Source organism: Gopherus evgoodei, chromosome 5 (genome assembly GCF_007399415.2).
Source record: "Gopherus evgoodei ecotype Sinaloan lineage chromosome 5, rGopEvg1_v1.p, whole genome shotgun sequence".
In the NCBI taxonomy this organism is placed as follows: Eukaryota; Metazoa; Chordata; order Testudines; family Testudinidae; genus Gopherus; species Gopherus evgoodei.
Genome location: NC_044326.1, coordinates 61560199 through 61613907, shown reverse-complemented (window position 1 = coordinate 61613907; position 53709 = coordinate 61560199). Strand labels below are relative to the sequence as shown.

Here is a 53709-nt window from a genome sequence, read left to right as displayed (position 1 = left end):
ATCTGGAACATAGGTGGTGGGTAGCATATGCAAAGTGAAGGGAAGAAAACAACTAAAATGAGGTTTCATGTATTTTCTTCCCTAAAGCCTGTTGACAACTTAGAAAAATTGGGGACACAGTTGAAACAGCCTATCCAGGCAGCTGTAAATTGCCTGACCAGCACTTACTCACCAAGTCACTTCTCTGTTGGCACTAACAAGGAGTTAGAGAGCCACATGGAAGAATTGCTCTAGAACAATTTCCCTAAAAATTAGAGAGAAGTTAATCTGTGCCTAACTGGAGGCCTGAATACCTGTCAACAGTATTTATTACGGCTCTGGTGTTGCTGACTCAATTTAAATGACAATATTTGGTGTTTTTTTCCTAAAGCCCCAGCTCCTAGAGCCACAGGATTACATTAAAATGGTATTTTATTTAAAGAAAGGTACTAGCCTTCATGGAGAAGAACTTGAAAGCATGAACACTAGTAGCTCAAGAACCAGAAGACAATACCTGCCCCCCTCCCCAAATAAAATCCAATGATTCAAAGTCAGACTTGTGATTTTAGGGGGCTCTGACTCATGATTTTTGAATGGTTGGGGTTGGCAATCCTATGACGATTGACAGGAAAACTCTACCCTGCTTCCACTCTTGCAGCAACATCCAGTGTTAGCAGCTGGAGGTTTTTTGGCATCCATTTATCTTAATACCTCATTTCAAAGGATATCACCCATCTTAGTCCCAAAGTGCTTCATGTTCCACACAAGTTTGTGTCCCCCTCACTTTTATTGTTGAAAATGTACATAGAAAATAAAGAATTATGATACTCAGTTTATAGATAGTAATTTATAGCAAACATTTGAATCCAGAGCCTTTAAAGTCTCTTGCATGAATAGTTTGTCATCCCCCACCCTCATTTTGAGTCTTTGTATCTCCTTGTGTCCTACATTTGGGCATTGCCTGCCAGGGCCGGCTCTACAGTTTTCGCCACCCCAAGCAGTGCGCCAAATTGCGGCAGTGGCGGCGGGGTCCTTTAGGGTGACAGGCGCATTTCCATGGTGGTGGCAATTCGACGGCAGCTTCTATGTTTAGCTGAAGCTGCAGTGGACAGCTAAACATAGAAGCTGCTGCCAAATTGCCGCCACCATGGAAACGCGCCTGCCTCCCTAAGGGCTCATGGACTGCCCCCGCCGGCCGGCGGCAATTCGGCGCGCTGCTTGGGGTGGCGAAAACACAGGGACTGCCGCCCCTTGCAGATTGCCGCCCCAAGCACCAGCTTGGAATGCTTGTGCCTGCCCTGGAGGTTGGGTAAAATAGCTTTAGAGTTGCATTACAAATCCATTCAGTAATTCCTGAAGGAGGGGAACAGAGTTACCGGTAATTTGAAGATTCACACTTTGATTGTCCCATTCTTTCCTTAGGAAGTATAGCATTGGTGGCTGCAGCAGGAGGTGGCCTTGCATGGCTAAGCACTGCAGCTGCAAGCAACACCTTCACTCCAAGCATTCAGTGGGTGTGGACTGATCATTTTGCTTTGTTTAAACTAATGCAGTGTCCACACACAGCAGTCCCTCCAAGCATCACTGTACTTGTGCATAGTGGCTAGAGATCATTGGGAATTTGTCAAAAACTTTGTGGGAATGTACCAGTTCTGACAGAATTTTCATCAGGAAATATTTCTCAAGGTCAGGATGGGCTGTCAGATCAAAATGAGATGAAGAAAAAAAAGAGAGACCAACCACTAACTTAGTTAGAGAGGTCACCCAGGATGCAGGAGACCCAGAATCAAATCCCTACTTTGCTTGATTTGGAGGAGGGATTTGAGTCCAGGTATCACATCCCAGGGTGTACACCCTATCCACCAAGCTATTGGATGGGTGCCTTTCAGTCCCTCATGTTGAAGCTGTTCCACTCTGTATAAATCAAATATACATTTGGAGAGAATGATTACAGCCCTTTAGCACTCATTTTGACAAAAGAAACCACCAAAGCCTGGAAAGATCTGTTTTGTACTGGTACAGAATGGAAAAAAAATATTGAAAACTTGGAAAAATGTTCATAGGATGGGAAAACCATTTCTCACCAGTTCCAATTGTGGCACCTCTCCCATGATTTCAGGCTTTGTTGCCTCATGCTATCCCCTTTCTTTTACATTCAAACAATGCTAGTATTAAGCACCAATCAAGATGAAGCCCCAGTGTGCCAGGTGCTGTACAAACACATGAAGATACAGTCCTGTCCCAAACAGCTTATAATCTAACTCAGACAAGTCCCAACTGGATAAAACAATTGGAAGGAAAGAGAGAGAAGATGAAGAAAACAGTAATAAGAAAATAAGCAAAAATGATGCCAGCAGCCTTTTAAAGGAGACCATCAAGGTTACAAGCCTTGAAATTAATGTACCCTGACAGCTATCCCATTTAGCCCCAAAAATATGTATAGCCAGAGAAGAAAATCGGCAATAATTTTACCTTTTTCTGTATCTTTGGAGAATTTTCAGCTTTCTGTTAGACACACACATCCCTCATCCTGGCTAGGCAGCAATTCTGTCTGAGGTATTTCTAAGGCATTTATCACTTATCTGTGTGCTGAGGACCTAAGACAGACCCAGGTCCAAAGCTAGTACTGAAATGTAAGTAACCTAAGGCCTTTTCTATACTACACAATTTTGTCAGCAAAAGGCAGCTGACAAGACAGTGGAGACAGTGCCGCCAAATAACTGGACCTGCTGCCCCTCTCCTGAGTGGCCGCCCCAAGCACCTGCTTGCTAAGCTGGTGCCTGGAGCTGGCTTTGAGCAAGCAACCCAGAATGGAACCCAGATTCCAGGAAATTGAGACTGTCATCTTTTCAGCAATAAGCAAAGGAAAATGTGTATGGCGGAAAAACATTGCCAACTGAAAGGAAGAATGCTTTCTCTAATAGCTTGCTAGTTTCAAAGTGGTTGCTTTTGGGCTGCAACTGTCTGTGCCAAATTTAAAGGGCAAGCCCAAGAAAGGCATGCTAAGAAAAAGTTTCAATAGGAGGGCAACCTGCTGGAAGTTGTCAAGAATCATATCTCCTAGTGTAATGGTGTGTTCTACTCACCACTGGATGCAGGGCTGGCTCCAGGCACCAGCTTAGCAAGCAGGTGCTAGGAGCTGCCACTCTGGAGAGGTGCAGCACGTCCAGCTATTTGGTGGCAATTCGGCAGAGGGTCCCTCACTCCCGGTCGGAGCAAAGGACCTCCCACTGAATTGCCGCAGATCACAATCGTGGCTTTTTGGGGGGAGGGAGAAGGGGGGACTGCTTGGGGCAGCAAAACCCCTGGAGCCAGCCCTGACTGGATGGCATCACCTCCTGCTGGTTCTGGGTTAGCTATGCCAGGCCAACACCCCTTCCTGCAGGTGCATTCCAGAGAGGTGAAAGTAAGCTGGTACAATGTACCAGCAAGAGCTGGTACGCCGTGCTGGACTGGACCGACTTCTCCGGTGGTGATTTAAAGGGCCCAGGGCTCAAGCCGCTGCAGGATGCTCAGGCCCTTTAAATCACCACCGGAGTTCCAGCTGCCAGGCTCAGGCAGGGATTTAAAGATTCCAGAGCTCTGGCCCCTGTGGGGAGCCCTGGGCCCTTTAAAGCACTGCCTGAACCCTGCTGCCAGAGCTCCAACAGCACTTTAAAGGGCCTGGGGCTCCTTACAGCAGCCCTTTAAATTCCCACCCAAGCCCAGCTACTGGAGCCCCAGGAGCCAGACTCCAGTCAGGATTTAAAGGGCCCAGGGATCCCCACAGTCACCAGAGCCCCTGGCCCCTTAAATCACCACCAGAGCCCTGCCACCGCAACCCTAACCCTGCCACTCAGGGTAGTGACAGCATGGCTCCCTTGGTGATTTAGAGGGCCCGGAGCTCCATGGCTGTTGGAGCCTCAGGCCCTTTAATTCATCCTTGAGCCCCAGGGCTCCCAGCCACCTATGCAGCTGATAGCTCCGAGGTGATTTAGAGGTCCTGGGGCTCCCAGCCACAGCCAGAGCCTTTAAATCTTGAAAGACCCCACCTCTTCCCATTGAGGCCACACCTCTTCCCAGACTGCAGCATACCAGTAAGACCTTTAAGTTACTTTCACCCTTGGCTCGCCATCTCTCTCGGTCTCTAAATATATAGCTGTGTCTGCCCTGCAGCCTCTCTCATGCGCCAGGAGCTACTGCTTCCTCTTCATAACTTGATCCTCCAGCCAAGTCACTCAGCAGTTTCACTTTCAGGGTGGTCTTTCAAAATCTCTCTCCACAAGCAGCATCGGGCAGCCCTTGTACCTGCTGCCCTAACTATGTCTTTCTAGAAATGACTCCAACAGCCTTTGTATCCACTACCCTTAGTAATACCACTGGCTAGTAGGGGGGAACTCTGGCCCAGCCCAGTCCAGTGCCCAGTAGGGAAGAGTTAAGGTCTCCACTTACACCAGCCCTACTACTGTTACCCCTGGACACCTTCTTAGAGTGATACTTCTCCCTTACCTCAGGCTGCCCTCCGCTCTCTTGTCAGCTTCCTGGCTTTATAGAAGCCTGGGTTGTTCCCTCACAGGTGAGCTTCCTTCTAATTAGCTCCCTCCACACAGCCTAAATCTCCACTGTTTTCAGTTTAATTGGCTCATTGGGCTCATTTGGCCTAATTCAGCTTCTGCAGGGCCACTGTGGGGAGTACATCCCAACACACTTGGATAATGAGCTTTGCCACTGTCATAATGCTGGTATAATGCCATTGATTACAGTGGAATTACACTGGCATAAAGCTGTTAAAATGGAGCAAAGTCAGATTCAGACACCTGCTCCTGATGTCATTCAGAGACTGCTCCCATTGACTCCAGTAAGAGTTGTGTGAGTGAGGAGTACGATATTAGGCCCAGAGTCTATTGATTTGCGGATTGTCTTTTATTCTCAGCTGTGGTTGATTACAATCTCCTCTGCTTTTCTATATGTTAAATGCATAGTTATTAAAAATATTCACATGGATTTTCTTTGTAATTTCACTAATATTTCAAAAAATTAAGTCCCTAATCCTGCAACTGGTCCAATGCTGAGCCAGTTGCAAGACCAAGGCCTCAGACGCTCAGCTAACTTGGTTATTGTTTGTTTGGGATTTTTTGGTTGTCTTTTGGACTCTAATTACACTGCTCTACAGCCAAAATGCTTCTGAAATAAATGTAGTCCAACTTTACTAATTCTGGGTCACTGAGAACGAAAATGATGCTTAAAATTGTTAGTTGTCTCTAGTTTTCAAGATATGCTATTGGGTCAGTTTATACCACCCTTGACTTCGGAATGGCGGAGGATAAGTGAGTTATAAAGGGAAGGGATCTCAATTTAAACCAGAAATGACTAAAATACATCTTTGACTGGATCTATGAATAAATCTATGACTGGGTTTAGACAGTACTTGCTTTTGAGGCAAAACATTGAATGACGCAATCTGAAGCTGGTATTGCATCATACATGATATGAATTGCATCATACATGATATGAATTGCATCATGTTATTCCTAGAAGTCATGGATGTTGCAATCATAATGAAGCTTACATCACTCTGCTGAACAAATTGCCCTATATCAGCTCTAGAAATCATACAGTGTCCTGCTCTCTTATTTGTCAGTGTTTGATTTTGCAAAGGGACACATTTCTGTTTAGCCAAAGTGAGCAGAGATGCCTCATACTTGTGTGAACAGTGCAGATAACTTCTGCTATGTTTGTGGTGAAGTGACTTTTGCATCACAAAAGCACAGTCTAACCACTACGGTTAAGAAAGCCTATCACCTTTCTTTTAGCTGCAAAATTGGAGATCAGGACAAGAGGTGGGCCCCACACATATGCTGCAACACTTGTGCAACAAATCTTCGCCAGTGGTTGAACAGGAAAAGGAAATCTATGCCTTTTGCAGTGCCAATGATTTGGAGAGAGCCAACAGATCATACCAGCAATTGTTACTTCTGCATGGTGCCTCCAGCTGGGAAAGGTGTGTCAAAGAAGAAAAAGTGGACTGTGCATTATCCAAACATTCCATCAGCTATATGCCCAGTACCCCACAGAGAAGGACTGCTGGTTCCTGATGCACCAGAATCATTCTCACTTGAGTCAGACGAGGAAGAGGAAGAGGATGAAACTTCTGGTTCTGAACTATCAGTGTCACAGGACCCACCTTTTCTCCCATCCTCCTTCTCTGAACCACACCTCATAAGACAAGGTGAACTGAATGACCTTGTCAGGGATTTGGAACTACACAAGAGTAAGGCAGAGCTGTTGGGCTCCAGACTACAGCAGTGGAATCTCCTGGCAGGCTATCAGGGCAAATGGAGCCCATCAATGCTTGCAGACTATTGCTGGACAGTGACAAGAGATGCCCCATTTAATGAATACAAGAGACAAGCCAAGAAGCCTCAAGTAGACACTGAATAGGACTAAACTATGTACATAATAGTTTTTTGCCTTTTGTTTCATAATAAATTTTATTTATATAACCCTTTTGCTGATTTTTAAAGTGTTACATAAACAGGACAGGTGAAATATTATCATGTAAAGCAACCATAAACAATGAAAGGACCTAGGTTTACAATTTATGATTAAAACTCTACTATCTACACAATATACATAGACATAAAATGAAAAACCTTAAATATCTTAGAAACAGTAGCCAATCAGTTGTTTTAATTGTCATATTTGAATTCAGCACATCAAAATACATAATAAATATCACATTTTATCTCTGAAGCAGACGACTTCTCAAAAATTGTAGACCAGTGTTATAAATAACCCTCATCAAGTGCTCATTTGTTCTAATCATATTGGCCATCCATATTGCATGCGAAGTTAAGAATGCCATCTAGTGGTAGTTTGTCTGAATAGTGGCTTGCCTGTCAAAGAAAGGTCTGCTTTCTTAATTAAAAAAAGTCTAACTGTTACCACTAACACTGCACAGAGAATTCACTTTCCAAAAACAGATAATATGTGACATTTTCTATAAGAAATTATTGTGTGAAGAATAGAGCAATATTAATACTGGAACCAATAACAATGCTGTGTCTTCTACATGGTTTCATATTGTGTAGTCTTGGTCAAAATATATTCATGAAAAAGTAATTTAATGAAAATAGAATTTGTTAAAAATAAAAATTTTAACAAAACTTATTTTTGTTGGGAAACTGCGCACCAAAAACTACAAGATATTTGGGTAAATAATCAGGTTTGGGTACAAGTTTTTGTTTTAAAAAAAGGTTTTGTTCCCCAAAAATATATTTTTGGAAAATGAATCTTTTTGGTTTTTGTTTTTCATTACAAACACCAAAGTATTTCCAAGGGAAATTTCAATAAAAACAAAATTAAAAAATTACAGTTTCCAATGGAAAAATAATTGGCATTTTTTGACCGGCTCTAGGTCTTGTCATTTGTTAAACACAAAAGGATTTTGAAAAATTCTAGACGTTAGCTTTTTTTTTTAAATATAACACAATTTTTTCATTGTCAGTACAATGGCTGCAAACTATAAGCCATATCAGAGCAATGGCTGGTAGAAGTCTCTAATGTCCAATAATTATTTCAGACGAGCCATTGTGACAGAGTGCAGGGACTGAGTACTTATTGAATTCCAGAGGTGGGCGGACACAAGTTTGCCCTTGTCTGAAGCCCTCCCCCCAACCTAAGGGGAGAAGTGACTAAACCCGAGGCCCAAATGATTTTGGCGTACCATAAGAAAACAGTGACAGGAGTGAAGTTTTGGGGCCATAAATAAGGAACTGGAAGGGGACACGGAACAAAGAACCCTGGACAGTGCCCGCTGCTCCTCAAAAGTGTCTAAGGAACCCAGAGAAACTCTGCCTGGCTGCAGAAATAGGCCCCAAAGACACACAGCACCTCCCCGTCGAGCATCCTCTTCCTGGTTTTATAGATGGCCCCTTTGGCCAGTTATGGTGACCAGGTGTCCGTTTTTTTACTAGAACACCTGGTTGAAAAAGGATCCTGGCGGCTCCAATCAGCACCGCTGACTGGGCCATTGACTTGCGCATTATCATGCAGTTTATGCAGAACCAGAAGCTGAAAAACCAGGCGAGGCAGCAACGGCAGTGTGGTGATGAGAGCAATGAGGACATGGACACAAACTTCTCTCAAAGCGCGGGCTCCAGCAATGTGGACATCATGGTGTTAATGGGGCAGGTTCACGCCTTGGAACGCTGATTCTGGGCCTGGGAAACAAGCACACACTGGTGGGACCACATAGTGTTGCAGGTCTAGGATGATTCCCAGTGGCTTCGAAACTTTCACAGGCATAAGGGCACTTTTATGGAACTTTGCGACTTGCTTTCCCCTGCCCTGAACCACAAGAATACCAAGATGAGAGCAGCCCTCACAGTTCACAAGCGAGTGGCGATAGCCCTCTGCAAGCTTGCAATGCCAGATAGCTACCGGTCAGTCGGGAATCAATTTGGAGTGGGCAAATTTACTGTGAGGGTTGCTGTCATGCAAGTAGCCAGTGCAATCACTGAGCTGCTGCTATCAAAGATAGTGACTCTGGGAAATGTACAGGTCATAGTAGATGGCTTTGCTGCAATGGGATTCCCTAACTGTGATGGGGCGATAGACAGAACCCATATCCTTATCTTGGGACCGGACCACCAAGGCAGCCAGTACATAAACCGCAAGCGGTACTTTTCAATGGTGCTGCAAGCACTGGTGAATCACAAGGGATGTTTCACCAACATCAACGTGGGATGGCCAGGAAAGGTTCATAACGCTCGCGTCTTCAGGAACTCTGGTCTGTTTAAACGGCTGCAGGAAGGGATTTACTTCCCAGACCAGAAAATAACTGTTGGGCATGTTGAAATGCCTATAGTTATCCTTGGGGACCTAGCCTACCCCTTAATGCCCTGGCTCATGAAACCGTACACAGGCACCCTGGACAGTCATAAGGAGCTGTTCAACTATAGGCTGAGCAAGTGCAGAATGGTGGTGGAGTGTGCATTTGGATGTTTGAAGGGGCACTGGCGCAGTTTACTGACTCGCTCAGACCACAGCAAAATCAATATCCTCATTCTTATTGCTGCTTGCTGTGTGCTCCACAATCTCTGTGAGAGTAAGAGGGGGACGTTTATGTCAGGGTGGGAGGTTGAGGTAAATCGCCTGGCCGCTGATTACGCACAGCCAGACACCAGGGCAATTAGAAGATCACATCAGGAAGTGCTGTGCATCAGAGAAGTTTTGAAAACCAGTTTCATGACTGGCCATGGTACCATGTGACAGTTCTATTTGTTTCTCCTTGATGAAAACCCACCCCCTTGGTTAACTCTAATTCTCTGTAAGCCAACTGCCCTCCCCCCTTCGATCACAGCTTGGAAATAAAGTCACAATCATTTAAAAACCATGCATTCTTTATTAATTGATTATAAAAATAGGGAGATAACTCAAGGTAGCCCAGGTGGGGTTTGGGAGGAGGGGAGGAAGGAAGGAAAAGGCCACTTCAAAAAGTGTTGAATGACAGCCTTCTGTCCACTGGAGTGGAGTGTTTGGGTGCCTGGAACCACCTTCCCCCCTCACGTTCTTGGGCGTCTGGGTGAGGAGGCGGCTATGAAACTTAGGGAGGAGGGAGGGCAGTTAAATAGAGGCTGCAACTGCTGTCTCTCCAGCTGACGTTCCTGAACCTCCACCAGAGACCAGATCATGTTTGTTTGTTCCCGCAGTAGCTCCAGCGTTGCATCTTGCCTCCTCTGATCTTCCTGCCACCACCTCTCCTCACATTCACTAGCCGCTTTCCTGTCCTGTGCTATTGTGTTCCTCCACACTTTCTGCTGAGCTCTTTCAGTGTGGGACACCTGCATGAGCTCAGAGAACATTTCATTGTGTGTGCGTTTTTTCCACCGCCTTATCTGAGATAGTCTTTGGGACGGAGGAGGGAGGCTTGAAACATTTGCAGCTGCGGGAGGAAAAAAAGGGAGAGAAGTATTTAAAAAGATATATTTTACAGAACAATGGGTATACTCTTTAATGCTGAACAACACTATTCACATTACATAGCACATGTGATTATAGTACAAGGTGTTTTTTTGCATCTTATATTAAATGTTAGAGATCAAACATGCTGGGCAACAGAATTCAGCTTGTAGGTGGCCTTGGTAAGCCATAGTCTTTCGGCTTCTGCAACCTTCATAACAGCAGTGCTTCCCATACCAAGCAAAGCCCGTTGAGTTGCATTTAAGGCTGTGGTTTTCGTGTTAACGTGCAGCAGCAGAAACCAAACTAACCCCACCCATCCTTTTCTCTGGGATGATCTCTTTACTCCTCCCTGCACTGTGTGGCTGGTATCAGGGAAGATCCCTGCTAGCCAAACGCGAACAGCTCTGCGTGAAGCCCCCCCCCCTTTTCTCTGCGATGATCGTTTTAATCATCCCCCAACCTCATGGTTGGTATCAGGAAAGTTTCCTGCTACCCAAACATGAACAGCTCAGTGCCAATGCCCCCAACCCCACCCCCTCCCACTTGGCTAACTGTGGGGAGGGTTTCTTTTCAGCCACAGGCTAACAGCCCAGTAGGAATGGCCACCTATGAATGTCCGCTTAATTAAATTCCTGTATTTCGACCAGGTTACCATGAATGATATCACTCTCCTGAGGATAACACAGCGAGATAAAGAACGGATGTTACTTGAATTCCAGAAAACACTGGGCCCATACTCTGACAGGCTTTGTCATGCAATGATACCAGACTACTTGCTACTAGCATGGCATGGTAAAGTGGCCTACCATCGAGGACGGAATAAGGCTGCTCTCCCCAGAAACCTTCTGCAAAGGCTTTTGGAGTACCTCCAGAGAGCTTCATGGAGGTGTCCCTGGAAGGTTTCCGCTCCATCCCCAGACATGTTAACAGACTTTTCCAGTAGCTGTAATGGCCACGAATGCATCCCAAGTCCTCAGGGCAAATTAATAATTTAAAAAAGCTTGCTTTTAAACCATGTTTTATATTTACAAAGGTACACTCACCAGAGGTCCCTTCTACGGCTTCATGTTCTGGGATACCGCCTTGGGAGGGTTGGGAGGGTATTTCAGTCAGGGTGAGAAATAGATCCTGGCTGTCGAGGAGATGTGTTGTGTGCTCTCCTCAACCTCGTCCTCCTCCTCCTCATCTTCCCCATCCGCAAAATCTTCAGGCATGGCTACTGAGAGTACCCCATCATCAGAGTCCACGGACAGGGGTGGGGTACTGGTGGCGGCCCCCTCCTAGAACTGCCTGCAGCTCAGCGTAGAAGCGGCATGTCTGCAGCTCTGTTCCGGAGCATCCATTTGATCCTTTGGCTTTCTGGTACACTTGTCTCAGCTCCTTAAGTTTCACGTGGCACTGTGTTGAGTCCCTGTTGTGGCCTCGGTCCATCATGGCCTTGGAGATTTTTTCTAATATTTTGGCATTTCTTTTTGGAACGGAGTTCTGATAGCACAGATTCGCCCCCCCTTACAGCGATCAGATCCAGTACCTCCTGTATGGTCCATGCTGGAGCTCTTTTTCGATTCTGGGACCTCATGGTCACCTGTGCTGATGAGCTCTGAGTGGTCACCTGCTCTAATCAGCTCTCCACGCTGGGCAAACAGGAAATGAAATTCAAAAGTTTGCAGGGCTTTTCTTATCTACCTGGCCAGTGCAACCGAGTTCAGATTGCTGTCGAGAGCGGTCACAGTGGTGCACTGTGGGATAGCTCCCAGAGGCCAATACCATCTAATTGTGTCCATACTAAACCTAATTTGAACCATCAATGTCGATTTCAGCACTACTCCCCTCGGGAGGATTACAGACATAGATTTTAAGAGCCCTTTATGTTGACAAAAATGGCTTAATGGTGTGAACGGGTGCAGGGTTAATTCAATTTAACACTGCTAAATTCAACCTAAACTTGTAGTGTAGACCAGGCCTAAGCATAGGAACCTTTCAGATGAAATTAAGGAGTGATTGGTGAATGTTAAGAAACAACCCTGACCCTAAAAATGTTTGTCAACTACTGTTTTTCTGACTTGTCATGATTTAGATCTTTTGTGAAAGATCTCTACCAGGAGGAAATAAGAATTATTTGCAATTCTTTATACCCAATTATTTCTCAGCATACTCTGTGAGATAGCTAAGTATTAGCATGGTTTTACAGATGGCTAAAGTGAAGAACAACATTTTCAAACTTGGTTGCCCACAGCTCGACACCTAAATCCTTTCCTAAACAAGTGGTCCAATTCCCATCCCCCGCAATCAAAAAAGAGCTTCCAGTTTATTTGGTTATTTATAAGTTACTCTACAAGCAGCAAAAAAGAGTTATCCCTTTTAATGCTTAGATTGTAAGACCTTTGAAGCAGGGATGGTCTTTTTGTTCTGTTTGTACAGGACCTAGCACAATGGGGGCCCAGTCCATATTTGGGGCTCCTACCACTATGGTAACATAAATAATTAATAGCAGAACAGATAGAATACATGACCCAACATCTGACCACGACAGATCCTGCATGTGAATTTATTTGGATACGTCTACACTGTAAAAACACACACTGTGGCAGTACGTCTCAGAACCTGAGTCAACTGACTCCAGCTCACACTATGGGGCCAAAGATAACAATGTAGACATTTCTTCTCAGGCTACAGACCAGACTCTGAAACCCAGCTAGGGGAGTGGGTGTCAGAGCCCAGGTTGCAACCTGAACGAGAATGTCTACATTCTGATTGTAGCCCCATAGCATGAATCACCTGAGCAGAGTCATTTGGCCTGGGTTCTGAGACTTATTGCCTTTTCTTGGGGCAGGGCAGCGTAGACGCACTCTTTGAGGTCAGAGATACATATGTGCAAAGCACATGCTGCAGCAACATTTTGAAGCCACGAGATGGCAGTATATCACATAGGGTTGAATATTCTATTTATCTTCCAAGTGTACAAGGGTACATACTGAGGAATACTCTAATGTTAATGTAAAGCACTCTTCTTTAATAAGCTATTATATGTACATAATCTTTTGCTGTTTGTAATATGAATGCCAGTGTGTGAGTATTTTATCATTTGATTTATTGCTGAGGAAGAAGAGATTTTATAACAAGCTGTTTATTTTCTTTTGTTCTGTTTGTCAGTTTTCTGCCACTAGATTGAGAATCCACAATTTCTTCTGACTTTAGAGTCATTCAATTAATAATTTCAGTGAAAATGCCTCACTCAGCAACTCCTTTGCAGGCAGCTAGTGACAAGTATTCCATATGCAAAATGGGAGCTGTTTTGATTAAGCAGAGTTCACAGGGCTTGTTTTTGTGAAGATAAGAATCAGGTTTTCAGGGCTTGTACTTATGGAGGCTGAAATCATGTCATTTCCTGAAATACACGCTTCAAGTTCTTACTAGTGAACTTATATTATTTAATGTTGGAGGGGACTGGGGGATGAGCCAAGGAAAGTGATAAACCTTACACAGTAACCATCTCTCCTATATGCCCATTGTATCAGACAATGTAGAAGCGTGACTCACTACTGGCATGCCCATGCTCATGGGATGGCTGGATGCTCAGCTAGCATCCCCTACTGACAGCCACTTCAGCCCTGTGTTATCTGCCTCTTCTCGTTAGCTATTCATCCAGGTCATTTAGAGTCACCCTTGTACCAGAGGAGACAAAATCCAAACAAACAATAATCCCTCTGGCTTTAAACCAGGTCCCAGTGCAGTAATCCTTCAACCACTGGCTGCAGAAACTTCACACCACCTTTTTTGCCAGTAGGGGACCAAGGCTCCCCATCTTCTTGGGGACCCAGCTCAGGCACTTAGCATTTAGCATGCAAGGTCTGTCTGCTCAGATCCCCTTCTTCCTCCTTGTGGGACTTCCTACCTCAGCCATTTGTTCACCTTCCCAACAGCCCCCTTTCCAGGCTCACCGTGTACCAACACTCCTGTCAAACTTCCTAAGGTCTCAGCCTTCACTCTTTCTTCAGGGCTACAATTTAAAGGATTCCCTCTGGAGTTCTCCAATAAGTCCCCAACCAAAAGTGTAAACTTAAATAACCTGCTCTCCCCAGTTTTGAACTTTAATCCTTCCCAAGTACTCTGCTCCTTAGTTGGACACAGGGCCACCTAGAGGATTCAGGGGGCCTTGGGCAAAGCAATTTTGGGGGTCCCTTCCATAAAAAAATGTTGCAATACTGTAGAATACTATATTCTCTTGAGCGACCCTGTGGGGCCTGGGGCAAATTGCCCCACTTGCCCTCCCCCTGGGCAGCCTTGGCTGAACATCAGCATCCCTGGACTGCCTCCCCAGAATCTTGCCCTTATTTTGAGACCCACCACAAGAGCTAACTCCCCTCCTCTGGCTTTTTCTCAACTCACTTGATTGCTATCAGACCATCTGCAGAGATCAGAGGCACCCAAGCTTCCCCTTTCCTGGGTCTGTCCCTTTATGCTCATCACTTGACTCTGCTCCTCCCACAGTGGGCTTCATGTTCAGAAAGGGCTGGCCCACCCTCCAGGTGCATTAACTGCTCTGTCTCCAGTTTACTCTATGTGGGGTATGTACATACAAGGATGGATATCAAAAGCTGAAGACCTCTATGTCACCTAGTCTATCCAACTCTAAATGCATGATTGTTCCTTGCAGTACATTTTCCAGTAGTTTTTTTTTTTTTTTTAAATAGGAGATATACCTATTTCCTAGAATTGGAAGGGACCTTGAAAGGTCATCAAGTCCAGCTCCTTGTCTTCACTAGCAGGACCAAGTACTGATTTTTTTTGCTCCAGATCCCTAAGTGGCACCCTCAAGGACTGAGCTCACAACTCTGGGTTTTAGCAGGCCAATGCTCAAACCACTGAGCTATCCCTCTCCCCCTTCTCCAATCTAGTTTTAAATGTCCCACATGATGAAGCTTCTTCTATCCCTTTCCTTGGGAGATCGTTTCAGTGAGATCTATTAGGCTCGGGAACAAAGTTTTCCCTTTCTTAATTTCATCACAACTTCTGTCAGAGTTTTGACCACACTAAATAACTCTTCTCCTTCCTTGGTATTTTGGTATTGCTAACTCCAAGCTTTCAAAAATGAGCCAGGCCCCCCCAGAATCATGAGATTGTTTTAAAAATCGAGAGACTTTAAAAAAATTGGGATCCTTTTTACTTCTGTTTTTTGAGCCTTTCTGGTATACATTTCTAAGCTTTTCTCTACAATCACAAGGACTGAAAAAATGCTTAAAAAAAGAATGCTATGATTCTCACTAAATAAAATGACCGTAGGAGCCAGGGCTTTAAGAAAACACCAATAACGAAAGACTCTCCATAATATTACAAAAGCTGGCAACACTGTATCTACAACTGTTATATGTCTCTAGACAATTAGCATTTTCCCCATTTGTCTTTGCTTAGTCAAGCTACATATATTTAGCTTTTTAACTTTCTCTTTCTGTTACCCATTGGGGAAAATTTTGAGCCATGGGTGCAATGGATGTGCTTTCAAAACCCAGCATTGGCATGCACAAGAGCACATTTTGGCTAACTGAGCGCTTAACTATCTGTGAGCATGGAACTATTCAATTTTCATATGCAAATACCATGTTGCATGCACAGAGATGTTTTCATATGCATTTTTGTCAGATTAGGCACTGGACCCCAGGTGAAAAATTAGGCCCTTTATATCTTGTAACTAGGGACCCAGTCTAGAACTCTTTGAGTGTAACAGAAGGGCTTGAGTGGGCTCATTTTTATTTAATACTAAAATCAATATGATTCTATTGTAGTTGTACTAAGACAAACTTCCCTATTTTGAGCCTCTGCTATTTTGGTCAGGAGAAGGAATTGAAAGATGTTTATAGATTGAGAGCTTTGCACAGTCTTAAACTTGCATTTGGCACCAGATATTTTCAGTTTTGAACAAGAACAATTAGCAAATGTCTAAGGCATCATTGTTGGAATTCAGCTGGCACAAGACCTAACAGGGACAAAATAGGCCAGCTTCATTTAGTCTCTGATTACCCATTGGATACTTCAGATGGAATCCACAAAGAGACTTAGGCATTGCAATGCTGAGCATCACAGCACATCACCTAACTGTTAGGCACCTAGAAAATCACAGAAACAACTATGGGATCCACAAAGCCCACTTAGGCACCTAGACTCCTAGCCCATAAATGGGGAGCGATAGGCATCTAAGAACATAATCCAAAAAAGCCAGCAGAATAGGTGGGGAGCTGCCTAAATTAGCCCATCGGAGATGCAGACTAGACAGTGCCCTAGGTTGGGCTGTGGTCAGGGCCGGCTTTAGGAAGTGCGGGGCCCAATTCGAACATTTTCGGTGGGGCCCTGGCAGGGATGACTTAAAAAAAAAAAGTGGAAAAAAAAGCCTTTCGTTTCTTTCATGTATTATTTACTTTCCATAACTATATGAATAATAAAATTATATATTATATAAATTGCATCATATATGCTGTTGATTGGCTATTAATGACCGCCATTTCACATGTGTGGGTCCCCGCCATTTCCTGGGGGTGTGCACATGTGTTGGTCCCAGCTGCTCCTTGCCCCCCTCATTGAAGCAGGTGTGCAGGGTTACTGCCCTGGACTCTGCAGGGCAGCAGTGGACATGGGGCTGGCTGGAGGCAGGGCAGGGGCTGACTGGAGGTAGGGTCTGGCTGCAGGCAGGGCAAGGGGTATGGGGCTGGTTGGAGACAGGGGGTGTGGGGTGGGCTGGCTTCAGGCAGGGCCGCAGGGGGGTGCAGCAGGGGTTTGCAGGTCTGGAGACAGCGGAGTGTGGAATTGGCTGGCTTCAGGCAGTGGGGTGCAGCAGGGGTTGACTGGAGACAGCAGAGGGTGCGGTCTGGGCAGGGTGTGCAGGGCTGATGCAGGCAGCAGTGTGTCGGGGGCTGGCTAGCTTTGGGCAGGGCTGCAGGGCTGGGGTTGGCTGGAGACAGGACAGGGGGTTTGGCAGGGGCTGGCTGTGGGCACGGGGTGCAGGGCTGGCTGCAGGCAGGGGGGGCCGGACTGGTGTGGGCAGGTCAGGGGGTGCAGCAGAGGCAGCTGGAACCCCAGCCCTTTAAGTAGCCTCCAAACCCCCTTCTACCCTGCCCCGGACCTTTTAAATAGCCGCGGGAGCGCTGGGGAATGCATGGGGGAGGCGGGGCTCCGGCGGCTATTTAAAGGACCCGGGTGGCAAAGGCAGCTGGAGCCCCTGGCCCTTTAAATAGCCCCCGGAACCCCTCACTGCCCCAGGGCTCTGGGGGCTATTTAAAGGGCCCAGAGCTCCAGCCAGGGTTGCCACGCTCTGGCTGGAGCTCCAGACGGGGTCGTGGGGCTTGCCGCGCTCCAGCCGGAGCCGCCAGGCTTGCTGCATTCTGGCTGGAGCGTGGCAAGCCCCGCAGCCTCACTCTCCTGGCCGGAGAGCGGCAAAGCCCCGCTGCCGTGCTCTCCCGGCTGGAGCCCCGGCCGGAGAGCGGTAAAGCCCCGCTGCCGTGCTCTCCCGGCTGGAGCCCCGGCCGGAGAGCGGCAAAGCCCCGCTGCCGTGCTCTCCCGGCTGGAGCCCCGGCCGGAGTGCAGCGAGCCCCGCCGCCCCGGCTGGAGCTCTAGCTGGGAGAGCGGGGCCGTGCCTCGCTCCCACCGGGGCTTCGCTCAAAGGAGTGGGACCATGGAAGACCCCGGAGCGGGACCGGGGTAAGTAAAAAAAAAATAAAAAAAAAATAAAATAAAAAGGTGCCTTAGGCGCGGGGCCCGATTCCCCGGAATTGGTTGAATCGGCCTGAAGCCAGCCCTGTCTGTGGTTGGGAATGTAGCTCTGCATAGCCATCCACGAGCAAAAGCCAGACACCGGAAGTCAGATTAAATCTTTTGTTGTGGGACCCAGTTAGGTACTCCACACAGAAGGAGGAGACAGTGCTGCCACCCACATACTTTTAGCCCAGTGATTAGAGCAATCTGGGGGAGGACCCTGATTCAATTCCTTCCACTCTGCCAGAAGGGGAGAAAGGATCTGAACAGGAGAGTGCTCTAACCACTGAGCCAGGGAGCATTCTAATGCATGGCTCCCTCAGTCTCTGATGTTGATGTTGTTGCATGGTGGATAACTAATAAAAGAGTTATTGGAGCAGGGAGACTGGATCCCAGGTCTCCCACGTGTGCCCTAACTAGGGTGACCAGGTGTCCGGTTTTCAACTGGAACACTCGCCTAAAAAGGAATCCTGGCAGCCCCAGTCAGCACTGCAGTGCTGCACAGCGGGGTTGGCAGGCTCCCTGCTAGTCTCTGTGACACGTGGCTCCCAGGAAGCAGCTGGCATGTCCCCACTCTGGCTCCTACACATAGGGGTAGCCAGGGGGCTCTGCATGCTGCCCCTGCAACTCCCATTGACCATGGTTCCCAGCCAATGGGAGCTGCGGGGGTGGTGCCTGCAGATGGGACAGCATACAGAGTTGTCTGGCTACGCCTCCACGTAGGAGCCAGAGTGGGGACATGTCACTGCTTCTGGGAGCAGCTTGAGGCAAGCACTGCCCAGAGCCTGACCTCCAACCCCCTGCTCTCATCCCTTTCCTGCCCTCCAAACCCCTTGATCTCAGCTCAGAGCAGGGCTCAGCCCTCCTGCACCCCAAACCCTTCATCCCCACCCCAGAGCCCACATCCCCAGTCAGATGCCTCACTCCCCTGCCCAGCCCTTATCCCCGTCGTGCCCTCCAAACCCCTTAGTCCCAGCCCAGAGCACTCTCCTACACCCTAAACTTCTCATCCCTAGCCCCACCCCAGAATTTGTATCCTCAGCCAGAGACCTCACACCCCCAACCTGCTGAACCCCTCATTTCTGGCCCTACCCTAGAACCTGCACCTCCAGCTCAGAGTACATACATCCACCCACACCCTAACTCCCTGCCTCAGCCCAGATCCCCTCATACTCTGAACACCTCAACTCCACCCCCAGCCTCTTCCTGTGCCCCAAACACCTCATCCCTGGTACCACCCCAGAGCCTGCACCTCCAGCCAGAGCCCTCACCTCCTCTTACATCCTAACCCACTGCTTCAGCCTGTAGCCCCCTCCTGCATTCTGAACTCTTCATTTCTGGCCCCAGCCAGAGCCCTCCCTCCCACAGGGCAGCCCCCTGAGCCAGCCTGGTGAAAATGAACAAGTGAGTGAGGGTGGGGAGAGTAAGCAACAGGGGTGGGGAATGGAGTGAGCAGGAGGCAGGGCTTTGGAGAAGGAGCAGGGTGTGAGACAGAGCAAATGTGTTCAGTTTTGTGTGAGTAGAAAATTGGCAGCCCTAGCCCTAACCACTGGATTACAGAGTCATTCTCACTCACGCTCTCTCACCCTTTGAGGATAAATATAACTGTCATTGGACCAGCAGTAGAGAAAGCAAGAGCATGTAAGAATGAATCTGTAGTCCAGTGATTGAGGCATATTCAAGTATATTTATCAGCTTGTTCTGATTTGTTGGTTTCTTCCATAGCTGGAAGTAGAGATGGCAACTGTTTGCAGCTGAAGCACAGAATCCCAGAAACTGCCTTACAATGAAAGGAAAATGAGGGAGTATCCCTCCCTATGGATGAGACTTGGCAGTTCTGTGGTAAAATAAACAGAAAAGAACTGTCTGAGGCAAAAATCTGTTGTTCCATAGGCTGCTCTGTGTTATTGTTTGCTTATGTGGTAATGGTAGAAAGAAATCAAAGGGCATAAGGAAAGGGTGCAGTTCATGCTCTGGAGGAGTTGCTTCTGCTCTCTAATTAGTTGGCAGCACAGCCAAGATGCTGTGCAGTGTGTGGTGGAGGGGAGGGAAAGTGCTTGTGTTTGTTCACTGTCTTTCTGCTATCCTTGCCCCTGTTATGTTCTTGTAGGCTCCAAGTAAGTCAGATTCCTTCAGGCCTTCACCACACATTGAATGGTGCAGAAAGAAAGTTTGTAAATGGCTAAAGTGTGGGGATGTAATTATTGCTTTTCTATTTCACTGAACTGAGGGATCAAGCTGGAAATTTAATGTGAGAACAACTTTTATTTTTAACATGGTTCAGCTTTAGAAGCTGGATACATTGTTCTGCTGCCCCTTAAGGCATTGTCTGCAAACTAGTATTCCAGCACCAATGCAGCTGCACCAGTGCTAGCAATCACGTAAGCACTAATGTGATCTGGGTGCTGGCATTTTTACTGTTTTATCATGAAAACTCGTTGTGACCAGGGTAGTAAAAACACCCATGCCTTGTCTGCATAGCACTCAGCACTAGTTGAACTGCACATTGCCAGAATAAGGGTATACATTTTTCTGGTGCAGAGCAGACACACTCAATGGAAAGATGTGAAAATTAAGCAGAACTGAGCAAAAGGAGAGGGAGAATAGGGCAAAAAGAAGGGATTAAGAAACCAGGCAATTTTGAAATACCTTGGAAAGATAATGGGGATTGGAAACTACTGCAGGTTGAAAACAGTAATAATGCTTAATGTCTTGGAGTAGTTGTTGGAAATGAATCCAGGGAAACATCAAGGCTTACGGAGGCTGCTGTCTCTTTAAATGGAATGACCTTGTAAGATGCACTGAAACAGGAAGAGTTTGTTAAAAGCAAACAGTGAAGGATCGGAGAAGTGGGACGAGGGAGAGCATTCTATATAGCTACAAAGAGGACAGTGTAGCTTCTCCTTTTGGTACTTTCTTCAGCTTTTACTGTATGACACAGATTTTACTTAGAAGGTTTATCGTGGTGAAGTCCCCTTTCCTAAAGAACAAACCAGCAGAAAAAAAGAGGGGAAACCAAAAAAGGGGGAACTTTCTATCCTAAAGCAGCTGGAGTCTGGTGAGTGGAAAAAAAATCCTATTTTTAACAACATTAAGGAAAAACTAGAGTGGGTTCTCAATGAACAGAAGTTGTCAATAAAAGGTTGACAAGTGTGCAGCAATTACAAACTTAAAAACCCGGATGAGGATATGCATAAGCGATGCAGTTTTTAACCTTAAAACACTATATTTGTTAGCACCAGGTGTTATGCTGATTTTTCTCTCTGACTCCACAGAGTTAATGGCTAATAATTCAATTTTTCATACAAATAATGCAAATTTTCAAATCTCCAAAGAGGCTGTGAGATAATATAATACATTGAGAAACTACTCTCAACCTAGTCTTTTAAAAAAATCATATTTGTTACAGCAGAAAACACTCAGAGCATATGCACTTTCCTCCTGTATCATGTTTCAAGGGATCTTTAAGACAGTGGGGCCAGTCCTATAAGATGTGAATTGCTGCTTGGGAAGCACTAAGCATCCTTAGTTCTGAATGTCACTGGAAGTTGAGAATGTTCAGTACCTTCCAGATGGTGCTCATGACCATGCAGGATTGGGCCCTAGAGCAGATTGAGTGGATGTTAGGTGATTTTGGTGAGGTTTGCTTTGTTAAAATCCTGACCCTCTTGAAGTCCAGGGGAGTTTGCCATTGCTTTCAGTGGAGCCAGGATTTCACCCTATATTTTTAAAAGGAGAGGAAGTTAGGGTTTGCAAGATCAGACCCTTATTTATAAGAGTAAGCCTTACATAATAGGGATACATGAATGAGCAAAGGTTATGTACAGCAATAAGGATGTGCTCCATAGGGCTTACAGCAAGCTTAGAGTTGTATTGTAGTCTTATTAGGAAGAGGATCATCATTTTCTTGTGGCATTGTGAAATGTACAAGCAGAATCCTGTAGTCAGGGAGCTGTGCTAGTGACATCAAAGGATGGTTTTGCACAAGTAAGGGTTTGATTCCAACTGGATTGCTGTGTTCTGCAGTGTGTGTGTGTATACAGAATGTATTCTTGTCACATGGGACCGTATATTCTTACATAATAGATCTGATGGAAAAATTAAAAAAACGAAATATAATGTAACATGGGGCAGGGGAAAGCAGAAATGGCACATTTAACGGAAGTTGTGTTGCGTTTAGCAGAATGGTGCTTCTGTTAGGCTGGCAGCAAACACAGGCTCAGATTCTGCAGTAGGATCTTTGTGGTCAGATCCTTGCAATTACATGAAGTCCCACTCAATTTAATGGAGCTGTGCTTGGGTTCAAGGGTCCCCCACCACATCTGTTTAAAGGAGTAGGACTGTAGGTGTGTGGTCTACTTAGGGTAGATTTTAAATTAGTCCATAATCCAACAATATATAATATTTAGCTATATCACATGGTGGGAATATGGAAAATGGAAGAATTTAAAAACTCAATGCAAAAGTCTGTTAGTGGTTCATACAATGTATCGATACGTTAATTGAACCAATGGTCATAATGGATCAAGTTCTTCTCCTTTTATAGCAGTGTAAATACAGAAGTATTCCACTGAATTAGGCCTGTAATAAGATCTTTGAGAGCTTATTCTTGTTTAACTTCAAGAAAATCAGAGCTTTCATGGAGCAACAAGAGAGAGAAAGATTTAAAATATTATTGTAAAACAATTTGGCAGCAGAACATAGGTATAGAAGCTGTACCTGTAACTTAATTTGCTTTTTGAAAGAACAGGAGTACTTGTGGCACCTTAGAGACTAACAAATTGTTGGTTTCTAAAGTGCCACAAGTACACCTGTTCTTTTTTCTGTTACAGACTAACATGGCTGCTACTCTGAAACCTTTTTGAAAGACTTATTTCTACTGTAAAAAAACAAACAAAAACCCCCCTACAACTTTGTCTAACATGTTTAAACAAATTTATTTTTAATATAGTATCTTTTCAAATGAGCTAAGTGAATATTCTATAGAAACTGACCATCTACTGGTAGTCTTTCAAAAAGACTTTTAAAAAAAGAATGTTCTGTTGTATTGAGAACAAGAATAAAAAAGATATGACTTCAGAATACCTATCCTAATAAAGCATTGGAAACACTCTAAACTGGAAAGTGTTTAAATGGGCAAAACTCTGTCCTGAGGTCTATCTGTGACTTTTTTTAGCCCCTGAGTCTACAGTGCATTATGTATTTTAATCAATTCCTAATCAGTATGGCACACAAGCACATGGTAACTAAGTGCATGTGCAATCAAACCAATGGGACTACTCGTGTTTAAAGTGAGGCAGGTGCTTAAGCACCTTACTGAATCTGGACCTAAAATCATTGTGGATACATGGGTGTACCTAATTGCATGATTTGGTCTGATATAATTGCAAGATCACAAATGTTCTTATCTCTATTGCTAGTAACATCACTGGTTAGTCAGATGAATTTTATTTAAAGGTAAAAGTTACCACTTCATTTTATTTGCCCTTTCTGGTGCTCTTAACTTGGAATTGGACTATTTAGTTTCACTTTCATTTGTCTTTTTCCAATCCTGATGCGGTTAGGACAATGCTGAAATGTTTGGGTTCCAAAAGAGGATGTTTAAAGAAACATTCTTAGTTTAAAAGACTAGCTGTAAATAAATCTCTTACTAATACATTAGAATATTAGAAATGGAAAAATGTTAAAAATCCAATATACCCATCACTAACTTGCTTTTTATATTTCTCTCAACTTGGACAGAGAGAATTAAGTCAGTTTCACTACTGGATTCTTAAGATTGAGGTTTCAAAGACTACAAGGAAGTGTTTATTTTTTGTTTGTAAAAACAGCTGTTTTAAGAGTGATATTTAAAATGTTAGAACATTTCAATTGGTGTTAGGTTTTATTAAAAATCCCCCTGTGACAAGGTGACCTCATCTGAAGTATCCTCGAGCATCAGGCTGCAGCAGAACAGGCACCCCTGCTTCAGCATTCCTCCTTCAGAGTCCCTAGTAACACCACACAAGTTTCTCTGATTCACTAATCCCCTCCAGGGGCAGGCAGGGGACAATTTACTAAAATCTAAATGAAATAATCCATAGCAAAAGCCCCAACCAGTCCATTTCTCACACCCAGTGATATAGTTAGTAAAATCCTATAGGCTCTAGTAGTCCATCCCCATAACACATACCACACAGAGGCTCTTCTTCAGTCATCTCCTGTCCTTTTACCACAACAGTCACTCCAGGCCTTCTAGTTAAACTCTACTATTCTTTGGAGGAATCCCCACAGCCTCTCTGCTGGGAGTTCATCCTCACTAAGGTAGCATCCCTCACTTCCCCTAACCTTCTCATTGGTCATCTGGGCCCAGCTGCCCAGGCATGGAGACACCAGTAAGACCCTCTGCTGTTCCCTGGCCTTTCACCTTCTGGCTTAGAAGTCACAAGCAAGTCCCTCTGGCCTTCAACTCTCTCCAGTCCTGGGTCTTTGGCTTGGGAATTCACCCCTCTTGTTACTAACCTACCTTCAGGAGCTACCTAAAGCAACTCTCATCTGTCCTGACAGATCTTTCAAGGACCTCCTATTTATAGGACCTAGGTGCCCTCTCTTAAGCTTCACTTAGGAGGCAGCTGGAGAATCACTGGCACACTGGCTTCTTCCTTCTTTAGGGCTGGTACCACTCTGTGACACCTCGATTTTACAAAATTTTAATTTTGGGCCAAGTTTAAATAGGAGTTTAAAAAAAAATCACACCCTGTTTTCACTGAAATAAAAAAGTTAACACCTTTCCAGTCAGACTTTAAACAACAAAAACAAAGTTTAAACAAAACCTAATTTTTTGGGATGTGATTGAATTTAATTTTTTCAACAAGGTACTGCTACTGTATGGGAGGGGTGGATTAAATGTTTTAGGTAATTTAAAATTATCAAATTGTGTTGTAGTGTACATAGCATAGGTGAGAGTACTTGATTATAAGTCTGTCTTAATTTACAGTAAATGTTTATGTACATACTTCACCAAAATGATTATAACTGGTACTGTATGTGTTCCTTTTTCTTTTGTAGATAGAACAATGAGAGATCCCCTTCCCAGCTGGGCCTGCTTGTTTTACAGCCTGTTCACCTTCTCCTTGCTTTGTGTAACAGCTGAGAACCAATGTAAGATCAGAAATCAAGTGGCTGACTGCAGTCATCTAAAGCTGAAACAAATTCCTTCAGATCTCCCAATTAATATAACAGCACTGGACATTTCTCATAACCAGCTAAATAAGCTACCACCTGCAAATTTAACTAAGTACAGCCAGCTTATTTACTTGGATGCAGGATCCAACAGCCTCTCTAAACTTCAGCCAGAACTGTGCCAAACTTTGCCCCAATTGAAAGTTTTGAAGCTGCAACATAATCAGTTGCATGAGCTCACTGACAATGTTTTTGCTTCCTGTTCCAGCCTGACTGAGCTCAATTTAGGGTACAACATAATAGAGGTCAAAAGCAATCCTTTCAAAAACCTGAAGGTAAGATATATAGAAATATTTCTTCTCTTCCGTTTTAAAAAATGAAAAGCAATTACTGAATTAGAATCCAGTGCATCTCCAGAGCAGGTCATGGTCCTCATCTGGGAAGGTCCAATACACTTAAAATCCAATTTTTCATTTTTATAATTTTGTCAGCTAATACTGATGTTTATTTTTAAGCGTTTTATTATTTTTATCAGTTTGAATGTTCACAGCTATGGGAAATTATGGGTGAGGCCAGACAATTATTTAATGGCAGTAGATGTTGAGATTCAAAAAGTTTAAACTTTATAACTGTTAAAACACAAGTTGTTAACATCATATGTCAAAATATACAAAGTAAATTACCTTAAATCAAACTCGAGCAGCATTTTTCTTTCTTTGTGTATCTGTACATTTTTATTATAATTGATGGAAATATTTCCATCAATTGGTTTGTGTGTGTACAGTGAAATTGATGTTTATTGACATTTACCTATAAATAGCTATGCCTTCTAAGCCTAAATATACTCTTCTTCATTCTCTGGAGAAGAAGCAACCTACAGTTACTATTAACTTCTTTAGCCCTTTTATTTTCCCAAAGAATGTTCCAGACAAGGCCCACTGGATTAGAGCAGAATGGGGTCTCTGCCACCTCTGTGGGGTCCTTCCCTCTATCCCCTTCTTCCTCTTCTGAGGCCTCTCTGTATACAGGGTCCATGGTCTGTGATAGGAGAAGAGTGGCAAGTGGGCAGGTCTGGAGAGGTGGGTGACGTGGACGCAGAGTTTGAGGTTCCATATCATTCCCCCTCAGCCCCGTGGAAATAAGAGAAGATAATATAACCTGAGGAAAATGAAAAATCAGATAGGAAAAACAGCAAAATGTAGAATGACTTAAAATCTCCTAAATTTACTGCAAGTTTTTCTCCTTTTTGGCCAACTCTAGACGGTAGTATGTTTTGTGTGTCAACTTTTCATATTCCAAGCACACACATTTGTGACTTTCTTTACCAAGCTGAGAGGTTACATTCTTTCCTTTTTCAGGCCTCTATGAGCTTTTGAGGCCTATATGAATTTGTAGCTGCTAGCCAACATGGTCATCTGCTTAGAATTTGTCAGCATTCTTCAGTCTTGGGTGGTTGTCAAAGTAGCCATAGTTTATTTATCAGTAAACTGATCTTCAGCAGCTCAAGTGAGTGTTGTGGTTACCCTGACCAGCTAAGCTCTCTTCTAGCAGTTGGAGAATCACCAGAACACAAAATTGCTGTGGCTGTGCTCCTGGCATTCCCCCTGTGCTACTTGGTGATTACCCCAGAGTGTGGGGATATATGATTATTTAGATAAGCAGTCTAGCCCAGGGGTTGGCAACCTTTCAGAAGTGGTGTGCCGAGTCTTCGCTTATTCACTTTAACTTAAGGTTTCGCATGCCGGTAATACATTTTAACGTTTTTTAGAAGCTCTTTCTACAGGTCTATATTATATAACTAAACTATTGTTGTTTGTAAAGTAAACAAGGTTTTCAAAATGTTTAAGAAGCTTAATTTAAAATTGAATTAAAATGCTGATCTTATGCCGCCGGTCCACTCAGCCTGCTGCCAGTCTGGGGTTCGTTCACCTAGTTCGGCAGCGGGCTGAGCAGGGCCTGAGGGACCTCAGCTGGCATGGGGCCGGCAGCCAGGACCCCAGTCTGGCAGCGGGCTGAGCGGGGCCAACAGCTGGGACCCCAGACCAGGGATGCAGGTGGGAATGTGTGTGTGTGTGGGGGGGGGTGCAAGAGCTCCCTTTGGGTGTTCAGGGTGGGGGTGGGAATGTGTGTGGGGGGGTGCAGGGGTCAGGGTAGAGGGCTGGAGGTGTGCGAGGGGGTGCATGGCTCAGGGCAGAGGGCTGGGTGTGTGTGGAAGGTGTCAGGGCAGAGGGCTGGGGTGCTCAGGGCAGTGGGCTGGAGGGGATATGCCCCGATTCCACCTCTTTCCCCAGAGTCCTTCCCCACCTCTTTGCCTCCTCTGCAGAGCAGCGAGCACGCTGTGGCTCTGCTTCCCCTCCCCTTCCTGCTTGCAAGGGCGATCAGCTGATCGGCGGCAGGGAGTGGGAGGGGCAGGGGCAGGAAAGCATCACACTGGAGGAAGAAGCAGGGGAGAGGGGAGCTTGGCTGCTGGCAAGGCCAAGCTTCTGCCTCCTGCCCCTGCAGGAGAGAGTAGTGGGTGGAGGGGCTGAGTAGGGCCAAGACCCTGGCAGGCAGCAAGTAGTAGCGTGCCATTAAAAATTGGCTCGCGTGCCGTCTTTGACATGTGTGCTGCAGGTTGCCAACCCCTGGTCTAGCCTTAGCTAATACTGTGAGGCTAGTAAAATAGAATTATAATTCTCATTTTTTGTTTGAGGAAATAGAGCTCAAAGATATTAACAAGCTTGCCCAAAGTTACAAGTTATTAGAATTCAAGTCTAACTGTGAAGACCAATGTTTAATGTACTAACGTACAGTGCTTCCCAGTTTACTTTATCTCTCTGTTTGACCACTTATAAAAATAGGACTGTGGTAATACTTCATTTGTAGTCTCAAAGGACATAGCAAAAGGGGGTAATAATTATTAGCTACATTTTACATGTGGGCTAAGTGACACAATAAGGAGAGTTTTGCGAGGGAGTCCTCCAGGTGAAGGATGAGTGATTATGGTTGGGGTAGGTTTGTTTTCTGTAGCGTGTGTGTTTGTGCTTCTGGTGTACTTGCTGCTTGACTGAACTATATCATGTGTCTGTCTGTTTGGGGGACTGTGTGCTGACCGTGTGTGTGTGATGAGCCTAGCGGTCTGCTAGGCAAAGCTGAGAGCTTCTTAACGAGGCTTTGATTCCTAAGCACTTTAGCACCCATCAACCCTTAACTATGGGGCGGGGCTACTCAGGAAGACCAGGACTTTAAAAAGCCTGCTCCCAAGCATCCAGAGGAGCTAGTGACCAGGAGCAGCTAACGGAGTTTCACGAGGGAGTTTTTAGAGGAGGAAGTGTGAACTGGGGGGCTAGATACACTTAACATTTTTTAAACTTAAAGCCAAGAACCCCCTGATAATAACAAAACAACAACAAAGGAACTAGCTGCAGGAGTAAAAAGATAATAGCGGCACAAGTCCAGCAACAGACTGGGGGCTGTCCAGTTTATTGTATCCAATGCAGCATGTATGATTACCTGCCCTGTGGGCACGTGGTGTAAGTGTGCATTTGGTGCAAGGAGACCATATATAAGCTTTGGAGACCAGAGTGACTGGACTGGAGGAGATAAGGGAGACAGAGAGGTATAGAGACAAGACTTTCTGGGACACAGTAGAACGATCCCCCCCACCCCACCCCCGTCTGACAGCCTCTGTGCTGTGGAGAAGGATGAAAGTCTCAGGGAAGGAGAATATCCAACAGGAGCAGAGGGTAATGATCCCATAGTTGGGACCCTCGTTTCAGATGATTTTGTGGTAGTCTCGCACACTGAAGATACCTCTCCATGGCAGGGAACTCCAGTTAATAGGAAGAGACAAGTAATAGTTTTGGGGGGATTCAATCATTAGAAACGTAGATAACTGGGTTTGAGATGACCGGGAGAACTGCATGGTGACTTGCCTGCCTGGTGTGAAGGTTGCGGATCTCTCGAGGCATGTAGATAGACTTATGTGTAGTACTGGGGAGGAGCTGGTGGTCATGGTACATGTAGTACCAACAACATAGAGAAGGAAAGGAGAGAGGCTCTGGAGGCCAAATTTAGGCTGCTATGTAAGAGATAGAAGTCCAGAACCTTGATGGTAGCATTCCCTGAAATGCTTCCAGTTCCGTGCACGGGGCCACTTAGACAGGCAGAACTGCAGGGTTTCAAGTCGTGGATGAGACAATGGTGTTGGTAAGAAGGAGGGGTTTAGATTTATTAGGAACTGAGGAAACTTTTGGGAAAGGGGGATCCTATACAGGAAGGATGGGCTCCACCTAAACCAAAATGGAACCAGATTGCTGGCATGTAAAATTACAAAGATTGTAGGGCAGATTTTAAAATAAGGGCTAGGGGAAAAGCTGACAGGTGCAGAGGAGCACATGGTTCGGACTGCGATATACTTAAGGGAGGATCTACTAATGGAGATTCTCTATATCCTGGTAAGGAGGAGAGGATGAGAGATGATAAAATACAGGTAGGATTTGATGAGAAACAGTCAAATGAAAAAAAGTCCCATTCAATTACATCATGTAATGGCAGACAGTTAAATGACAAGTTTTTAAAGTGCTTGTATACAAATGTTAGAAGTCTAAATAATAAGGTGGGTGAACTAGAGTGTCTCATATTAAATGAGGATCTTGATATAATAGGCATCACAGAAACTTGGTGGAATTAAGATGATCAATGGGACACAGTAATACCTGGCCACAAAATATATCGGAAGGACAGAACAGGTTGTGCTGGTGGGGGAAGGGCACTATATGTGAAAGGAAGTGTGAATCAAATGAAGTAAAAATCTTAAATGAATCAAACTGTACCATAGAATCTCTATGGATAGGTAGTCCATGCTCTAGTAATAAGAATATAGCAGTAGGAATATATTACCGACCACCTGACCGGGATGGTGATAGTGACTGTGAAATAATCAGGGAGATTAGAGAGGCTATTAAAATTTTAAAAACTCAGTAATAATAATGAAGGATTTCAGTTATCCCCATATTGACTGGCTACATGTCACCTCAGGACACAATGCGGAGATAAAGTTTCTTGAAACGTTAAATGACTGATTCTTGGAGCAGCTAGTCCTGGAACCCACAAGACGAGAGGCAATTCTTGATTTAGTCCTAAGTGGAGCACGGGATCCGGTCCAAGAGGTGAATACAGCTGGACCACTTGGTAATCGTGACCATAATATAATTAAATTTAACATCCTTATGGTGGGCAAAACAACACAGAAGCCCAAAACGGTAGCATTTAATTTCAGAAAGGGGGACAACACAAAAATGAGGATATTGGTTAAACAGAAATTAAAAGGTACAGTGCCAAAAGTGAAACCCCTGCAAGCTGCATGGAAACTTTTAAAGATACCATAATAGAGGCTCAACTTAAATGTATACCTCAAATTAAAAAAACATAGTAAGTGTAAGTAACCAAAAAAGTGCCACCGTGGCTAAACAACAAAGTAAAAGAAGCGGTGAGGCAAAAAGGCATCTTTAAAAGGGGGAAGCTAAATCCTAATGAGGAAAATAGAAAGGAGCATAAACTGACAAATGAAATGTAAAAATATAATTAGGAATGCCAAAAAAGAATTTGAAGAACAGGTAGCTAAAGATTCAAAAAAAAATTTTGCTATTACTTTAAGTACATCAGAAGCAGGAAGCCTACTAAACAACTAGTGGGGCCACTGAACGATCAAGATGCTAAAGGAGCACTCAAGGATGTTAAGGCCATTGTGCAAAAAAACTAAATTAATTCTTTACATCTGTCTTCATGGCTGAGGATGTGAGAGAGATTCTCAAACCTGAACCATTCTTTTTAGGTGACAAATCTGAGGAACTGTCCCAGATTGAGGTGTCATTAGAGGAGGTTTTGGAACAAATTGATAAAGTAAACAGTAATAAGTCACCAGGACCAGATGGTATTCACCCAAGAGTTCTGAAGGAACTCAAATGTGAAAGTGCAGAACTACTAACTGTAGTCTGTAACTTATCATTTAAATCCACTTCTGTAACAAATGACTGGAGGATAGCTGATGTGATGCTAATTTTTAAAAGGGCTCCAGAGGTGATCCCAACAATCACAGGCCTGTGAGCCTGACTTCAATACTGGGCAAACTAGTTGAAACTATAGTAAAGAGCAAAACTGTCAGACACATAGATGAACAAAATTTGTTGGGGAAGAGTCAACATGTAAACGGAAATCATGCCTCACCAATCTACTAGAATTCTTGAGGGGGTCCAGTGGATATAGTGTACTTAAATTTTCAGAAAGCCTTTGACAAAGTCCCTCACCAAAGGCTCTTAAGCAAAGTAAGCTGTCAAGAAAGAGATCTTGGAGTCATTGTGGATTGTTCTCTGAAAACATCCACTCAATGTGCAGCAGCAGTCAAACAAGTGAACAGAATGTTGGGAATCATTAAGAAACAGATTGATAATATGATATTTTATTTCTTATTGCCTCTATATAAATCCGTGGTATGCCCACATCTTGAATACTGCATGCAGATGTGGTTGCCCCATCTCAAAAAAGATATATTGGAATTGGAAAAGGTTCAGAAAAGGGCAACAAAAATGATTAGGGGTATGGAACAGCTGCCATATGAGAAGAGATTAATAAGACTGGGACTTTTCAGCTTGGAAAACAGATGACTAAGAGGGGATATGATAGAAGTCTATAAAATCATGACTGGTATGGAGTAAGTAAATAAGTGTTATTTACTCCTTCTCGTAACACAGGAGCTAGGGATCACCAAATGAAATTAATAGCAGGTTTAGAACAAACCAAGAGAAGTACTTCTTCATACAATGCACAATCAGCTTGTGGAACTTCTTGCCAGAGGACGTTGTGAAGGCCAAGACTATACTAGGGTTAAAAAAAGAATTAGATAAGTTCATGGAGGATAGGTCCATCAATCGTTAGTAGCCAGGATGGTGTCCCTAGCCTCTGTTTGCCAGAAGCTGGGAATGGGCGACAGGGGATGGATCACTTGATTATTACCTGTTCTGTTCATTCCCTTTGGGACACCTGGCATTGGCCACTGTCAGAAGGCAGAATACTGGGCTGGATGGATCTTTGGTCTGACCCAGTATGGCTGTTCTTATAGAATCCTAGAATATCAGGGTTGGAAGGGACCTCAGGAGGTCATCTAATCCAACCCCTTGCTCAAAGCAGGACCTAATCCCCAACTAAAATCAAATTGTTTTTATAAACTATGGCCTACTGTGTAGAAGACAAAAGACTTTATTCTCCATTTCATTTGATTAGCGCAGGGAAGCAGGGCTGGTCTTACTGTGAGGCAAATTGAGGTGGCCGCCTCAGGTGCCAGACTTGGGGGAAGTGCCACTAGGACCCAGCGTGGAGAAAATTATGTCTGCTGCTAGTGCATATGCATTCTCTGTGCTGTGCTGGAGGAAGGAGGGCATAATAGGCAGGCAGAAGAAAAGGTGAGAGGGGAATAACAGAAAGCAGCAGGAGCTGCAGGGAGAAAGAGGAGGAGGAGCCCCTTATGTACCTCTCTAGCAACCCCAGGAGCCTGGGCTGATTAACACCAGCTTCTCAGGGAGCTTCCTGTTTCCTGCTGCTTCCCTGAACCCACTTGAGGAGAACAAGCAGTCAACTGAAGTAATAAGAGCCAGTTTGGCCCTTAAGACGCTGATATCTTCCCTCACTCAGGCCCTGCTATCAGCCTGCTTATTTGTCCCCTTCAATTGAGTGTTGAGAGCCACTATAGCTGGCACAGAACAGCAGTCATGAGTGAAAGAAGAAAACACCTCTCTGGGGCAGCATTCAGAAAAAGAAAGCAAGCAAAGGAAGCTTTTCTATCTAAGCAGGAATGAGCTCTCCTGAGATATAGAGACACAAATGTTCACAGTGAGCCTCCCGGCCCCAGTGAGGATGTGAATGGTGAGGAGATGCCTGATCTTCCAGTCAGTGTGCAGGTGACCTGGCAGCTACTGCAGCGTCCATATCTCCATCTCAAATGGATGTAACCATGCACATTCCTGAAGAAAAGTGTAGATCAGAGAAGAGTGTGGTGGAGGTGCAAGAAACAGCTGCTGCTGAGTTTAGTTCCTTAAGTCTAGATGATCCAGGACTGTGGACCCACTTGAGCAGTAGCCTGAGGGACTTCCTTGTACTACATGGGCCACAGCAAGTGGAAAACTTCATGTTCCCCAAAGACAATGAAAACAGAAGTTTCCATCCAACACATTACTGGCGTGAAATCCTCAATGGTGACAAAGTGGAGAGGCCATGGCTTATGTACTCAAAAACCCAGAATGCTGCATATTGTTTTTTTGTTGCAAACTGTTTGAAATAAATGTTGTAAGCAAGAGACTCCAAGGTGTTGACCTTGATATATCTGGAGCAATGGAACAACAACGAAGCAAAGTCTTACCTATAGTCTTACCGGTCAGATGAGGGATTTCAAAACATTCTAAAGCGTGCACAGAAGTTGGTAGAGGAACTTCACACTGAAGCTATTTTCCCACCCTTTCAAGAATATAAGAGTCACTGAAGAAGACATTTTGATTACGAGGCTCGGGATAATCCCATAAGAGACCCCAAACAACAATTCAAAGTTGAATTCTTTAACCAGGTGCTAGATTGTGCAATACAGTCAGTTGAAGCACATTTCATTCAGCTCAAGGAACACAGCAGTACATCTTGCATGTTGTACGATATTCCAAAACTCCTTCAGGTATAGTGAGAAGACCTACACCAGCAATGCAGGGCACTAGAGATAGTGTTGACATATGATGACATGCGCAATATTGATGCGAGTGATTTAGGTGATTAACTGAAAGCTCTTTCAAGATACATTTCAGCAGGATCAACTCCAAAGGCTGTTCTGGAATATATGTGCACAAATAAGATGACCACCCTCTTTTCAAATGCTTTTGTTGCTCTGCGCATACCTCTAACACTTCCTGTAACAGTTGCCAGTGGAAAACGCAGCTTCTCCAAGCTGAAGTTAATAAAAACACATCTACGCTCCACAATGACACAGGAGAGGCTGGTTGGCCTTGCAATCATCTCAATAGAGCATGAGCTGGCCCAGACTGTGGACCTTCAGCAGGAAGCAGTTCAGATCTTTGCAACCAAGAAGACACAGAAAGCACCACTTTGATTATTCAAACAGAAAAAAATGCCAGTGTTTACTATGCAGACAAGAAAAGTTACGTTTGCTGTTCAGGCGTTTGGAAATTGTGTTACTTAACATTTTTGAATGAGGCATTTTAAGTTGTTAGATCTCCTTTATTGGGGTAGGTAGCAGAGAAGTACCGTGAGAGGAGTAGAACAGGAAGAAGGCAGAACTGAGACCTTTCAAAGTTTTGGCCCAAGTGAGGGGGAATGGAGATGTCATTTGAGCTCCCCACCCCAGGTGCCAAAATGTTGTGGGCTGGCCCTGCAGGAGAGATTGAGGAAGGCCAAAATTGTTCTAAGCCTCCTTTATGCTAGTTCCTGCTGTTCTGGCTTGGCTGAATAACGTCACCTTACTATAGCATGGGGGTTCTATGATAAGACTGAACATGGGGCTATTCCACTAGCTCAGCATCAATCTGGGAGCTGCATAAAAGGGCCTTAGAACAACAGAGAACCGGGCAATGGGTAGGTTCTAAACACTTTTCTCACGTTGGTTGGCTGCCTTAGGCAAGTCTGAGCAACCCCCTAAAACTCTGTGTTCCAGTTAACTGCTCTGTAAAATGTAGATACTTACCTCATTGAAATGTTGAAATGCAACTAAATAATGTTTACAAAGTAAAAGGATTAAGGCCACTCAGAGGGAGTGGAGAGAATAGAATTCAAGTCCTGGGCTAACTGTTTGCTGTCCTTTAGGCCTTTAGCAGGAGGAGTAGTTTTAAATAAGAAGCTTGCTTTTTTACCATGTCATGGTAGGTCAAGATCACCCAGTGGTTGAGGCTGGAGGTAGCTCGCTATATGTGATGTCAGGGGGCTTTCTCCTGCAGGAAACTGGAGGTTGGCAGCCTGTAGCCATATTGGTCATCTGGCTTAAAGATTCTCATAATGGGTGACATCTGATGTAGACAGACTATTGCCTTCCCATTATGTGTTTCTCCCTGTTACAATTTTTGTTTTATTGCTCTTCTAATTGTGATAATGTGACTGTACGCCGGTCGTGTCGGGGCCCGTCCCTCTCAGGCGCGGCGGGGAGCCAGGGCACCTCCTTACACACTGCAGTCCGGGTAGGCTTAGCCCCTCGGCAGGTGTTGAGCGGGGTACAGGGTCTGTAAACAAGGTAGAGCCCCGACCCTCTAGCCGGGGTCGGGGCTCTCAAAGTAAATAAGCCCCAGCCCTTGGACAGGGCGTGGCAGTAACAGTTCAAGCTCAGGCCTCTAGCAGGGGCTGAGCAAACACAGTGTCAGCCCGGGCCCTTGGCAGGGCGGGGCAGTAGCAGTTCAAGCTCAGGCCTCTAGCAGGGGCTGAGCAAACACAGTATCAGCCCAGGCCCTTGGCAGGGCGGGGCACCAAACACAAGTCTAGTTAGCTCTGGCCCTCTGCATCAGGGCAGAGCAGTGGCAATAGGCGGGAAGAGGGGGAGTCTGCCACCCAGTTACGGGTGGCAGGGGGAACGCAGGCCCTCCCACTCCACTGCGTTCCAGCCCGGGGCCCTAGCAGCGGTCAAGACCCGCTGTGGTCAGTGAGGATCCTGGCCGCAACACACTGACATGGGTTTGGGCTCTTCAGGAGCCAAACCAGGGTCGGCTACCCCCAGGCCACTTCCAACCTCTCCCTCTCTGGGTACCTGGTCCTTGCCAGCGTCGTCTGGGGGGGTCCCAGACCATGGGCTCCTCCAGGTACCGGTCGTGGGGAAGCTCAGGCCACTCCTCGGGGTATCGGATACACGGCAGGTCAGGCCGACCTTCCTCCGGGTACCGGATCTGAGGCAAGTCCAGCCAGCGCTCCTCTGGGTAGTGGGCGCGGGGCAGGTTGGGCCCGGCAGGAGCCCAGGCACCAGCGTCTGTCCTCTCCGGCAGCCTGCACCCAACTGAGCTCTGGGGCCGGGCTTTTATACTTCCTGTCCCGCCCCTTGACTTCCGGGGGGTGGGGACAGGCAGTGCTGGCTCCGCCCACTGAGGCACCTGCTCTGGCTCGTCCCTCTCAGGCACGGCGGGGAGCCAGGGCGCCTCCTTACACACACCCGCCTCAAGGCTGGCTCCCGGGCAACGGGGCCAGGCTCGTCCATGCCCCCCAGGCGAGAAAGGAAGTCTGCGTTGGCGTGGTTCTTTCCCGCCCTGTGAAGGCATAAGGCTGTATGGCTAAGTACCACCATTGAAGCCGCATGTTGTGGTCCTTCATACGGCATAGCCATTGGAGGGCGGAGTGGTCAGTGACCAAAGTGAACGGGGCCCCAAGGAGGTAGTAACGCAGGGCATCGCAGGCCCACTTCGCCGCGAGGGCCTCCTTTTCGACGACTGCGTAGTTTTGTTCTCTGGGGAACAGCTTCCGGCTGCTGTAGAGAACCGGATGCTCCTCCCCATCCACCTCCTGTGAGAAGACAGCCCCGAGCCCGATTTCCGACGCATCTGTCTGTAGGACGAAGGGTCGCTGGAAGTCCGGGCTAAACAAGACTGGCTTGCTGCAGAGGCTCACCTTAAGTGACTGGAAAGCCTCGTCACACTCGGGGGTCCAGCATACGTGTCGCGGGCTGTCCTTGGTGAGGAGCCCGGTTAAGGGGGCGGCCATCACTGCAAACTGGGGAATGAACCGCCGATAATAACCCGCCAGCCCCAAGAACTGGCGGACTTGGCACTTCGTGGTTGGCGGTGGACAGGCGGCAATGGCCTGAACCTTGTCCACAAGAGGTTTCACTTGTCCATTGCCAACGGTATACCCCAAGTAGGTGGTCTCACGCCAGCCGATGCGGCACTTCTTAGGGTTGGCCGTTAACCCAGACTCCCGCAAGGACCTTAGGACGGCGGCGACCTTGTCCAGGTGGGTTTCCCACTGCCGACTGTAGATGACCACGTCATCTAGATAGGCTGCAGCGTAGTCGTGATGCGGTTGGAGGAGGCGGTCCATTAAGCGCTGGAACGTTGCGGGCGCCCCATGAAGGCCGAAGGGCATCTGCGTGAAGTGGTACAGGCTGGTCGGAGTGGCGAACGCGGTTTTCTCCCGGGAGGCCGGATCCAGAGGAATCTGCCAATACCCCTTGCTTAAGTCCAGGGTCGTAATATAGCGGGCCTCTCCCAACCGGGCCAGCAGCTCGTCTATTCGGGGCATGGGGTAGGCGTCAAATTTGGAGACGGCGTTAACGCGCCTATAGTCGATACAAAAGCGCTGGGAGCCATCGGGTTTAGGCACCAGGACGATGGGACGACGCCACTCACTTTGTGACGGCTCAATTACTCCTAGGTCTAGCATCGCCCATACCTCGTCTTCAACGATTCGCCTTCGGTGATACGGCAGGGGTCTAGCCGCGGCCCAGATCATCACCCCCGGCTCCGTCTGAATCTGATGATAGGCCATAGAGGTGTACCCCGGCTGGGCCGTAAAAGTGCGAAGGAATGCTTGAAGGAGGCAGTGAGTTTGCTCAAGCTGCTCTTCTGTCAGCGTTTCCCCAAGCTGGGGTCCCTCGGGGTCTTCCGTAGTGTGTACCTGGGGCCCGAGTTCGGGTTCTGGTGGACAGGGATTGATCAGCAACCCTTCTTGCTCCCGCCAGGGTTTAAGGAGGTTAACGTGATACCGTTGGAGCTCTTTCAGTCGGTCAGGCTGACGAATTTCATAGGTGACGGGGCCCACCTTTCGCACCACCTCGTACAGGCCCTGCCATTGAGCCAGGATCTTGGACTCGCTGGAGGGGAGGAGGAGTAAGACCCGGTCTCCAGGTTGGAAGTCCCGGGTGCACGCATCCCAGTTGTACGTCTAGGCCTGCATCTCCTGGGCGGCTTTTAAGTTTGCTTGTGCCAGGGTCCCAGCCTGTTTGAGATGCTCCTGGAGCTGGATCACATATTGCAGGAGACCCTGGGCGGGTGAGGGGGTTTGCTCCCAGGTCTCCCTCATCAGGTCCAACAGGCCCCGCGGTTGGCGGCCATACAATAGTTCGAACGGCGAGAACTTGGTTGAGGCCTGGGGGACCTCTCGCACCGCCAAGAGCAAGGGCGGGAGTAGCTGGTCCCACCGGCGGAGGTCTTCTGGGTGGAATTTCCGCAACATATCCTTGAGAGTTCGGTTAAACTTCTCTACCAAGCCGTCGGTTTGGGGATGATACACCGAGGTTCGCAGTTGCTTGATCCCCAGGAGCCTGCACACCTGCTCCAACAGCCGCGAGGTGAAGTTGGTCCCCTGATCCGTGAGGATCTCCCGGGGCAAGCCGACGCGGGCGAAGACCTTAACCAGTTTGCCTGCGATGGTGCGGGCGGTGATGTTACGGAGCGGGATCGCCTCGGGGAACCGGGTGGCGTAGTCCAGCATCATGAGTATGTACTGGAACCCCGCAACACTCTTAGGGAGGGGTCCCACCAGGTCCATGGCCACCCACTTGAAAGGGGTCTCGATTAACGGCATCGGGACCAGTGGTGCCTTGGGCGTCCTCGCCGGCACGGTCAGCTGGCAATCCGGGCACGAGGTACAATAGTCCTTCACCTCGCGGTATATCCCCGGCCAATAGAAGCACCCCAATATTCGGGCTAGGGTCTTTTCAGTACCCAGATGTCTGGCAGCCGAGACGTCATGGCCCAGTTTCATGACCGCCCGCCGATGACAGCGGGGTACGAGGAGTTGTGATCGGGGCTTCCTGGTGTGTGCGTCCCTCTCGACCCGATACAAGCGGTTCTGGCGCAACTCGAAGTGTGGCCACCGGGCAGCTCGCCCGGGATCGAGGATGGTTCCATCCACGGCGGCGAGCTGTTCATATGCCTCGCTGAGGGTGGGGTCAGCTCTTTGGTCCCGGCAGAAGTCCGTGGGGGCCGAGAGATCCCTGGCCTCGCCCGGGGAAGCATCGTCCCCGTCCTCGGCGGCGGGGTCCCCCAGGGGGTCCAGCTCATCCTCTTCCATTTCTGGGGGCCCCCGCTCATCATCCTTCCCTTCTGGGGCCTCTCCTTCCAAGGCTGGTATGGGACCCAGGCCGCCTCCGGCATGTTGGCGTAGGATGGCAGGAAACCCGGGCCAGTCTCGTACCAGGATCACTGGATACGCCAGACTCGGTGCGAGACCTACCACCATCCGTCGGGTCTCCCCGTCTATTGTCAGTTGGGCCCAGGCGCTGGGGTATGGCCGTACGTCGCCGTGGATACATTGTAAGCGAATTTCCACCAGGCGTGCATCCGCCAAGGGACCTAAGTGGTTGCGGATTAATGTCTGTCCGCAACCGGAGTCGAGGAGGGCCACGGTCGGGTACCCCTCAACCAGCACAGGCGCCGTAATCTTGGCGGGCTGCCGGCGCCAGGCCCGAGCCTCCCCGGAGCAGACTTGACCAAAGGTACACTCCATTTGGGGGCAATCCCTCTGGAGATGTCCCGACTTGCCGCAGGAGAAACAAGGCCCTAGGTCAGGTCGTCCGACTCGGGTCCGGGTCCTGGGGAAGTCCCTTGCGGGTTTCAAGGGCACCTTCCGGGGAGCGGGAGTTGGGGCTTGGGCCGGCCGTGCTGGTGGGGCTGCAGCCCGGGTGGGTGTCGCCTTCTTCTTGGGGTTGGGGCGTTCTGGCCCCGGTGGGGTTGGTCGGCCTGTTGGGCCCACCGGGGCTTCTGCCGCCAGGAAGTCCTCCATCCGGGTGACAGCGGCAGCCAGTGTTGCCGGTCGATGACGGAGGACCCAGGCCCTTCCTCGCGATGGCAGGATGTGGGTGAACTGTTCGAGGATCACCTGCTCTGCTAGCTCTTCCGACGTTCGACGGTCAGGCTGCAACCACCGCCGGCTGCTCTCCCGCAGTTCCTGGGCCACCATACGAGGCCGGGCCCCCGTGGGGTACGTCAGGCCCCTGAACCGCTGTCGAAAGGTTTCCGGGCTCACATCGAGGGCGTCCAGGATGGCGGATTTCACCTGCCTATAGTCCTGGGCGGCCTCAGCAGACAGGCCTCGGTAGACTGCCTGAGCCACTCCTGTCAGGTACAGAGCCAGGATGGAGGCCCATTGGTCAGGATTCCACCCCGCGACGGTGGCCACCCGCTCAAAGGTGACCAGGAAGGCCTCTGGGTCATCACCGGGGCCCATCATGGTCAGTCGGATCGGTGGGCGGGGCCCCGGGCTGCCGGCGGGGCCCCCTGACTGGACCCCCTCTCGGGGCCCCCGCTCCGCTGCAAGGTGCTGGAGGCATTTCAGCTGGAACTCCTGCTGCTGCTGAACCAGGTCCTGGATCAGCTGGCGTTGTTGAGTCCCCAGCTGCTCTATGAGCTGCTGCTGAAGCTGGGCGGCCTGCTGCTCCTCTTGCCATCGTGACTGCACTGCCTGCTGCTGATCCTGGTTCTCGGTCAGAAGGGCGGCGAGGTGGGACAGGTCCGTCTCGGGGGAGGGGGCTCCCTCTCCCGCGGCCCCCCGATCACCGGCGTTAAGGGTCCGCGCCCACATCCTGGGCGATACCTCCCAGTGGTGCTTCCACATGTACGCCGGTCGTGTCGGGGCCCGTCCCTCTCAGGTGCGGCGGGGAGCCAGGGCGCCTCCTTACACACTGCAGTCCGGGTAGGCTTAGCCCCTCGGCAGGTGTTGAGCGGGGTACAGGGTCTGTAAACAAGGTAGAGCCCCGACCCTCTAGCCGGGGTCGGGGCTCTCAAAGTAAATAAGCCCCAGCCCTTGGACAGGGCGGGGCAGTAACAGTTCAAGCTCAGACCTCTTGCAGGGGCTGAGCAAACACAGTATCAGCCCAGGCCCTTGGAAGGGCGGGGCACCAAACACAAGTCTAGTTAGCTCTGGCCCTCTGGATCAGGGCAGAGCAGCGGCAAAGTCAAAAGGGGGCCCAGCCCTTGGTTCAGGCGGGGCACCAAACACAAGTCTAGTTAGCTCTGGCCCTCTGGATCAGGGCAGAGCAGTGGCAATAGGCAGGAAAAGGGGGAGTCTGCCACCCGGTTATGGGTGGCAGGGGGAACGCAGGCCCTCCCACTCCACTGCGTTCCAGCCCGGGGCCCTAGCAGCGGTCAAGACCCGCTGCGGTCAGTGGGGATCCTGGCCGCAACACACTGACATGGGTTCGGGCTCTTCAGGAGCCAAACCAGGGTCGGCTACCCCCGGGCCACTTCCAACCTCCCCCTCTCTGGGTACCTGGTCCTTGCCAGCATCGTCTGGGGGGTCCCAGACCATGGGCTCCTTCGGGTACCGGTCGTGGGGAAGCTCAGGCCATTCCTCGGGTTATCGGGTACACGGCAGGTCAGGCCGACGTTCCTCCGGGTACCGAATCTGAGGCAAGTCCAGCCAGCGCTCCTCTGGGTAGTGGGCGTGGGACAGGTCCGGCCAGCGCTCCTCTGGGTAGTGGGCGCGAGGCAGGTCCGGCCAGCGCTCCTCCGGGTAATGGGCGCGGGGCAGGTCAGGCCAGCGCTCCTCTGGGTAGTGGGCGCGGGGTAGGCTGGGCCCGGCGGGAGCCCAGGCACCAGCGTCTGTCCTCTCCGGCAGCCTGTGCCCAACTGAGCGCTGGGGCTGGGCTTTTATACTTCCTGTCCCGCCCCTTGACTTCTGGGGGGCGGGGACAGGCAGTGCTGGCTCCGCCCACTGAGGCACCTGCTCTGGCTCGTCCCTCTCAGGTGTGGCGGGGAGCCAGGGCGCCTCCTTACAGTGACCAATTTTTAACCTCAGAATGGCTAAAATAATTCCAAAGGTATTTAGCTTGTTAATGTATTTTTCATCTGTTTTTTCCACCCCCAGAATTTGAACATACTGGATGTAGCTCATAATCGTTTGCTTTCTACAAAATTAGGAACCCACCAACAGTTGGAGAGCCTTCGTGAGCTTGTGCTGTCAGAGAATAAAATCACTGAGTTAAAAAAGGAAGAACTAGATTTTCTTAGCAACACTTCCTTAAATAGGCTTGACGTATCATCAAACCCGCTGAAAGAGGTAAGACATACAAGACCACATCCTCAGCTGGTATAAATCATTTACACCAGCTGAAGATCTGACACATAATTTTTCTATTTTGCAATCACTGCTAAAAGAATAGTATTCGTTTTGGTCAGGAGTAATATTGTTCTGTTGTAATAAAATACACATTACTTTATTCTTGATGTTGTGAGTTGGTTTATTATGTAGGTGAAGTAAGATTTCTGATGCACTTAACTACTCATTTCCTTTTATTTAAGCATTTGGGATTTGGGATATTGTTATCACTCAGTCTTAACTAGTAGTAAAGGGCATGACCTAGCTTCCACTGAAATAAATGGGAGCAGGATCTTGTCACAATTAGTAACCAAAAGTACATCTACGCAGCATTTTAAAACCTGTGGCCGTGAGACTCAGAGCCCAGGTCTACAGACTTGGGCTTGTGCTAAAAATAGCTACGTGTGGACAAAGGGTTCAGGCTCTGAAGGTTGGGTTGGGGAGGGCTTCAGAGCTGAGCTCCAGTCCAAGCCACAGCTTCTGCACTGCTGTTTTTAGCGCCATAGGTCAAGGCCCGTGAGCTTGAGTCTATAGACCAGGCCTCTGAAACTTGCTGCTGTGGATTTTAAAATGAATGTATTTTCTTAGGATATGTCTGTACTGCAACGGTGGTAGCTAGAGAAGATAAGCAGCAACATTAATGTACTATGAGTGCTCAAAATAGCCATTTCATCTCTTTCCCCTGCCCCCAGACTTAGAGTTGTCGGCCAGGGATATGCAACAAAATACTACAAAAACAAAAAATAAATGTACTAACTTCTTTTTTTCCACATATTGTCTTTTTTTCATGTTTCTCTCTAGTTTTTTCTGGAAAAGAAGCATCAATTTTCCTTTCCCTCTTTCTCCTTTGCATGTATTCTCTTCCCCATTGCCCTTCCTTTGTTCACTGTCACCCTCATTCCTGGCTTCTTACCTGTGTGCCGTTGCCCATTTTTGTTTTTCTGTTTCTTGTCTTCCTTTCTTCTCTCTCCTGCATATTTCTTCCCCCTCCTTGGCATCTTCCCTAGCATCACATCACCTCTCTGACTCTTTTAACTGAAGTTCCAATGGCTCTGGTTATCAGTGCATTGTACAAGAACTGCCAACATCTGGGTTTTATTTCTAGTTCTGCCATAAACAGTCCTCTGGTATCTTGGACAAACTAGTTAATCAGTCTGTCCCTTCATTTCCTAATCTTTACTTAGCTCGCATAGATGGTGTTAAGCTAAATTCATTCGTGTATGCAAAGTGCTCAGATACTATGGAAATGAACACATAGAAAAGCATACAAATAGATTAAAAAGTGGATGTCCTCCATCCAAGTTTACTTCCTGCATGCTATTTTATGTACTACACATGCACACTCCAATCAATGCAGCATTAAAATATGGTTCTGCTCTGAAAAGTGATTGCAAAAATGGCATTGCTGAATTCTGAATTTCTCTCCCTGACTTTCAGGATAAGTGTACTCATTTCACAAGTAAATTGGCATTGGTTTGGTTTTGTTGTTGTCTCTCTCCCTTCAACCTCCCTGTCAGCTCTGAAAGTCAAACTGTGTTCTTTCTGGCTCATGTACTGGCACAAATGAGTACTTGTGCCTATCATTCATCAATTCTGATAATGAATCAAGAAGAGGGGCAAATATTCTGATTTGTACCTGCCATTCATTTTGTGGAAACAAATGTATAGGCTCTAGTTTCATGAGTGCATATTGTGCCCACAAAAAAGAAACTGAGTTCATCTTGACTGTTGTAGGCCTAAATATCCTTTTCCCCTCCCCCTCTCTTTTTTTTTTGCCAAAGTATTCCATGTTCTCTTTCATTTAGTGCCATTTTGACACTTCTTGATAATAGATCAGTAAATGAAACCTCACAGGAAATACATGGCTGAGAGATTTGTTATATATATTTCCAAGTTACCTCCAAAGATTCAGAGTTAAATCAGAATTAGACACAGAATTTCAAATCACTCTCATGTATCTACTGTAAAAGTAAAGTAGGTTTTTTTCATTACAGATGCAAAATATTAATTTTCAAGGCTATTATACAGTGTTTTGAACCATTACTATAGAAATATAACACATTTTAAAACAAAGTTTGGTTAAGTCCTGTGGAATTTAGTTGAAATCTATGAGTTAATTTAAATTGTGTTCTTGGTCTATGGTTGTGATTTGAAGAACTTTCCAGATTTTGGCTTTATGGAACAACTTTCTTAGGTGATTTTTTTTCTTTTAATGTCAAAATCATTAATTTTTTTCACTTCTAGTTTCACACAGGCTGTTTACGTGCAATTGGAAATCTGTATGGCCTTATGCTGAACAACGTTAAGCTTGGCGAAAATCTCACAGAGAAACTTTGCTTGGAATTATCAGGCACAAGAATTCAGAATCTGTCACTGAGCCAGGTCCAGCTTTCTTGTATTTACAAGTCAACCTTCCACGGACTGCAGACAACAAACATCACAGTTTTAAACCTTTCCAAAAATTATTTGAGCGTGATAAAAAATGACTCTTTTACCTGGCTTTCAAACTTAGAGAATTTACACCTAGAGGATAATAGGATTTCTCACTTATCTTCTCATTCATTGTATGGATTGTCCAATGTCAAATATTTGAATCTGAGAAGGTCACGTGTCAGAAGAATTGATGATTTCTCCTTTCGTTGGCTAAGCCATTTAGAGTATCTTCTTATAGATAGTAATAATTTTCAAGAAATTACTCCTAATATGTTCACCGGCTTAGACAATCTGAAATATTTGAGTCTATGTAACTGGACAAATGGCTTACAAATAATAACTAATAAAACGTTTTCATCACTTGCTAATTCTACTCTGCAGTTTCTTAATCTTACAAAAAGTAGAATCACAAAAATAGAAAGTGGAGCATTTTCTTGGTTGGGACACCTAAAAATTCTTGATTTGGGACTCAATGAAATAAACCAGGTGCTTACAGGTCATGAGTTTAAAGGTCTGCAAAATATTGAGGATATCTACCTTTCCTACAACAAATGGCTGACGTTGACAAGCGAATCGTTTGCTTTTGTTCCTAGCCTTAGAAAACTGATGCTACGGAAGGTAGCTTGTAGCAATCTGGATCTCTCCCCTTCACCTTTTCACCCTCTACGGAATCTAACCATCCTGGATATCAGCAACAATAATCTAGCTAATGTGAAAGATGATTTGTTTGATGGACTTCACAAACTAGAAATTCTGGATTTGCAGCATAATAATTTGGCTCGACTTTGGAAACATGCCAATCCAGGTGGCCCTGTCCTTTTTTTAAAAGATCTTCTTAACCTGCATATACTTAATTTGAAGTCTAATGGCTTGGATGAGATACCAGTACAAGTTTTCAAGGGCTTGTTTCAATTAAGAAGCCTGGATTTAGGATCAAATAATTTGAACTTGCTTCCAGCATCTTTGTTTGATGACCAGATATCTCTGAATTCATTGTTCCTTCAGAAAAATCTTATAACATCTGTTGAAGAAAAAGTGTTTGGGACAGCTTTCAAGAATCTGAAAGAACTAGAGATGGATTCCAATCCATTTGACTGCACCTGTGAAAGTATCTCCTGGTTTGTTAATTGGCTTAATGTGACCCAAACAAACATACCTGGATTAGATACCCATTACCTTTGCAACACCCCACCTAAGTATCATAGTACTCTGGTGATGCATTTTGACATTTCACCCTGCAAAGATAGTGCCCCTTTTAAATTACTGTATATAATAAGCACCACTGTGATAATGCTCCTCATCTTTATTGTTGTTCTTATCCATTTTGAAGGCTGGAGGATAGTATTTTACTGGAATGTGTCAGTAAATCGAGTACTTGGTTTTACAGAAATAGACAGGCAACAGGAAGAATTTGATTATGATGCCTATGTTATTCATGCAAGAAGGGACAGTAATTGGGTGTCCAAGAACTTCATTCCTCTGGAAGAAAATGATCAGTCTCAAATTAGGTTTTGTTTAGAGGAACGAGACTTTGAAGCAGGCATATCTGAATTTGAAGCCACTATTAATAGTATAAAAAGAAGTCGGAAGATTATCTTTGTTGTCACTGAACATCTCTTAAAAGATCCCTGGTGCAAAAAGTGAGTATGTGCATGCGTGTATGTGAATGTGTGTGAATAACACTTGTCCAGCAGATCTTTAATGCAGTCATCTCTAAGACAGTGGTCTACTTTCTTGAAAACAGAAAGTCCAGGGCAAATTATACTTTGTGACATGAGTGTAACTGTCTGACATTTAATGGAGATACTCTGGATGACCCCAAAGTAACTGAAAGCAGAATTTGGCTCATAATCTACCTGCTTGTCTAGTCTATCAAACCGTCATTTCCCTTCAGATGATCTTCCCTAAAAATAGATGTTTGAGACAACACAGTGATTGGTGAGGTTGTTAACATACAAAGATCATTTTTTGAGCCAGGGTCTTACCACTGCCAGTTTGGGTGGCTGACAGAAAGAAGACTGTATACTAAGTGAGCCTAAAATTGAGACCGTTAATTTCTTGGAGGGCAAATTTATTATTTTTTTAGTTAAATTAAAAAATGAGTGATTTATTTACGTAATACCAGTATTATCATAAAGGTTAAAGGTTAAAAACTATATACAAATTAAAGCCCTGATTCGGCACTGACGTTTGTGGGGCTGTCACAGAAAATTATTTGATGTCACTCATCCCTGCGTAAATCAGCTGATTCAATCATTCATAAGCTCTGTGTAGTTATATAGCATGTACTTTCAAGACACCAGTTTTTAATTGCCTTATTTTTTACTTAAGGTTCAAGGTGTACCATGCTGTCCAGCAAGCTATTGAGCAAAGTCGGGATTCCATCATACTGATCTTTCTTCATGACATTCCAGATTACAAACTGAATCATGCACTTTGCTTGAGAAGAGGAATGTTCAAATCTCGCTGCATCTTGGATTGGCCAGCTCAGAAAGAACGTGTCAATGCATTTCATCAGCAATTAAAAATGGCACTTAAATCTAGCAGCAACATACACTGAATTTCTGAAGTATAATATTGAACTGTTAGGACACTTCATTTCAGACTGACTAAAGGATAACAGTTCTTATGGGGAAAAATTAAACCAATCCACAGCAACTCCTCTATTTTTCCTATTATGTGTTTTTAATTGGTAATTGTTCTTATCCTTCATATATTGTTTCACCTGTATTCTGAGTTCATAAAATGGTCATGATGGTCACAAAAAATAGGACCGACAACTCTTTCAAACTGTGATCATAAAGAATCAGCTTATTTAAAATAGAGCAGAAATAGAGTGAAGAAAGGGGTGGTGAGAATGTGTAGCGGCATGGTAAATTTCCACATGAAGGGATGCTGAAAAGACTAGGATTGTTTACTTTAGAGAGGAAATGAATAAGAGGGAGGAAATGTGATACAGATATACAAACTAATGAATGCTAGAGTGGGAGTACGCACCTGGACATGTAGACCTCATTTGTTAATTCCTTCAGTGTTGGAGAGGGCAGTGTGCAGGTCTTCTGGCTTAAGGTGAATTTTAAGCAATGTGTGAGGATCTAGAATTTCTCTCCTGCTTCCTAATTCTAATAGTCTTCTATCTAGATACCTCCCCTCTGAAATAGCTTGAATTTAGGGCATCCCTAAAGGCAATGTTTTAGTATTCTATAAATTCAAGAACAGTAAATTGATATTTCTAGTCCCTTAATTTTTTTTTCAAATGGAAGATGCAGTCTGATAAATATTGCATCTATAGCAGATAGCTATTATCCAAAATACATTTTCTGGGTATAAGGACCTTACCCTCCAAAGTTCTAAGCACCCTCAACTCCAATTAAGTTCAGTACATCACAGGATTTAGGACCTAATTGCCACAAGAATAGTGCATGTAGTTCTAATTCCTGAAATATTATGATTACACAGAACTTTTTGTATATAAAACAAATAATATTAGAGAAGAGGGGACAGCCTGGCTGCCCCGAAGTGAGTGGCATTTTGCTATTGCCATCATCCACAGTGTCTAATCTTGCTTCAATTCAGTGGGAGCGGATATGGATCAAAGAAATGAAATGTGATTTGTTTTAATCTTTTGTATAATGTATGCAGTATGGATGCTTCTATTGTGTAAGCATGTATTTTTCGTGTCTCTTAGATATTATGTAATTTTTTTTATTTTTAGTTCTACCTTTTGGTTTTTCCACTTAAAATGACTTGGAGAACAGTGTTTAAATAAGAATGGCATACTGGTACCATGTGTTCTGTAAACAGTACAATTAATAGTCAAAGGGAAAATGAGTGTCTTACCAGTGACTTGACTAGAGTGCACTCACAGCTACCCGTAGGACAGAATTTGATGGAGGAACCAGGCTATTGCTCTGACAGTATCAGTGAGGCCCTAATTCCCCCCTCCCTTGTACCAGGCTACTATTCTGATTTGGTGAAGTTTCAGACTCATTTGACACAGGTATAAATGACTATACAAACTGCAACGCAGTGAAGAATCAGCCCCTAAAACTTTTAAACATTTTTAGGGACAAATCTTCCCTCTCCCATAATGGAAGTCCCCCATAAACTGAGAAATTAATATGGTTCTGCTGTGTTGGGTGCCTAGACCATGGAAGTCTATGCAAGGGGTATATACCTTCTGTGGTGCTAGGAGTCCAGCTTTCTAGCCATGTGGGGAGGATTCTTTCTGCCTTGGTCTCCATGGCTTTCACTGATATTCAGCGTGCTAGTTGTGCTGTGCATTCAATGGGGCCTTTGTGTTTTTGTACAGACATAACCATATACTATTCAAAATGCAATATGTCTCTTTAAGAGGTTGCCACTTTACCTAGAAATCTGTTACTAAAACATAAGAAAATTCTTGTGGATTATATCAGTGAAAGAAAACCAGAGCATCCTGATTTGCATGACATTTTACATGCACATAAATCTTAGTGTGAATGACAGCAACAGTCAGCTCCCCTTCTCCTGCTGCCAGCTTCCATCAAATGGCAGCTAAAAATACATTCCTATTGAAGTGTGTAATTTCTTTGTTTGTGACAGGGAAACTATGGGGCTGTGACTAGCAAAGGAGGTGGCTTGTATGCTAGCCAATGATAGAGGAGGTGGTCCACATCACAATCTTTCTATTGAAATTTGATGATTGTTATGGGGGAGAGGGGAACCTTTGAGGAACCCTGAACTAAGAAACAGACTCTGGTTGAAATGTGTTGACTTATGTAGTAGGGTGCTGGTGCAGAAGCACCTAATTAGTCCCTGCCCAGTCAGCTCCAATCGGGGAAAAAGATTGGGGCTGATGGAAAAGGCCTTATGCTAGCCTGAGGATTGGCAACACCTGCTGGCCTGACAAGCCAAGAGCTATAAAGGCTGTGAGGGTGCCAGAAGGTGGGGAGCAGCAGGGAATGAGCTGGCTGGGCCTGTAAAGGAGGTGATTACTCCTGCAAGATTTATATATAGATAGTGGTGGGAGAACCTTATATAAATAAAGACATGGGTGTTTCACAACCCTGAAGCCTCTTTGAGCCTTATTGGGGGGCAGCAACTGGGCCCCAGGAAGAGGGGTGGGACTTGAACCCTGTTACAACTTTACATTGGATTTTTAACTCTTTTTTTCCTTGTACTTTTCAGATATCTATTTTTCTTGGTAAGCTGTTGCAAACTGGAGCTTTGCAAATCCTTGTGGTTTTACAATTAACATTGAGATGTATTTAATTCAGCCCTGAGTTATATGTATACAGTTCACTTAGGTTTTCCTCCTTCAATGAAAACTGTTCTAATATGCATTAAACTCTACAAGCAAGATAAGAAATAGCTGCTGTTTCCCGTGAGCAGCTGAATAGACTACTTACCAGAAATCAATATCTAGTTGGAGAATGAAAAACCGTATCATACTATTTAATCAATATTACTATTATTTCTTAGTGTTCCTAAAAAATATCTATAGGTGCCCACGTCTGGCTCTGCATCCCTCTCCCAGTTAGAAATATACAACTGAAAGCTTCTCATATTCATCCACCAAATCCTCAGCCCATCTCCTCTTCAATAACCTGAGAACAGATGGGTTCTGTAGACTTCCCAAATACAGGATCTGGTGGACCAAAGGGAAAATGGGTCCTAAAGTGGAGTATCCTTTTCAGAGAACACCCTGACAACCACTCCCTTTCATTTACATTGAGGGTGCTGAGACATGTTGATCTCTACAATGGCTTATGGCAGAGAAAGAGAGGTGGTTTCTCAGGGTAATTGTGTCCCAAGCTATTTATGATTATAGGTTAAAACCAATACTTAGAATTCCACCTAGAAGATTATTGTGAGGCAGCGGAGATCTTGGAATATTATTTAATATGCTTTCAAGGTGCAGCTCCACTGAATAAGTGGCCCACCACATCGTGCATTAGCTTCAGCTTCTGACTAGTCCTAAGGTAACCTCCCATACCGCATATTACAGCAATCTAATTTTGAGGTGACAAAGGCATGAACAGCAGCGTCAGAGAGGAAAGGCTGCATGCTTCTCACCAGGCTCAGACAGAAAAGTGCCCATGGTTGCAACCACTATCTGAACATCCAAGAGCAACTCAGGATTTAGCAACACTTTTAGAAATGATGGTCACGTTCCGTCGGTGATGGGGTGCTCCTATAAATTCTGCTAAGCCATATGGTTGTTTCCCCAAGCCCACCCTCCTATTTGTGTCTTGTCTAGATTAAATCACAGCCAACTCTCTCTCATCCACATCCTAACTTTCATCCACATCCTAACTTCACCTGAGATATTGTGTAATCCACTGGGTAACTTATACTTGGCTGGATTATTCATGACTGAGACAGAGAGCTGGATTAATGCATAGTGGTCTGTATCATATAGCAAGAAAAAATCAATACTAAATAGGGTGACCAGACAGCAAGTGTGAACAATCGGGACGGGGTGGAGGGTAATAGGAGCCTATGTAAGAAAAAGACCCAAAAATTGGGACTGTCCCTATAAAATCGGGACCTCTGGTCACCCTAATACTAAACTGTATGGATGCACAATGCACACAAACTAATTATGCTAGTAATCTCTGCAGGAAACTCCTCATAAATATTCTCCTGAGAAAAAGATATTTATGGCAAAACAAACTCCCAAAGCAAACATATGGAAGGATATTTTCTTATGCTCATAATTAATAATGTCTATGAATTAACCTGCTTGGTTGAACTTCCACTGATACCAAAATGTATATGAATATAAATTGTCTATATACAAAACGTACTAGAAAATGTTTTGTGGGAGGCACCTCTGCTAGTCTGCTTGAGCTCAACATGGATTGAGGATCTCCTAAAGATTCTGAAAGTTCTTTTAAATTCATGAGTCAAAATCACATTTGATTTTATAACTGATATATGACAAACATTTTCTCTGATCTGTAATATAAATATCTTTTCTATTTGAAAAATAATTGTCATTATATTGCAATATAAGTATGTGAGCAAACTAGAGGAGTCAATTAAACTTTAGCATTACTCTGTGGGTATGTGTATATATTCAAAGTAATAACTGCTTAGTTTAGGGACTAAAGTGAGGATTTTGTTTTACTCCTGGAGATCCGCAAAACTAAGAATAAACCGAGTTTTATTCTTTCTTGTAAATCAAAATTGTTCACTAAACTGCAGTTACAAGGCCCATCAGTTGTATCTATACAAACCAAATGAAGGCAGTGAAGTTGGACAGGGGTTGCTGTGGGATCTCTCTGTGTCAATGGGCACAAATGCATCACCATTACTTTTATTACCGATAAGACATGCACAGGAAAGAATTCAGGATAGCTGACTTGAAGAACAGCAGAAATAGTAATTTGTGTTGCCTATATAAACATCTTGTTAATATTGTCGCTGAAGACTATAGAGCTGTAGATGTGAGTGGGGAGAAAAATCTTAAAAGTAAATTAACTATCCAGTTGTTTGTGCTATTGACTTTTGCTTTGGATCTCTTTCTTTTGACACATAATCTTTTTTTTCCCTTTGGCAGAAGGAAGGGAAGAATTATAAAGAATACTATAATTCAACTGGGTGTGTACTGAACTCATTTATTTCTGCTTTAATTGTATGACTTTTACTATATATATGTATAGAATCCACACAAATATGGGTTAGCTGGCTTCAGCAAAGCATTCAGGCTCAAATCATCAAAGGAAGCTAGGTACTGAACCCCAGATTTAGGGGTAGGAGTCAGAGGACATCCATTCCCTTACAAGCTATAATCTCAGGTACTTATCTGAGTGTGGGAAACCTTGGTTCAGTTCCCCCTTATGCTTGAAGAGAAGAGATTTAAACACTTTCACTGATCTCTAGGAGATTCTGTTTGGGGGCTCTCCCAGTTTCTCTTGTTGAATCTTTAATTGAATAAATTAAATATTAATTGGGCCCAAGAAAGAGTGAAAACCATTCTAAAGCTCAGTAGTTAAAGCAGGCACCTGAGATGTGGGAAATCACTGTTCAACTCCCTTCTTATGATGTAGAGAAGGGAATTGAGCTAAGAATATTGACATCTTAGGTGAATACTCTAAACACTGGGCTAAAGGCTATGAGGCAGGCTACCACCTCCATTCCCCTGGTCATTTTATGTGGACTTAGGCAGGCACCCAACTCCTTCTCACAAGAAGTGGTTTAGTGGCCTAATTCACCTGACTGCAGGAGATGGGTTCTTCTTGGTTGTGGATTGCAAACAGACATAGGCACCTCCCTGCAACCTGTACCTAGGTACTGAACTCAGAGACAGGGATGGAGCTTTGGACACATCTTTCTCGTCAGCTTCTCCTATTGGCTAGCTTAGGCAGCTCTGCAACTAGTGTACTGGCTTTTGTAGATCCCATTCTTTGGAACATATCTCTCCCTGTGCATTGCATAGGGAGCCTAGGTGCCTAACTCAGGGTTTGTGGAGTCCATTGTTGTTCCAGTGATTTTCTAGGCAGCTAAAGTAAGGTGTTGTGTTGTAATGTCCCAATCCATTTGTCGACCTGGGCCGCTGGCAGATGCATAACTCTGGAGGGAGTTGGGAATTGGCAAAGCCCCCACAAAGGGGACTGTTTGACTACTCGTGGACTTCTGAGTTAACCATTTGTTTTACAGCAACAAACCTCTTATGTAAATAATAAATCATACAATAAAGCTGTTTTGCCTATAAAATGTACATGTCAATTTGTAAAAGCATCAGTTTTAACAGCTTTTTCAAAAATGCACCTATTCTCTGATAACAGATGCCATATAATAAAGTTTAGCTAAAGAGAAAAAAATAACAAACAAGCAAACAAAAACAAATAGACTTTGTGTGCATTGGTAGAGATTGAAGGATACATACAGCTGATTACAGAAGACCTAAAATGAAAATAAAGGGCTTTGTTTACAGATGAACTGATATGCGATGATTCCTTAATTACAGTAACAGGATTATCCTCATTGTGATGCTCTCATCTCATCTTTCTCATCGTCTTTTCAGTCCAAGCGACAAATTCTCTCTTCTTGTTTAAGCCATGAAAGTTGAGGAGGCGAGGCTTTAAAGATGTGGTGCCAGGTTTACACCATGTCACTTAATCTTTAAATAGAGGAAAGTGTAACTTGTGGAACATTCCTTGTGTGTCCTCTAAATCTTTACTGTAATGAAAAACAATAGCAAAATTAGACTTCTCATCTCAATTCAATATAACATGCTAACAAATGTTAGCTATTAACATGTGTAATAAAGGTATTAATTGTGAAACAAAGACTAAATATACTTCAATATTTACAAATTAAAATTTTCCTTGAGTTCTTCAAAAATTGTTCGTTCTACAAAAGCGATTTCAAGGAAAACATCAAGTGCTTGAAATGACTGAGTAAAATTATTTTAAATAATCA

At 45.4% G+C, this 53709-nt stretch overlaps 1 protein-coding gene across 3 annotated transcripts; it reads left to right on the top strand.

The window, feature by feature from the left end:
- Positions 1 to 17599: 17599 nt before the first annotated feature.
- On the top strand, positions 17600 to 53458 carry TLR3 (toll like receptor 3). 3 transcript variants are annotated; one of them, XM_030564522.1, is made up of 5 exons: positions 17600 to 17613; positions 24715 to 25163; positions 41635 to 41826; positions 44110 to 45938; positions 46630 to 53458. In XM_030564522.1, exons 2-5 carry the CDS (start codon positions 24723 to 24725, stop codon positions 46856 to 46858), a joined length of 2691 nt encoding a protein of 896 aa, XP_030420382.1. In that variant the 5' UTR covers positions 17600 to 17613; positions 24715 to 24722; the 3' UTR covers positions 46859 to 53458. The 3 variants fall into 3 exon arrangements, with proteins under 3 accessions (XP_030420382.1, XP_030420380.1, XP_030420381.1); XM_030564520.1 differs by lacking the exon at positions 17600 to 17613 and adding an exon at positions 20500 to 20725; XM_030564521.1 differs by lacking the exon at positions 17600 to 17613 and adding an exon at positions 20508 to 20576.
- The last annotated feature ends 251 nt before the right edge of the window (positions 53459 to 53709 follow it).

What these genes read in the sequence shown, in the direction of transcription:
- TLR3 (XM_030564522.1), top strand. Translation starts at nt 24,723, where the DNA reads ATGAGAGATCCCCTTCCCAGCTGGGCCTGCTTGTTTTACAGCCTGTTC. An exon ending in ATCCTTTCAAAAACCTGAAG is followed by an intron (nt 25,164 to 41,634) that starts GTAAGATATATA and finishes TTCCACCCCCAG; the next exon opens with AATTTGAACATACTGGATGT. An exon ending in CATCAAACCCGCTGAAAGAG is followed by an intron (nt 41,827 to 44,109) that starts GTAAGACATACA and finishes TTTCACTTCTAG; the next exon opens with TTTCACACAGGCTGTTTACG.